The sequence below is a fragment of the Enoplosus armatus genome, chromosome 4 (assembly GCF_043641665.1).
Source record: "Enoplosus armatus isolate fEnoArm2 chromosome 4, fEnoArm2.hap1, whole genome shotgun sequence".
Taxonomy (NCBI): Eukaryota; Metazoa; Chordata; class Actinopteri; order Centrarchiformes; family Enoplosidae; genus Enoplosus; species Enoplosus armatus.
Genome location: NC_092183.1, coordinates 8,406,734 through 8,477,782, shown reverse-complemented (window position 1 = coordinate 8,477,782; position 71,049 = coordinate 8,406,734). Strand labels below are relative to the sequence as shown.

General features: G+C 39.8%; 6 protein-coding genes across 8 annotated transcripts; 3 read left to right on the top strand and 3 right to left on the bottom strand.

The window, feature by feature from the left end:
* Window positions 1-2,686: 2,686 nt before the first annotated feature.
* LOC139283604 (acanthoscurrin-2-like) lies at window positions 2,687-3,196 on the top strand. The gene has a single exon (XM_070903597.1). The coding sequence runs from the start codon at window positions 2,687-2,689 to the stop codon at window positions 3,194-3,196; it is 510 nt and encodes a 169-aa protein (XP_070759698.1).
* Window positions 3,197-12,675: 9,479 nt separating this feature from the next.
* LOC139284740 (uncharacterized) lies at window positions 12,676-16,474 on the bottom strand. Its single transcript, XM_070905100.1, has 3 exons — window positions 16,415-16,474; window positions 13,839-14,062; window positions 12,676-13,730 (listed from the first exon to the last, which is right to left on the bottom strand). The coding sequence occupies exons 2-3, from the start codon at window positions 14,053-14,055 to the stop codon at window positions 12,676-12,678; spliced, it is 1,272 nt and encodes a 423-aa protein (XP_070761201.1). The 5' UTR covers window positions 14,056-14,062; window positions 16,415-16,474.
* Window positions 16,475-19,531: 3,057 nt separating this feature from the next.
* LOC139283776 (uncharacterized) lies at window positions 19,532-20,935 on the bottom strand. The gene has a single exon (XM_070903813.1). The coding sequence runs from the start codon at window positions 20,933-20,935 to the stop codon at window positions 19,532-19,534; it is 1,404 nt and encodes a 467-aa protein (XP_070759914.1).
* A 1,748-nt stretch (window positions 20,936-22,683) lies between these two features.
* On the bottom strand, window positions 22,684-37,380 carry letm2 (leucine zipper-EF-hand containing transmembrane protein 2). Of its 2 annotated transcripts, none has more exons than XM_070904096.1 (11): window positions 37,166-37,380; window positions 36,373-36,441; window positions 33,332-33,869; window positions 30,776-30,919; window positions 29,438-29,581; window positions 28,840-29,043; window positions 28,098-28,217; window positions 27,796-27,915; window positions 27,098-27,196; window positions 25,906-25,974; window positions 22,684-25,035 (listed from the first exon to the last, which is right to left on the bottom strand). In XM_070904096.1, exons 2-11 carry the CDS (start codon window positions 36,417-36,419, stop codon window positions 24,979-24,981), a joined length of 1,542 nt encoding a protein of 513 aa, XP_070760197.1. In that variant the 5' UTR covers window positions 36,420-36,441; window positions 37,166-37,380; the 3' UTR covers window positions 22,684-24,978. The 2 variants fall into 2 exon arrangements, with proteins under 2 accessions (XP_070760197.1, XP_070760198.1); XM_070904097.1 differs by lacking the exon at window positions 37,166-37,380 and adding an exon at window positions 37,001-37,005.
* Window positions 37,381-41,945: 4,565 nt separating this feature from the next.
* Window positions 41,946-58,179, top strand: nsd3 (nuclear receptor binding SET domain protein 3). Its single transcript, XM_070904148.1, has 24 exons — window positions 41,946-42,758; window positions 44,210-44,458; window positions 44,551-44,713; window positions 44,797-44,951; window positions 45,630-46,259; window positions 46,342-46,507; window positions 46,599-46,699; window positions 47,412-47,457; window positions 47,571-47,701; window positions 48,239-48,364; window positions 48,458-48,584; window positions 48,671-48,871; window positions 50,321-50,500; window positions 51,229-51,375; window positions 54,029-54,185; window positions 55,176-55,378; window positions 55,489-55,601; window positions 55,723-55,869; window positions 55,960-56,082; window positions 56,659-56,775; window positions 56,874-57,015; window positions 57,115-57,221; window positions 57,328-57,532; window positions 57,908-58,179. The coding sequence occupies exons 1-24, from the start codon at window positions 41,946-41,948 to the stop codon at window positions 58,177-58,179; spliced, it is 4,821 nt and encodes a 1,606-aa protein (XP_070760249.1).
* Window positions 58,180-63,456: 5,277 nt separating this feature from the next.
* Window positions 63,457-67,747, top strand: plpp5 (phospholipid phosphatase 5). 2 transcript variants are annotated; one of them, XM_070904419.1, is made up of 8 exons: window positions 63,457-63,568; window positions 64,938-65,078; window positions 65,202-65,310; window positions 65,702-65,792; window positions 65,893-65,956; window positions 66,055-66,179; window positions 66,496-66,666; window positions 66,833-67,747. In XM_070904419.1, exons 2-8 carry the CDS (start codon window positions 65,008-65,010, stop codon window positions 67,000-67,002), a joined length of 801 nt encoding a protein of 266 aa, XP_070760520.1. In that variant the 5' UTR covers window positions 63,457-63,568; window positions 64,938-65,007; the 3' UTR covers window positions 67,003-67,747. The 2 variants fall into 2 exon arrangements, with proteins under 2 accessions (XP_070760520.1, XP_070760521.1); XM_070904420.1 differs by having other exon boundaries at window positions 63,562-63,687.
* The last annotated feature ends 3,302 nt before the right edge of the window (window positions 67,748-71,049 follow it).

Here is a 71,049-nt window from a genome sequence, read left to right as displayed (position 1 = left end):
AACACAAATTTACGCGCGCACACACGCACGAACACAGGTATTTATGTCTGATGTCGGTGGTACAGCAGCTTACAGCACACTCAGCCAATGAGCAGGTGAGACAGAGTGATTCACTCCACCTGATAGAGATTGTCTGGAGGATAACAGGCTGCCCCTGAAACACACTTCTTACTGTCAGAAGAGCTGCAAACACACACACTGTCGGAGGAGGAACATCGTCTGAATCTGCGTCTGCATCATCTGCACTGCAAACAGCCACTCAACAGGTGAGAGTGTTTCTTCATTTTAATGAAATGTTTATTATTGCGTGGTACTATGCATACATGACACCATGTATTCATAGAAGCTCGGACCAGAGTACACCAGAGAAAGCATCCAACAATCAAATCTGCAGACCATCACTGAGAAGAGCATTACTCATGAATCACTGACAGAAACATTTACCATGTAGTACTAGAAAAATCTGAATAAATACTAATTAAACAATCTGTCTTGCCTTTGTTTCCAGGCTTTTGAGACAAAGTTGGAAAAATTAAACAGCCACTCCGGTTTTTGCTCATCTGTACACCAGAACATTTCAGGGTTTTGTTGAGCAACATTAACTCTCTAAAATCATAATAATTTGTACAGTTAGATAGAATTAAATTGTGTTACTTATTTAATATAAACTGGTATGAATGAATTTCTCTTTTTGAGGATGTGATGTTATTTATTATGTCCTCTGCTGCTTAAATTAGGGCCCATCTCTAGAAAGCACACTCAATAATACACTGAGAAGAAGTGCATCAAACTCACAATGAGGTGTTTTATCCTCTTTGTTAGTCTGAGCTGTAATCTGAGAGTCACTGGATTATTCTCAAGCCAAGTGACCCAGAGTAATTATAGCTCAACTCATCTCGGACTCAGATTAGACTGCGTCGTTTGTTGACGGCAGAGTGAATGATGTCATGCTGCTCACTGGTTAAAGTCAGGGGTGGAAGAAGTTTTCAAATTGTGTACTTATATAATGCATCATATTTAATATACTGATCATATGTTTTATGTTCAAAAGTAACTGAAGTTGTTAAATGTAGTGAAGTAAAAAGTATATTTCCCTCTGAAAAAGTTTAATGTAGCATAAAATATGTAGAAAAGTTACTGTCTGCAATAAAACATAATATTCACCTTATTATTTAATGACTACTGATAACATACGAACAACAGTACACATTAACAAGCACTTCACAACAATACACCTGTCCGCCATTATAAATACCATTGTAATTACTACTATGGAAGTAGCAGTATTTGTAGTCGTGACATATCTTCCTTATTTCACTATATAATAACACTTTATATTCATATATTGTTTATATCAAAGTATTTTCAATTTATATAAATATATACATTTCATAGTAATATATTATTACTGCATAGTATGTGTATATTGCATATTCTGCACATATATAACACATACTTATTATGGATATTGTATTTATTAGTTACTTATAAACTTGCCAGAGTTACACTGCTGGGTTTCTGGATTTCCTTTCCATTTTTATATAGTTTAAGGTATTGTAATGTATCTATTGTTTATGTCTTTTTAATAATACCCCTGTGGATTTCCCCCTGGAGATCAATAAAGTCCTATATGTTTTTCCTGTTTAAACTTTGAGAAAACATGTATTTAATGCTGACAAACAGTTGTCCATTGATGACCATTAATGCAGCAGGTCTTGTCAGATCTAGAGCCAGATTAAATCTACAAAAGGGCATGAGAGATTATGAAAGCTATCTGATCCCAGGTCAGCTGCAGTGTTACGTTGTGTTGCAGCAGTGATGGTGCTTGTGTAAGATGTGTTTCTCAAAGCTGGATTAAGAGCCGTGATCTGTACCGCTCTTAATTTATCAGTGATGCAAAAATAACACAGCAGGACTAAAGCTGCAATGAGAACATCTCATCAGTGAGTTTATGAGCACTGAGTGCCTTCAGGAAGTGGTACAAGTACATTTACTTCACTTCTGTACTGTGAGTATAATTTGGGGTAGTTACACTTAAGTATTTCTATTTTACACTACATTTGTGAGGCAGATATTGTACTTTTTACTCCGGTACACTGATGTGGGTACTCAGTATTTTACATTCAAAATATATAATAATATAATAATAATAATATATTTTATTTATAGAGCAATTCTAAAAATATTAGCTTCCTCTCAACCAGCAACATTTGAAATGCTGCGCACATGCTAATGCATCAATAATAATACACAAATAGTATAATATATATAATAATATTACATTTTGCATAATGAATACAGAATACTCGTGAATATACTAAACAAGTGTATTTTCTGATGGTACTTTTAAAATAATTTTTAAATGCAGGACTTACTAGTTTACTTACTAGTATATAAGTAAGTACATTTAAAAAGTATTTACAGAATGGTCTTTCTTAATATCTAACATAATTATTTTCATCATCAGATGGCCTTTTTGTATATTTTGTTTTATTAACAGTTTACTCTATTATGTATATTTATACATGTGTTTTTCTTTACAATGCTTATTGTTTTCTCACTCTGGGAAGCACTTTGCTCTAACTAACAAACATTTACAGAAACAGAAAAGACAACAAGTCTTTTTCAAAATCACTCCGGCTTAAAATTCCTTTTCCTTTGTCTTATTTTTACAGGATAGAAAACAATGTCTGGCCTGCAGAAACTCTCCCTCACAGTGGCCCTCTGCCTGCTGCTCCTCGCCACGCTGTTACCCAGCTCTGAGGCCCGGCGTGGTCGTGGTGGCTTTGGCCGAGGTGGAGGAGGCATCGGTCGGGGCTGGGGCGGTGGCCAGGCCTACAGACCAGTCCAGAGCAGTGGCCCCAGTGCTGGGAAAGTAGCCGGGGCAGCTGCAGCGGGTGCCATAGGAGGAGCAATGGTCGGGTCTGCCCTGAGCCGCCCTGGGTACGGGTATGGTGGAGGATATGGAGGATTTGGGGGATATGGGGGGTACGGAGGGGGGTACGGAGGAGGGTATGGCTACCCACGATATGGAGGTGGTGGTGGCTACGGCTCCAGGCCTGGCTATGAACCAGAGGGCTCTGGAGATATGGAGTACTACACTGGAGCATCCAGCGGCCCCATCTACAACAGCATCATCGTTGTCATCGGCTCCATGGTGTCCCTGCTGATGGGCCACTGGGTGGCAGTCATGTAGAGCTGGAGACTGAGCTGGATCCCAAAAACAGACACCGGTCCTGACTAAAAATAACCCACAACCCGACAGAAAACAGGACTATTTTTGGTTTAAAGTCAAATGTGACCTAAAATATGACCCGTGAATAATGAAAAGCTGTGGCCAATTTGTTTCCCCGACACTTCAGTGACAGGAAGAGGAATATTGATCCATTTAACAACAACAACAACCATGTTTCAGTCTGCAGGTGTACTGATAAACAAAGAAAACCACTTCCTGTAGATGTTTGTTGAGTCGTGAGATGATTTGACTCTCCCACTTCTCTTATTGTGGACAGTCTTTTTATACTTCTGACGATTGTGGTGTGGATGACAATATTAATGGCGGTGATGATTTAATATGTTTTCTGGCATCTGTGAAGATAAACCAGGAATAAATTAGATGTGTAATCATGTTAAGTCTCCCTCAAGAAGTCATGAGTTTAAGAGCAGCTATACTTCATTTGATAATGCCATTTCTCAGTACATTTTATTATAAGTTAGTCCTTTAGACTGTTTTTTTTTCACATTGTCTACTCTGCACATTGGTACATTTTCAGTACATTGCTTGTATATGTATATTTTACCTAATTAAAGTACATGTTTTATGCCATTTTGTAGATTTTTGTGTAAAAATGTTTAATATTGTTATATAAGTAAAAAGAACTTAGAACAAACATCTGTGTTGAATTTTATTGTCTACATTATTGTGAGAAGAAACCATTAAGATGTTACCTGCTAAAATAATGAATAGTGAATGATCCACATGGTAGACATGTTTAGATACTAAACCACTACTAAAAGATACCCTACAATTTAGTTTTAGGTTGCAGTTACTGAACTGGAACCACATGTCAAATTGTGCCTTTAAATGCGGTTGTGTTTACGAGAAGGGTCCATATGAACGCTCTTGATGACATTTAGGTCAGCTTGTGGATGTGCTGATGTTTTTTTTAATTACTGTATTAGGTCTCCACAGCAAATCAGGTCAATCTTGGGCCTTTAGAGTTTCAAAACCTTTATCCGAAGTGAGACATTAGAAGGGAAAGCGAAGGGAGAGTAACAAGAGTTATCTGTGGAGAAGAAATGCCCTCAGACGAGCTCGAGGACCACAACAAACAACAGACAATCCTGTGCCTCTGCCTTCTGTTCACTGTCTACCTCTTTGCTTCTCACTATCTTTGAAACTATAGTTCCATAACTGAGATGAAACCAAACATTAGATGCTGCATTTTTATGTTTTTGTTCTCTGCATTGTGTGCTTTTTTTTGTGGAAAATTTTTGTACCACGCTCCAAGCTACTAGGCCAAGTATGTTCCACTGAATTAAATCCAACTTTGTACCCAACAAAGTACTCACCAGTCCAAGAGGCAGGGAAGACTACATCACAGCAGGTGATTCTTATCTAAGGTTTACATCTCGCAGCGTGGTCCATTATTGACCTGAAGTTGTATTACGCGACAATTTTACACATTCGTACAATATCACAAAAACTGACTTCGATCCAAAGTTTTGCAGACTTCTCTGCATCTTAGTCGCACCACGCTGACCTTAACCTTTTACTACCCATGCATACTAAACTTATGGCGTAAATACTTCAAGTTTGAAATGCCTGTCCTGCAGAGTTTCATCACCAAACTGCAGGAGAAGGACGGAGAGGTGCAGAAACATCATATAATATGGTCTTAATAAAGTGCCTGTTAAAAGCACAGACACAAACTTTGATAAAATATTTTAAAGTTATTGCTGTGTTGAAAACTCTTTGGAAATTCTGGGGGTTTTAGAAAAAAGGTACTTTGACGACATAAACCCACACGGTTTGAGTCATTGTGAAACTGACCAGACCACAAAGAAACGGTTGTGGTCTTGGAAGCCAGGTTGGAACCATCCGGTCCCACACTGCGTTGCGTGCCTTCATCTTGCCTGCTGTTTGAGAATTTGTCAAAATTGTTTGAAAAGCCAACAGTAGCATGTTATATAATGAATCTTGTGTAATATAAAATGACAGACGAGATATAACATCAGTCATAGTCGAAGCTTCGGGAGAGTTTGTTAAGTGTTCTGGTTTATTCACTCAGTGGGCGGTTAAATAATTAACACAAAATAAGCAACACATACAAATGTATGCCAGCCCACACACACCCACAGGTATTTATGTCAGATTTCGGTGGTACAGCAGCTTACGGCACACTGAGCACGTGTGACAGAGTGATTCACTCCACCTGATAGAGATTGTCTGGAGGACAACAGGCTGCCCCTGAAACACACTTCTTACTGTCAGAAGAGTCTGAGCTGCTACTAACAGGTGAGATTGTTTACTCTAAGAAAAGTAAGATTTTTCTATCAAGTTCAGCAGGTTGAATGGATGTGATGTTATTTAATGTCCTCTGCTGCACTAATTAGGGCCCATCTCTAGAAAGCACAATTAATAACACACTGAGAAGAAGTACATCAAATTCATAATGAAGTGTTTTATCTTCTTGTTGGTCTGACCTGTAAGCTATGGAAACCCAATAACCGCCAATGTGATGAAAAAAAAAGATCCTGTATGAGAGACTTATATGACTTACGAAAATAACAAAATAATGACTTTGTATCTCAAAATAATGACTTACTATCTCAAAATAGTAATCTTAAAATATTTATTCATAACAACACATAGGCCTATGCAAATTTCAAGAAGTTTCTCATTATTTTGAGATACTAAGTCATTATTTCAAGAAGGTTTCTCATTATAATGACTTGCAGGATCTTTTTATCACATTGGTGGAAATGTGCTTCCATAGTAATCTGAGAGTCACTGGATTATTCTCAAACTAAGTGACCCAGTGTAATTATAGCTCAACTCATCTTTTAAAAGGACACAGATTAGACTGCGTACAGTGCAGAGCGAATGATGTCATGCAGCTCACTGGGTAAAGTCAGGGGTGGAAGAAGTATTCAAATTGTTTACTTAAGTAGAAGTAGTACTATTACCATAAAAATACTCCATTACATGTCCTGTAATTAAATTTAATAGAAGTTTTTGCAACAAAACATACTTACAACATCAAAAGTAAAAGTATTCATGATATCTGCCCACTTCCAACAATACTACTAGAAAAGGAAGGATTTTGAAGGATGGATCCCCTGAACTGGATCCCACTATTCACTTTCTGCATTTTAAAGAATATAATGGAAAAACACTGCACACTAAGTGCAAAGGAACACCTACATTTAGTGTTGCAGGTGTTCACAGTCCGTCTCTATTCAGGTCGCACCTGGACACAAAATATTATTTTTAGCTGCGGTTCAATTAACTTCAACTTCACACAGTAACTTAGACGCTAATCAGACCTTAAACTTGAGAATGGCATCGATTTTAAACAGCAACATATTTACTGACCTAAATTTGTTGAATTTAAATGTCAGCTGCACACACAGCTGTTTCTGTGTTGCTGACCCAACTTCAATCAACCCAGCGCCAATTTTAAACGCAAAACACCCATCCTCTTACCTTTATATTAGTAAGACAATGTTCTTTATTTTCATTTTGACCGACTTCTTAAAAATAAGCTGTCAACTGACTAAAGCACGTACATGTAACAAACTTACTTTCTTATGCTGAAAAACGTATTTTTTTAAGTGTCATTCGCTAACCTTATAAATAATTTCTTAGAGTGCTCTTAATTTACCAGCAGGACTAAAGCTGCAATGAGAACATCTCATCAGTCTGTTTATGAGCACTGAGTGCCTTCAGGAAGCAGTACAAGTACATTTACTTCACGTCTGTACTTTGGTATACTTGCACTTCAGCTTCTAAAAATATGATGCATTTTTACTGATTAAACTAGTCAACAGTGTATAAATTATTAAAAGAAATTAGCTTCCTCTCAACCAGCTACATTGCAACCAAATGTGGCGTACATGTCAATACATCAATAATAATAAATCAATGATATGATAATAACATTACACTGTTTAAGAACCCATTTTCATTATTAATATGTAATACTCCTGCATATACTAAATAAGTGTATCTTGCTAATAATACTTAAATGGTACTTGTTCTTTTTGCCTTTTTGTATTATTATTGTATTATTTTATTATTATTTTATTGACAGTTTAATCTTATGTATGTTTATATATTTGCTTTTCTTTTTCATACATTTTACAGTGCTTATTGTTTTCTATCTCATGCAGCATGCTTTTAATGCTGCTTCTCTCCTGTGATTATTTTCCATTTTATTTAAGTATTAAATAAAAAATGGTATTTAAGTATTTAAGAATATTCTGAATATTTCTTCCACCTCTGTCAAAAACTGAACAGTCTAGACTCAGCTTTTTCAAAATCACTCCTCCTAAAAATTACTTTTCCTTTGTCTTGTTTTTACAGGATAGAAAATAATGTCTGGCCTGCAGAAACTCTCCCTCACAGTGGCCCTCTGCCTGCTGCTCCTCGCCACGCTGTTACCCGGCTCCGAGGCCTGGCGTGGTGGCAGCTTCAGCCGGGGCTGGAGCAGAAATAGCATCCAGTCCCACAAACCCGTCCACAGCCAAGACTTCAGTGCAGGGAGTGTAGCCAGGGCAGCTGCAGCGGGTGCCATAGGAGGAGCAGTGGTCGGGTCTTCCAGGGGGCACACTGGTTTCAATAAGAACTCCTCACGAAAGAAAGGTAAAGGTGGTGGTGATAGTGGTAGTAGCAACATCCCCAATCCTACCTATAAACCAAAGGGCTCTGGAGATAGGGAGTACTACACTGGAGCATCCAGCGGCCCCATCTACAACAGCATCATCGTTGTCATCGGCTCCATGGTGTCCCTGCTGATGGGCCACTGGGTGGCAGTCATGTAGAGCTGGAGACCGAGCTGAATCCCAAAAACAGACACCGATCCTGACTGAACATAACCCACAACCCGACAGAAAACAGGACTATTTTTGGTTAAAAGTCAAATGTGAACCTTGAATAATGAAAAGCTGTGGCCAATTTGTTTCCTCGACACCTTGGTGGAAGAAAAATTTTGATCCATTTAACCAACGTGACACCATGTTTCAGTCTGCAGGTGTACTGATGAATATATACTTCTTGCTATACTTCATTTGATTTTGCCATTTCTCAGTATGTTTCATTATATGTCAGTCCTTTAGACTGTTTCGTCATTCTGTTTCACATTGTCTGCTCTGCATACTCAGAGGTATACTTTACCTAAATAAAGTACATGTTTTATGCTATTTTGTAGACTTTTATGTGAAAAAGCAAAACGTTCTTTCATGTTTAATATTGTTATATAAGTAAAAAGAACTTAAAGCAAACACTTGTGTTGAATTTTATTGTCTACATTTTGTCTACAAACGTTACCTGCTACAATAATAGTAAATGATCCACTCGGTGTGTATACTATAGATACTCAAAATATATGTCAATTTATTAGTGAATACAGATAGATTAGACTTTCGGGAAAACTGTAATAATTGATATTACAACACAAGCTCCACTGTCTTGCTTGTTCCGGAGCTTTCAACCGCATCTTGTGGCAATTAATCAACTCGTCGTTGTTGTCAGATGCTGTTTCCAAAGAAAAGAACGAGATTTTGAGTTCAACCTTTAAACTGATGAGAAGTGCTAAAAGTCGCTCATAAATTTTACACTTACAATGCCATGACAACGGAGCAAACTCCAGAAAACTTTAGAAAAGAAAACAAGCAGACAATGGTTTGTTTTGTGAAAAACTAAAAAAATGGATCACTAAAATACATGTAAACTATTGTATGCATTTTACTGCACAATGAGTACTTTTACTTAAGTAAGGTGTTGAATGCAGGACTTCTACTTGTAGTGGAGTATTTTCAGTGTGGTATCATTACTTTTACTTAAGTAAAAGGATCTGAATACACGACTGCTGATGAGCTCTGTGAGGCTGCACAGTGGTGCTTTGAGCTAAATGCTCACAATGACAGTGCTAACATGCTGAGGTTTAATGTGGAGCTGCATGACTCAGCCTGTCAACTGACATTGAGCAGCCAGCAGACTCCTATCATGTCTCTGCCTCATGAGATCACAAACATCCCGTTTCCTTTCTTCTGTAACCGTCTTAAAGATCTGATGTTGTCTATATTAATGCAACATTCAGTGTTCTTTGGACCTTTCACACATTCAGTATTCATGCTTTATTACATTGACACGGTCCTCATTTAGTTGTTCATTACATGAGATGTTGCTACATAATGTTTTTTACTCTGAGTTTCTGGTTAACCCTGAGCTTTAGTTTGGAAACGACTAGTCTAGAAAAATGGCAAGAATTACCTTAATGTTGCACGTTGCAGTGGTGGAAATAAAGTATTACTAATTTTCTGCTATTTTGTACTTTATATTGTTATTTACCACAAATGTTACTAATTGTCCTACAGATTAAGATTTTACATTACAACACATATAAGCTTATAAATTGTTAAAAATTAAACCAGTGGTTCCCGACCTTTTTGGCTCGTGACCTCTTACTAAGACCCTTGACGCATGTTTCACATGTCTGAGTTGTTAGCAATTCCACCAGAGACATTTCCTCTCTGAACTCCTCAAGTGGTTTCATTTAAATAATTGTTTGATGCCCACTGAGGTGAAATTTAAAAAGTAAAAACTCCACAAAAATATATAATATAAATTTGTGAAGAACATTTAAATTTTTTCCTGTCTCAATAATCATTTAACACAGTCAAGGTTGAAAAATACTTTTACTTTTGATACTTTAAGTACATTTTGCTGATTTTACTTTTACTTTTTAGTATTTTTACACTTCAGCATTAGTCATTTTACTTAATTAAGGGATCCTCTACCATTAGCATGTTGTCATATACAGAGGACAATCATTTTATTATTGCAACCACTTCAGATCACCAGTTAATTATCTTGTTATCTCAAGATAGAAATGTTGTTCTCTCTTGATAAGAGTCAAGATAATTATGCCACTCTCTCCAGAAAACAGAAATTGTAATGGAGGACAATAAGATGATTAACATTTGATCTTGAAATAACGGGATATAATAAAATCACTGCAACTGGTAATTGTTGTGAAATTATTAAATTGATTACTAATTATTTATGCAATTACGATGTTATTGCAACAACAGCTGTTCTCAGCTTCCATACTTTTACATTTACAAAGATTAGGTATAAGTGCAGTCATGCCCTTGGACCAAATTTCACTGAAATTGTTAAAGTGTCCCCTTTTTCTTCACTTTTTGTCTTTATGATGGACTAATTCATACCCAATGCCTACACATCACTGAACTTCTTAGGGAATTACATCCACACACAAACAAAAGCAAACTTAGCGTGAACTGCAACACACAGGGAACCCACAAAAGGGTAAAAACAACATAGTATAAATACATACACACACAAAAACACTGAATGTTAAGATTCAGATCTTTTTTTTTTTAAAGATGTTTCTGAAAATCTAAATTCAGATGGAAATTCCACGTTTTGTAAAATCCCTTGTGGTTTCCTTTTATTATTATTATAAACCTTATCAGGCATCAAGTAATTTGAGTTCAATCCACCAGAAGTTTACCGATTATCTTAACTTTTAATTACAAATGTGTTACTATATCATCAAATTGATCTCCACAAGCTTTTCATATAATGATCATTTTCAGTTAAAATGTCACCTAAACTCCTTCCACACCCGATTCTAAAGGTAATAAAACAAATATCCACAAATGCAAATTAGTAAAGTTAATACGTTTATTTGATAGGACAAGCAAAAAGTGCGAGGCAACCCTCAGTATTCAGTAGAAGCTCCAGCAGTACAGTAAATGTGATCTCTCACAGATGTCTTTAAAAGCAGTTTCAAATACATTCAAAGCCAGAAGAAGAGATAACATAGGCTACATATAACAACACATTAAGGGTACTCTGTGGGGTTTCTGATCATTTATGGTCAGAGATTGTTGTCAAGACAATAAAAAGTGTTTCTTGTAACCATAGCTTGGTGATTGCCAGTGAGATGTGTGGTTTTAGATGCAGTGGTCATGACAGCACTCTGCAGCGGTGGCAGGAGGCCAACGCAGGAGTAATAAATGGAGTAATGCTTCTGGTTTATTGGCAAAACTGAAGTCAAAGAGAGGATTTTATACCAACACGGAGGACAGCCTTTGTGGCTATATTTTAGGTAGTTACAAATGATCCTACATGTTCACATAAAAACTGGGTCTCCAATAATGACCATGTCAAATAAAACTCCAGAGAGTACCTTTAAATTGTTTTATTTAAGTCATCAGCTTCTACGATTAGAAAAATTATTGTACAAATCACATGTACTATACTGTACATATCTTAGCAACCATGAACTCATAATGCAAAATAACATTCAGTAGGATCTGGAGATAAATTCAGCTCAGAATTAGCACATCAGGGGGACTTTAAGAGCACTTCTAGGGGAGGGGAGAGAGAGAGAGGCAAAACATTGGCTAGAAGAGAGGATGGAGGCATGTATATAAAAAAAATATATGAGAAAATATACAACACAATGTACAAAGCAATGGCAGTTTACATGAAAAATGTAAAGACAACATACATGAATATTCGGAGAAGGTGCACTTTGCTTTGCATTGATTACAATGTAAGTAATTAGGATAACAGCATGCACACTGTCTGTTTAGAGTCTGTTTATCCTTATATGATAAAAGTCCACGAGTAGATATGATCCATTAAAAATTCCCAGTCATGCTCATAGTGTAGAACCTCTCAGGCTAAAGCACTGATATTTGTAATAGTAGACAAGTTAAAGTCCAGTATTAATTGATAGTTTTGGATCACTATTCACTGTTTTCAAACTCTTTGAAGTGTCCCTGAATCAGAAAGTCCTCTAACATCAACACGCCTGTAGTTAATATACTCATGTTGAATTTGAAGCATATTATTGTAAAGCAGTGTATTTACACAAATCATCACCATGACAGAGCAAGTAGCAGCCCCACAGGTGCAAGCTAACAGCAGATGCTTTGTCCTCAGAGACAACAAAAAAGACAAACATTGCCAGTTTCCTTGAATAAATAAATAACAACATTTTTTCCGAAACAAACGGAAACAGAAAGATGACTCAGTGGGAGTGCCACGCCTTACTTCTATGGCTAGAGCGCGTGTTATTTAATTATGTCTACATGGACGTTAATGGCCCAGATTCCTCACATCCACCAACAGCCTGGAGTACACAGACCCTTTCTCTTTCAGGAGAGGAAAAGGGAAGTGCAATTTGTTGCAAACACTCTGGCTCTCTAGTCTATTTTTTCCCTGAATACATAGTTCAAACATGCAATACAGTATGAGAGCCAGTTGTGTGATGCCAGTCACACACATGCATCAGGATGCAATGACTAAAGAAAACAAAAAGAGAGTACAAGAGGTTCCTCTCTCCCTAATCAACTCCCATCCATTTACTTCCTTCCTTAACACATTCTTCATCACTTTAACTGCTAATGAAGGCCTCAGTGCAGCAGCATTAGCATGTTGCTATTCAGTAGCATCAGTATAGTACTAGTGACCACAGCTAAAAGTCCTCGTGAGCCCATCTCCAGTCCCTGCACCCCTCCAGTGTCTCTCCTCAAGTACTTTTCAGACTTAACCATGTAAAGCTCTATGCATCTCCTGGCCTTCATCTGTTCAATCAGTGACAGGTAGCCGATCTCCACGATGCTGACGGTATCATCGTCTTCGGCACTGCTGACAGCCTGTGACGATGGAGGCGCCGGATTGCCTTTGGGCTGATTTAGAGGGCGGGGAGTTGAAGGTGCAGAGGTCGAGGAGTTTTCTGCTGCAGTGCTGTTGGTCTCCGTTGTGTTGCTGCTGGTGCCAGTGTGCGGCGCTGAGGTGACAACAGTCGTTGTAGCTGTGATAGTGGCAGCTGGTTTGTTGTTTGGCATTTGATTCTCAGCAGGCAGAAGGTCTTTTCTCTTCATGCAGGATTCCATGAAGGTATCATAGGTTTGAGGAAGTTGGCTGTACCTGTAGTCTCTGCTATAGTCATTGGAATCGGTAGATTGGGAACCGTATTTCCTGTACATGTAGTGGTTGTAGTAACGCTCCTCCTCTGGGTTGCGGAAGTGGAAGGGAGGACGGGGGAACCTTCCTAGCCCATAGCCTATAGCCACTCCTGCCATAGCCCCTCCAGCTGCTGCCATTACCGCACTGCGCCCAAACCCTCTAGAATTATCATTGGGATACACGCCCATTTTCTGAACTGAATGGGAAAAGGGAGAGCCGCCCCCAACACCATGGCCCCCGTAACCAAAGCTGCCATGATAGTGAGGGCTCAGGACTTTGTTGTTTGGGTTTTGGTTGATGTATCCACCTGGATAACCTCCATAACTGCCATAACCTCCATGACCACCATAACGACCATAACCTCCATGATTACCATAACCTCCATGACCACCATAACGACCATAACCTCCATGACCACCATAATGACCATAACCTCCATGACCACCATAACGACCATACCCTCCATGACCACCATAACCGCCATGACCACCATGACCTCCTCCGTATGGAGAGCCCCATGCTGGATACTGGTTATGGTAGCCTCCTCCACCCGGCTGCTGGGGGTAACTACCCGGATACCCAGGTTGGCCTGATTGCGGAGGGTAGCCTCCTTGATTGGGTTGTCCAGGCTGTTTGGGGTATCCGCCCTGAGAGCTGGAGCCCTGAGAGCTGGAGCCCACATTAGAGTTAGTGTGGGTGCTGCCCCGGTTGGATGTGGGGGACTTTGACTTTGAGCCACCGCTTCCTCCTTTCTTGGCCAGTGAAAAATGGGTATGAAGCAAAAGAAGTGACAGACACAGCACAGATAATGAATTCATCTTCATCTTCGCCCTGTAGGGTTGGAGAGGAAAAAAGAAAACTTATGAAAGAGGTGAGGTAGCTGTGGGTCCAAAATATGCTTCCAACACTGCAAGCTCAATGTTACTGAAGATGACCAAACAGTACTCTTTCCAATCATCTGTAACTAACACTGATGCTTAGCCTCCACACTGTAATTTTTCTTCCAGTGCCTATGACCATCTGGGGATATAGAATTAATACAAGGCACTGATATGTTACTATCAAAGCACATTGCAATGACCAGTTTCAAAAATGGTGTTTTCGTGCTTTATTAATCAGACTTTTTTTTTTCTTCACAAGATTGTGAGAAATGGCCATTATAACTCCCCAGAGCCCAAAGTGGCATCTTTAAACTCATTATATCAGTATCAGTTCAAAAGTTCAAAACCTTAATATATTCGGTTTGCTATCATAACATGACAAGGAAGAAAAATCACATTTGAGAAGCTGGAGCCAAATAATGTTTGGCACTTTAACTCGAAAAATGACTACAATGATTATTCAGTCATCAAAATAGTTGCCATTGCCGATTGATTTTTTGTCATTGAACTGATCATTTACTGGACTGATCGTTACAGCTCTAGATCTTATCCATATAGCCCACCCATGACCTGATTTAATTCACTTTTATTTCCTCCATTGTTTGAGGCTATGAAAGACATTGATGTTAGTGACTACAATAACGATATATGACACAATGCTTTTAATTATGAAGGAAATTAAATGGCATTTCAGTCTGATTATCAGGAAACAGTTAATGATGATAATGTAATCTGTTGTCAGTCCACCTGCTCCTAGATTATTTCACTGTTTCAAACACAAGCATTAAGTCTATGAATTAAGTTTCTTACAGTTTCAGTGTTTGCTGTCAACCAGTGGCACCAAGTAAACCAAAACTGTTTCAATAGCAACGCAAGCACCTCTGTGGCTAATTGCTAAATGTTGATTTAAAACCACAGACCAAGCCATTTCTTCCTTTATATGGAACAAAAGCCCGGTCAGAATACGAAAAACACTCTTACAGATGCCAAAAGCATCAGGGAGGCTTGCCCTCCCTAATTTCCAAGTATATTATTGGGCAGCAAATATACACAGTATACTGCACTGGCCAAATTGTCATTATGGCCTTAGCGACTGGGTCCCTACCTGGGTGGAGATAGAAGAATCTTTGTCCAGACCAATGTCCCTTATGTCGCTGACCTGAGCCCTACTATATACTGTATGTCTCCTTCTAATCTAAGACGTAGCCCTTTAGTTAGCCAAACACAGCGAATATGGAAACAGTTTAAACGCCACCACAGAATTCAAGCAATTCCAATACTCTCTCCCTGTAACAACAACCCGATTTTTCCTCCATCTCTGAATGACAATGCCTTTGGGATGTGGCATGAGGGAGGCATAACAACATTTGAAGATCTGTATATGGATAAGACGTTTGCCTCCTTCTCTCAATTGTCCCTGGAATTCAAACTCCCCAAAACCCACCTTTTCAGATATTTTCAGATTCGGGATTTTGTGGGGTAAAACTTTTTTCCATCACTCCCTCCAAAATCTCTGCTTGATAATATACTGAAGACCAGTGTCCTCAAGAAAGGGGTCGTTTCCCATCTATACAACCTAATCACAAACTTCACACCATCTCAAGATTTGTCAGCAAGACAGCAGTGGGAGACTGATTTGGACTACAATTTTCGGGATTATCCACTCTTCCTCCATCACTCTTCTCCTAATTATGACACGCTAAGTAATACTTATGGGATACAGAACCCACAATGAAGAGATAAAGTCAGTATTTATATTTTTATTTTGATAAATGCAATGATTAATCGGTCTGCTTGCTAGTAAACGTTAATTTCACCCTTAATTCGTCAAATTTTACTTGTTTCTATCTGAGGGCAAAACAGTTAACTAGAAAACAGGTGTGGCAGTCACAGGACACAATAACAAGAAGACCCAGATGTTTTATGATGGGGATGGGGATGTATATTGATGAAATAATTGCAATAAAAGACAGCTCCGAACAAAGCAACCCAAACACGGATTGTTTATAAAACATACTGTAGACAGACAATAATACTGCCCTTGTATTGACAGTGCACACACTTAAGTGGCCTGCCAGCTACCACCGCCCTTTACTCGGTTAAAAGATGGCGCTTGCCAGTATCAAGTAAATTAGTTAGCCAACTATCGAGTGCAATATACACACATTAAGAAGACCATTAAAATACGGTTTTAATACAGAGAGATGGTCGAGTGAGGTAAAAACAATGTGCATTTAATTTCCCCAACCAGCATAATAAAACGGGGAGGGTGCGATCAATTTACGTGAAGGACTTGCCTTACCTTGAGTGATGGCTGTTTGGATGCTTCTCCCGTTTTATTCAGCGTTAACTTGAGTTGATGTAGTTCAAACGTTTTCAGTATGGAAACTGGGTGAAGTCCATATGACGTAAGGCGGCGCGAGGGATGCGGATCGCACAGACACAGACGATGGGGGCGGGGCTTTGCCAAACACATTTCCCAGCAATAAAATATCTCAATACTTCTACCAATATATATATATATATATATATATGACACAAAAGGAGAATACAGTGACTAAACCATAAGCCTACATGCCATATTTGTCTGCCTATTTATTCCAGACCTTCGAAGTAAACAGGAAGTTGACAAGAGTTTAACACCCCTGTCAACTTAGTTCATATGTTAGCTATTACCTGTTATCATACTAGATGTCATAGCTCCACAGTTTGAATCACCAGGTACTAATGTAAATTGTCCCAAGAACTCAGTTCTTCAAGGATCAAAGATTTTAAACTTTACTAAATCCAAGATGCATTTTCAGAATTTAAGCAGATCCTTTTTTTTGGTAATGTTTTTGTAATGGGGGTTTTGTAATGTTTTATGTTGTAACCCAGGTGATAAAAACTCAAATTCTTGCATTATGGCATAGTGAATATTTAAATCTCCACTTTAACAAATAGGTTTAGGTATACTGATTATTGTTCCATATAAGCAGCATCCTCAGAAAAGAGAAACGTCACAAGCCAAAGGCAACATTTCAGCATAGCTTACAACTGTCTCATTAAACAAAAAGCCACTTTCATTCATTTTTAATGTTGGTTGTAAAAGGAGACCTACTGACATGATGCAGTCAAAAATATACCTTTTAGCCACCTGCTGTTAAACTCAAAAGCTCTCAATTGCTTGTGGGCAGGATTGTGTCTTTGCGGTAAAAGCAGAGGGTGCAAAGAGTTTTAATAAGGGTATCTGTGCTCTGGGAGAGGAAATAAGCAGGAGGTTGTGGGTGCCTTTAGGAGCCATAACCTAGAGCTCAGTACACTAGTGCATTCTTGAATACAGATGATGCCGCCTGCTGGCCATTGAAAGTCCTACATTAAAAACCTTCTGTGATGAATAATGCTGTCATAACCAGCTGTCTCTTTTAAAATAAAAAGCAGTCATGACGAATAAGTTATATGTTGTGGTTATAGTGTCTTCCTTGAAGTAATAATGCTACATTTTCATATGAAGATATTGTTCTTCTACTCTTATCACCAACACAAGACAATAGCAATATTTCCACAGAGAAATAAAACTAAATGAATTGGATTTCACTTCAATTTTACACGTATTGTCCACAGATAAACATAGGAAACAACCTTTAAGAGTTTCATGATTTTAATTATGATTTTAAATCTTTAAATCACCCAAACACTTATTTGCCTTGTACAGTGAAGCATAACTGTAATGCAGTGAAATAATGGACCGGACAGCAGTGCAATGTTTAAGTGAAAGAAATTAGCCTGCAGATCACACACCATCAACAACTGTAGGCAGTAACAGTTTCCAGACGGGCACAGTGAGCAGTACAACAGACACTGTTTGATGATTAGAAAAAACCTTGAAAACCTTGAAAATCAAAATCAGTACATCAGATATAATTAGTTTCAAACATTAAGAGTATTTCTGGAAGAGTATTTTCTGGAAAAAAATATTCATAATATTTACCAACATCATCCACAATCAGTGGTGGAAATAGTACTCAGACTCTTTACATAAGTAAAAGTAATACTAAAAATACTCCATTTCAAGTAAAAGTCAATTCAAATGTTACTCAAGTTAAAAGTACAGAAGTACTGTCAGCAAAATGTACTTAAAATATCAAAAGTAAAACTACTCATTATGCAGAATGGCTCCTTTCACAGTGTTATATTGTAGAATATTATATTATTTTGTTTTTATCATTAACAAATACATGCAAGAGCATTTTAATGTTTGTCAATGTGGAGCCACTTTAAGATACTTTGTATACCAATGGGTAGATAGTAATATAGTACTGCATCATATCAAGTAAGCACATTATGTTTTTTATGCAAAAAGTAACTAGTAACTACATGTGTCAAATAAATGTAGTGGAGTAAAAAGTACAATATTTCCCTCTGAAATGTAATGGTGCAGAAGTATAAAGTAGCTTAATATTAAGTACATCAAACTTGTACTTGAGTAAATGCACTTCATTGCATTCCACCGTCCGCAATACATAAATATTGAAATGTGCTTTTTTCTTTGCATTGATTCCAACAAGCACACTTCTGTGTTTTATCCAAATAAAAGAAGTACCAACAGAGATCATAATCAGCCTTGAATAGCGTTCTGATTAGATTGTCTGTATTTAAATGAACCGTATGATCATTAGATACAGGTTCAGTATGTTTAGTACATGATGGTGGAAAATGGTGAAAATATACTCAGTTATGCTCACAATGTAAAACTTCTCTGTCCAAAGTCTGTATTCTTATTATTCAATATAATATTCACTCTTTTCCTCTTCCTCCAACATCAGCACCCACTGAGTTAATACAATTACTATATCACATTTAAAGCACATCTCCATTATTGCAAAGCAGTTTATTTACACAGATCATACCCCTGAAAATGCCCAGGGTGTAAACATATCCCCTAAGCCACTGACACTGGCCAGTTTGCTTGAATAAATAACACAAGACTGAGTCTACAGCCATGCTCACTGTGAGGCTGTACCTCGGCACACAGGTAGTGCTTTGAGCTAAATGCTAATGTCAGCATGCTAATATGCTCACAATGTTTACCATGTTAACCATCTTAGTTTAGTGTGTTAGCATGCTAAAATGTGCTAATTAGTTGAGGCTGAAAAGAATGTCATTAGTTTTGCAAGTATTTGGTCATAAACCAAAGTGTTGGACAAATTTCCAGATGATGGCGTTAGATGAAAAGTAAGGGTATCACCCAAGTTATGACAACTCATAAATTACAGTTATGACAATCTACCCAAAACTCATGTTACTCAAAAACAAAAATGTCAAATAAGTTTCATTAGGATTCACCCACTGGGGACCACGAATATCTGTGCAAAATTTCATGGCAATCCATCCAATAGATGTTGAGATAATTTTCTATATTTCTCCATCACTTTAAACTTCAGTGAAGGGCTCGGTGCAGCATGTTGCTATTCAGTAGCATCAGTATAGTACTGGTGACCAGAGCTAAAAGCCCTCGCGAGCCCATCTCCAGTCCCTGCACACCATTGCTGGCGCTGGGTTCCGTCTTTTTCTTCAAGTACTTTTCAGAGTAAACCATGTACAACCCTACACATCTCCTGACCTTCAGCTGATTGATCAGTGCCGGGTAGCCGATCTCCACAATGCTGACTGTATCATCGTCATCATTAGCAGTAGCAGTTTTTCTGAGAACCTGTGAAGCTGGAGGCGCAGGATTGGCTGCGGACTCATTTAGAGGGCGGGTAGTGGAAGGTGCAGAGGTCGAGGGGTTTTCTGCTGCAGTGCTGTTGCTCTTTATTGCATTGCTGCCAGTGCCAGTATCTGGGGCAGCAGTAGTTATGGTAGTTACAGAAGTAGTTGTGGTGGTTGTAATTGCAGTTGTGATAGTGGCAGCTGGTTTGTTGTTTGGCTTTCGATTCTCCGCAGGCAGAAGGTCTTTTCTCTTCAAGCAGGAGTCCATGTAGCTATCATAGGTCTCAGGGGGTTGGCTGTACCTGTAGTCTCTGCTGTAGTCATTGGTATCAGTAGACTGGGCACCATATTTCCTGTACATGTAGTGGTTGTAGTAATACTCCTCCTGGGGGTTGTGAAACTGGAAGGGAGGACGAGGGAACCTTCCTAGCCCGTAGCCAAGGGCCATTCCTGCCATAGCCCCTCCAGCTGCTGCCATTACCGCACTGCGCCCAAACCCTCTGGAATTATCTTTGGGATACACGCCCATTGCCTGAACTGAGTGGGAAAAAGGAGAGCCGCCCCCAACGCCATGGCCCCCGTAACCAAAGCTGCCACCATAGTGAGGGCTCAGAATTTTGTTGTTTGGGTTGTAGTTCATGTATCCCCCTGGATAACCTCCATAACTGCCATAACCACCATATCCGCCATGACTGCCATAACCACCATAACTGCCATAACCTCCTCCTGGTTGCTGGGGGTAACCTCCTTGGTTAGGGTAACCCCCTGGTCTGCCTGGTTGCTGAGGGTAGCCTCCTTGGTTAGGGTAACCCCCTGGTCTGCCTGGTTGCTGAGGGTAGCCTCCTTGGTTAGGGTAACCCCCTGGTCTGCCTGGTTGCTGAGGGTAGCCTCCTTGGTTAGGGTAACCCCCTGGTCTGCCTGGTTGCTGGGGGTAGCCTCCTTGGTTGAATTGTTGTTTAGGCTGTGTGAGGGTTCCACCTTTAGACTTGGTGTCCCGATTAACTGTTGTTTTGGGTGTCTTCTTAAAGAGATTTATTTTTCCACCAAACCCTCCTCTTTTTTTGGCCAGTGACAAATTAGTATGAACCAAAAGAAGGGACAGACACCACACAGCTATTATAGTCAGCTTCATCTTTGCACTGCAGGGGGGAGCCAAGGAAAGAAATGTAAAAAGAAGAGGTAGATAAAATATAAGAAAAAAACATTGATTTTATAATTTACCATTAAAAAGTCCTGTCTCTTAAAGAAATGTCTTTCTGGTAACAGTAAAGTAAGTTCCAAATTTTTATTAAATTGCTAACACAGTTATCGTTGGTTGTCTTTTGCTTGGCGTACTGGAAAAGCTTGAGTGAGTATTGACTACATGACATGTTAACAAACATTAACGGCCTTTATGTGTTTTCTGCACCACACTGCCTTGCCCACCTGCTTTACCCCATGTAGTCAACATGAAGCTGAGGGTGCAACATAGCTGCCAGGCTTAAAATAGCACAGACCTTTCAGACTTTAAGTTTACTGCAGGCAAACAAACGTTACTCTTTTCACTCGTTTGTAATTAACGTTACATTGTTCTGTGGAGACAGACCAGAAAATATTAGTTACAAGACAGGAACATTCATAAAACCCACCGGGGGTTTTAATGGTAGGTTGGAGAAGCATTGTGAAAACGTCTACTTCCAGAAAACACTGGCTATGGAAAGAGTTACGAGACAAATGTAGTCAAAGTACCTTCTTAAAAACTGAATATTCATAAACAGATGTATGCAATACATACTGCTGACCTTGTAACGTCAGTATCCACGACTCCGCCGTTTCTTCCTTTAGATCATGTGCTTCCCAAACTTTTTGTATCAGCCACTCCTTACCTCCTGCTTTTGCGGGTAAATTATCTTAAGCCACGCCCACCACCTAAACGTTAACCTATATTTTTATTGGAATCTTTTGGTATTTGTCTTAAATAATTGATAACCTCCTGAGGAAACCACAGACCCCAGTGATTTGATTAAATATGGCGGAACAGTGTGTGAAAGGTTTCAACTGAGTCGACCAACGGTTCTTTCAGACGTTACGGTCGAGGAATGTTGCGTTCAGGTTCTATCCAATTAATTAGCATTAAATTAACTTAAATAATAGGATTTTGCCTCGGTTTACCTCGAATGACAGATTACTTCTTTTGCACCTCCTATTATTTAGTTCCAAATCGGATGTATTGGGAGTCTTTTTTGCGGGGTGGGGTGGGGGGGCGGTGTAGGCGGTGAACTGCGTACTTGACTTTTAAAGTTTCATATTTCCTATTAATTAAACGCCGCCTGAGTGACGTTGGGAATTAAAGGGTCATTTCACTCAAACATTTTGGTTTAATTTGGCCACATTTTGAGATATATCCACCCCAATACAATGGGGGTGAACATGTGTAAAACAAACAAAATAAATAACTGAAATGACCAAATGTCAGCTTATATGGCATATATTGCAAAGAAATCAATAGCAGAGGAAGACAAAAGAAACGTTAGAAGAAATCACAAATCATTCGATGTGGACTAATTTAAAGTCCCAACAACTCTGATGTTCTTCTGTGATTAAAGACATGGTTTAAACTACTGTGTTTAGGCGATTACACTAATGAATATATACATTAACACTTGGCCTTGTATAAATTGGTTTAGGCATGGATTCTTGTATACAAATGGTGCCACCTGCTGGCCATGAAAAACCAAACATTTAAAATCCTGTTGTGATGAGCATTTCTGAGAACTCAAAATAATGAGGATAAAAAGTCATCAAAAACTCACTCATCCAGATAATATTTCCACAGAACAATTGAATAAATTGGTTTTCACTCCCATTTCACAAGCAACAAAGAGAGATAGGACACGACTGTAAAGGGTTTCATGATTTTAATCATGTGAATTCTTTTTTGTCATCACCCCAACACTCATTTGCCATGGTAAATTTACTGCAGGGTAACAAGTAACTAGACAGCAGTGCAATGTTGAACTGAAGGAAACAAATCTGAAGACAGAGGACACGTCATGATGGCGTTGATGCACCGAACCATCTGTGGTAGCAGTAGGTAATAATAGACAGGCACAGAGTTGTCAACACACACTATAATGCTGATGAATGAAAAGGAAACAAACACTGCTCCAAGAGTTGACACAGAGAAAGTCATTCAGGACAAGATGGAGCATCTGTGGACAAATGAACCGTGGATGCGGAAGAATGCATCCTGTCCAATAATTGGGGAAAGACATTTACAACATTTTTCAGTCTCAGGGGCACAGCAGAAACAGATAACCTTCCAGCAGATCAACTCAAGTCTGAGGTGAAACACATCAACATGACACGTCTTTCTCGACAGGTATTGCTAAGAAGCACCAACTGCCATAAATGTTGCACAAATCAGTTCACATCTGCTCAGAATATCAGGGAAAATCTTGGAAACCTTTAAAATATGGCAGCAGAGCACAAACCAGAGACGATAAAGCAACTATTCTGATTCTTTTTATACTATTTATTTTCTTGATGCCCTTTGCACCACCAGCGCAGAGCTGATTGAAAAGGTTATTGCATTTTCATCAGTATCAATGCTGATGATTTTAAGGAAAGATTCATTTGGATTGGGCTTGATACTTGGATCAAATTTGGGGGAAGGGGGAAGGAGACATTCAACTAAAAGAGAAAAAGGTGCAACTGGGCACTTTTAAATACACCGCGGTTAACGACCAAACCAAAATACAAATGGTACAATATAGAAAATCTGTTCTCTGATGAAAAATGCAAACAAAAACACAATCGCCCTTCAATCTTAGGCACATATGTAAAACCAATAATATAAATCTTCATGAGCAATCTTTATTTAAAAAATATCCTTTTATTTATGACATCCACTTCTGGGAGGTGCCGATGGATCAATGAGGAAAAATTCGTCAGTTACTCCAACAATGTCAAATATTTTATAAGGGGCGCAGGATTACAAAATCTTAAACATTGCCGAACACACACAAAACTGTATTTATACAGTACACATTTATGTGGTAAACTTTCAATAACAGCTTTTAGGGTCATATATTTATGAGAGCTTAATGCAGTAGGATAGTCAGGCGAATCAGTCGTACTACTATACATTTACCTCTTTGAGTGCCACAATATCAAAAATAACATTAATCTCATTTGTGGCTTCAGGATTTTAGCTTCTCCCCCATATTAATAATATACAATCAGGTATTTTCTCTTTTCGGTTTAAAGAAATCGTAGCATCATAGTGTTAAAACACAATACATACACTGTATATGCAAATAAAATCGGCAATTTCTTGTTTTTTTTATAGATTGCCCGGTCAGTGGCTTACCAGTAGAGGCAGAATGCACTTTACCACAGTCACCTTTGGGTTTAAGGAGTGACCTCTCTCTAAATAATATACCAGTCTTCGTTTGCTAATTACAGCAGCAAGCAACTATGCTATGTCACCCTGTTCAGAGCCAGGACCAGTCCAAATCTGCTAGTCCACCAGCGGATCACTAGATGAAGGAGGGACAGCTACTGAACCAAAAAGTTCAGCAAAGTATTTCTGAAAAATTGATGACTTCCAAATAAAACAAAATAAAACTGCTAAGAGAGAAAAACATTAGGCCTTTGCATAGCAAAATGTACAAAGCTGCTGCTGCTGTGATGTAAGACAAGACAAAAATATACAGGATATTTACAAATTTACAGGAGGAGGAGGAGACCGTCTAGACTGTAGGGAGACACCATCAGACAGTTAGTTGACCAGGCTCTGCCATGAGCGGTTTGGGGCGTCACTTCCAGGACATTAAGTCAAAGAAATCAAACCATCAGTGGTCTGCCAGTCCAGTTTGTCTAGCTCTAACGGAGAGTTACAGAGAACGGAGTGCAAAAATGTGAAAGCAGGAGAGTTGAGGGTACAAAAATGAATTGCATCATCAACATGCCAGACACGATGCTGAGCGGAGCCGGTGATTTCCTTTCCCTCTGGTCCAAAGAGAGAAGAAGGGGTTTTATGGAGGAGCGTTACAATAACCGAGGGCTACTGAAATGTAGACCATTAATGGCCCGTCATCCGACCACTACATCCCTGTCATCCCTCTCCCCCGCTGAGGACACAAGGCAGGTGCGAGTCCGCCCCCCCTTCAGCCCAGAGGCTCCTGCTCCTCTTTACACACCGTTGGCACTCATCTTGCTCTTCTGGGACACCTCTGTTGCTGCTTTAGCCTGTGGAAGAGGTCACAGAACTTTAATACAACTTCAATGTCCAGTATTCCCATTGACAATTAATTAAACAGTCTACCAGGGAAGTGCCATGTGACATGATACAAATTTTTTTAAATGTTTATAACATTTTTGCCTTCATTTGACAGCTCACAGCCTTTAAGTGACATTTTTTTAAATGGAACTGACATTTAAACAACGGCTATTTTAACAGACTACCCAAGTAGTCTTAAAACAAAGACAGAGAACAAATAAGTGAGAAAGAGTGAGTGAAAGAGAGAGAGAGACAACTAGCTTGTGTCGCTTTTCTAAAAAGAAAATGTTTGCCATCAGAATAATTTCAAAGATGCCACAATCTCATTAAAAACCTCAACACACGCAGGCTTTTGTGTTTTGATGTCATGTAGTATCTGTTTTAATGACTGGTTGGTTTAAAAAAGATCACTTGGGAGCGTGCGAGACAGTGATAGGTCTATATTTATCAGCTATTTTTAAACCTCACACAGATTAACTTGTTCCTTCAGTTTCAATTTTGCCAGCAGCTTTCCGTTTTCATGATGGTTACTCTGTCAAACGTCTATATATATATATATATATATATATATATATATATATATATATATATATATATATATATAAATAGACTAAACACCTTTCCAACCACTCTCTATACCTTTTCTACTGTATTCGAGTACTTTCGGTCTAGCAGAATTGCTGGTTTTCCAGAATAGTAGCTGTGTCCCGCTGTGAGAGATTAGCATGTCATGTGAGAAAGATTAGGAAGCGCTAACTGGATTATAAAACCCTGTGTAGCATCAAATCCCATACTGGTTTCTGTGTAGTCTACATGTCCGAGGAACAACGGGTGCTCACCTGAAGGACTTCAGCAGGAGTCAGAGGTTTGTCGGACACCACAGGAGCCTTGTCTCTCATCTCCTCCACCTACAACACACATGAAAAGAAACATAAGACAAATATAAAATGGAGGGTACGGCAGGATACAACTACCCCTCTAGACATGTTTTTGAGTGTGTATTAATATCATTCATATATTATTCCCGTTGCTGTCCTGGAAAAAACATGCATCTCCAAAGGGTCAACGTTCCATGAGCTAAGAATAACGGTTCTTTTTTGTCATGTGTGACAAGGCATTTTGAAGACAACCTGATGGGTATGTTCGGTTTATTAAGCTTAAATAGTTCTGACATTTTGGGAAACACACTTGTTCGCTTTCTTGCTGAGAGTCAGATGAGAATACCGATACCACTCTCATGTCTGTAGGTTAAATATGAAGCTAGCAGCCGGTTAGCTTAGCACAAAGACGGGAAACAGATAAATAGTGCTTAATCAGTATAAAATCCAAAGTGTAAAAATGCTTGTGGATTAAATAAATGATATACAACTTATTAATTAATGAGCTTTTAGATACACTGGTAGGTGGATTTTTGTACATTTGTACAGAACCAGGCTAGCTGTTTCCCTGTTTCCAGTCTTTGTGCTAAGCTAAGCTAACCAGCTGCTGGCTGTAGCTTATTTACTGTGCAGACATGAAAGTGGGATCAATCTTCTCATCTAACTCACAGCAAAGCACATTTCCCTAAATGTTGAACTATTCCTTTAAGAAGCTGGAGAATTTTCTTAATCCATAAAAGGAATATCGGTACTTAATCCTTCAGTTTGTCCAAAACTCGCCAAATTTGTAGATATACCGACTATCTGCTTTATAACTCTGGTATAAACCCAAAGATGAACACTGTCTCATTCTGTGTAATTGCTCTGATACTGGACAATGAATACATACATCTGCAAACAAGCCGATGACTGAAAGTTTTTCTGATTTTATACACTTTCATGTTTTGTAATTCTACATGTAGCTTATATGAGCGAGTTTGAAATCTGGACTGTTTTACAGCCCCTCCAGTATGACAAATACCTCTATCGTTTTGACGGAAATCTATTCTTAACTGCAGTGATGACCCAGTTTCCTTTCTCTCTCATCAATACAGTTCATCTTATCTCATTGCTGCTGTGTGTTTTGTGTCTGTGTTTTAAGGAGCGCACTGACCGGTCTGTCTTTGATGATGAGAGCAGGGTCCGCCAACATGTCAGGACTGACTGAGGTCGTGTTTGCTCCCGTGTTCTCCACTGGAGGAGGAGTAGCTTTCTGCAAAAATAACAACAAAACATCTGATGAGCGGACGACATCCCACAAAAGAAGACTTACTCTGGTTTAATTCTTGTTCAATGGCTGTAGAGATCTTTAGGGGTTTAGGGTTACTAATAGAGCTGCATTATTCAATTAGTCAATCAAAAGAAAATGAATCGGTTATATGTTTCAGTCATTTTTCAACCAAAAATGCTAAACATTTACTTGTATAGTAATACATACATATATTTCTTTGTCATATATGATAATAAATAAAATATCTTTGGGTTTTGGACTGTACGTCACACATTTAAACGCCTCCTCTGGCTGTTGTGATGGGCGGTTTTTTCACTGCTTTTTAATTTTTCATAGGCTAAACCATTAATCCATTAGTGAAAATAATCACTTGTTGCAGCCCAGGTTACTAATAAGTTGACAGAAACAGTTTATGCTTCCCATAAGGAGAGCACTGAACGTACCACACATCAGTGACCTGCATACCAGCTATTTAAACAGCTGGAATGTTAATCTGGGTATAACTTTCATATTCACTTGAATGTACAGATTAGAGAAACAGTGCGGCCTGCACGATTTTAAATAGATTGTAAAGGTCGAACCTCTAGTTTGGGAACAGGCGGGATGACTGGGGGTTTTGGTTTGAGGTCCGTCAGATACATGGCTCTGGAGAGCAGCAGCAGCGATGGAGGAACGTTCTCCTTCAGGTGCAGGTCCAGCCACTAGATGGAGAAGAACATTTATTATATGGGGAACAATGAACAATTCATCTTTCCTTTCACAAAGACAATGTCATTCTATAAAATCTTTCCACTCTTCAGCAACTCTCAAACATACATTTGTGAAACCAGGATTTAGTTCCTGTCAAGCAACAAAAACTACAAACTAACATCCAGCTGCTTACCTGCTGCATCTGCACACGTAGCTGGTCAGTGGTGAGACCCAGAGACCTCATCCCTCGACTACGACACGCTGCCTGCAATTCTGACACACTCATAGCTGCCACACCCTCTGCTGCAATCATCTGTGAAGAAATGGAGAGGGAAATCAAAAATCTGTTGCACAAGCATGAGAAAATATGATAGCTACGCATCAAGAGGAACTGGAATAACACAAAATCTGAATTTAGTTCCATGTGAAATTAGTTTAAACATGAGGACAGCAGAGGTTCAAATATCTTCAAAAAGCCCATTCAAGTAGTTTTACCTACGAATTTCCATTGTGTGTGATAATGTACATTACTGCCAACCATTTTTCAAACTTAACCAAACTTTTTAGATTGTGGGCGTTCCAGAGAACCACTGATTCCTGACTGATTTCTGGACTTTATGAAAAGGCTTTTTGCTGCAATGAGGCAGAAAAAAAGAAAAAAACGGTTTTACTGTGATGGATTATTTATTAACTCATGATAGCATGAATGGACATCTATAGTATGTCTGCCTGACAGATAGGACATACATAAAAAAGCTGGTATTCTTGGGAAATAGTTAGCTGTAGTAAAGGCAGTTTGTAGGAAATGGGCTAAAACCACAAGCATGGCACTTCCTAGTTTCATAACATTTGTCTATTTCTTCTTCTCATGACTATAAAATCATGCCGACGGTCCCTCAACCTCAAAACAACCATGTCCCAGTCCTCCACCTCACCTCATCGTCTGACTTGATGGTCCTGAGTTGCATCATCAGCTGAAAGCGCAGCAAGTTGTTTGTGCCGATGGGCTGCAGCTCTAGCAGTTTACACAGAGCCACCAGCTGGGGGCGTTCCAGGTGCTCCAGCGTCAGCTCGTCCTCAAATAGCTTTGAAAACCGGACAATGTCCTTCGTGGTGGGCTGCTCGCCGGTGCCCCGAACCTGACGAGGACACAGAAAAACCAGGCTGAGCAAATTTTATCTGATTCCAGACCAGCTGTTTCAACAACTATTTGTCAGGAGAATTAACAACAATAAAAAAAATTATTTGGACAAACTACTTTTTTTTAAATTAATACTACATTCAAAACTGCAGCATTTCAGTTACGATAAAGTCAGAAATGCTTTGCTCCTTTACTCTCCATAATGTTTTCCTCTCACTAATGCAGCTTTTTTTAATTATGGAAGATCCTCTACGCATCTTGTCCAGTTTGCTGAATGCTTAGCTGGCGACAGTCAAACCTTAATAACAGCACTGCATTAACAAAAAATGGACTTTTCTGTATAAAACGTGTGCATGGGCTGCCATTGGGACTATTACTTTGCTGTAATTTACCTTCTGAACATATGTGGAGAAGCGCTGTGTCTCGTCTTCTGTCAGAGCTTTTGCTTTATTCCTTCTAGCCATCTCAGCGATGGTCTCTTGGAGAAACTTGGCCAGTTCCAGCTTAGCTGCCAGACCTTTCTTCTGCTTCTCCTCCTGCATGAAGAAGAGGGAAGGGACACAGGTTGGTTAAAAAAATATACTTCAAATACAGAGATCGTTTGATGCATTAAAATGGAGTTAATACAGTCTTCACTGACGGATTTCTCCACACTGTGTTGATTACATTACAAGCTCTCTATGGTTCAATATTACAGAGAGAGAACTTTTCATTGTGGTAGTTGGATATTTTAGAAGATGTAGGCTCGGTAGTCAAGTACAAAAAGCTGTTGACTTCACAAACAACGTGACAGTTGCAGATAATGAAAATCTAAAAACAGAAATGTGCTTTAATGTGTTGTTTGGATTGTTGTCTGTTCGGGTCTTTCCTTTATGTTTCCCTTATTCTGTTTTCCAGTCACATAATATTATACCTCTTTCAGAAGCACCATGTTTTGCTGCCTACTTTTAGCTCATATTTATGCTCTAATTTGCATGTCTTCTCTTGCACTAAAAGATCAATATTTTTCATAATAGAGAGGCAAAACATAGAAACCTGAAGGGCTTGTGCCCCAAAACTGATTTTTACAATTCAAAAACTATATATCAGGGAGACAGTTCTGAATAAATATTTAAATAAATAATAAAAAAGGGCCACATATATATTTCCTACAAAAAAGCCCATGACAAGGTTTGCCTTTGGTTCACTGCAGATAATATCATGTATAAATCACAATATATATTTTACATTTCCCTCTGGTATCTCAAAGCCCATTTTAGACACTGTACTGTAATCTACAATCACTTCTTATGTTCAGTCACATTTTCAGAGGCCTCTGTGCCGTCCAGGAGCACGAGAGCATATCTGCGAATCACTCAACCGTGGTCCAGAACAACCAGGGAACATCAGGGTCAACTGGACCGAGTACAGAAACCTGCTGCTTTTCTTTTACAGGAGATTAAAAGTTAACAAAACGAACATCATATTATTGGTATATTTCAATTCTTGTATAATTCTTTTGTGAAGCTTTTTAAAGCATTTTGCAGGTGTGGAGAACACGTGTATACTGTGCTACAGCTCCCAAAGTAAATTGCCTGGATTAGATAAAGTCAGCTGCCTGCATAGCCAGAGGTTCTCAGTACAGCAGCCAAAGCCATATCTGAGCTGTTATATAATCATAATGAACCCTGTCATGAGGTCATTCAGGCGGCAGTGTGTGCGTGTTTGTCTGTGTGTACATGAATACATGCCTTTTTGGACTCTGTCTCGAAGGTGGAGGGCAACATCTCTGGGAAGAGTTTCAGGAAGACAGGAAGAAGGAACTCCATGAAAGGAACGATGATAAACACCATGAAGGGCACCAGACGGAACAGGTCAGCGCAGGTCCTCATCAGCTATAAACACAAAGGAAAACAATGCTGATGTCAACAAGATGTGGATGGTAACATGGGCCAGTATTCATGCCATGGCCAAGAGTTTAGAGGTGTGCTTGCAAGTTAGATCCATTACAAGTGCACTGAAGCTCTGCCAGTCCTCTTCTAAAATAGCCCAAATATTGTTGGCATGAGCAGAACTTGGGTCACAGAGGGTACATACACATATTGCAATGTGTGTACACCACCATCAGTCAGCAAGACACGCACTAATAATGTCCCTTTTCATTTATCTACCAGTGTTTTCTCTAACTACAGACGGTATTAACATTTGTTTTTACATTTATATGTTTCTGAACACAACCGAGGCTAGCTCAGCTGACCACATCGTCTGATCGTTGTTTCATGACTTGCATAATATCACCTGTTACTGACCGACTACACATTTCAGCAGCCAAGATGAGTAAAACGGATTGAATAATTCACATTTTCTGAGACTGGAACTGCTCACATCATTGTGAGCAAGTGAACAGTGGAGAATAAATAAATGACACGTCAGCGAGTGTGATGTGAGCAGAGCCAGTTAGGATTAAAATAAATACATAAATATAAACTGGGGCTGGGCTGATACCATCAGCTGATATTAGCTCATCAGATATAATCAGCATGGGAGTGTCGGTCAACCAATAAGTAACAAAACATTGCAGAAGCAGCAAAGATGTTTGAGGAACTTAAGAAACAGTGTCTCCATTAGATAGTTTGTCCACCATAGAGCACTGACAGGTTTATTATTATTGATTCAATCTGAAGGATCCTCATCAACTATATTTGTTATGTGTACATCTAAAACATTTAAAATTGGCTGAAATGTATCAGATTTTTCAGACCCAAATATTGATATCAGCCTGAAAGATCAGTTGTGGTCAAGCTTTACTAAAGTCACATCTATTTTAAATGTATTTCAGCAACATTTTCCAGGTATATCAAGCCTCTGAAGTGCCTGCACAAACCTTCCTGTACCATACAGCTATATGATGCAGGAAATAATCATTTAAAAGGCAAGAAAATAATATTAATTCCGACTCAGCGGACAATCAATATTTAATACCTCTGATTGGGCTCAGGAGCAAAACAAAACTATAGAGACAATAGCACAAGAACAGCAGCAAATCCTCACAATAGAGAAGCTGTAGCGAGGTAACGCTCTGCATTTTTGTATGAAAAATGTGTCTGTCCTGTATTAATAGTGACTTTGTTCACTGCAGGTCAGTAAACAAAGAGACAGTCCAGCCTCATATCTCCCTCTTTTATATTTTCGGACACGTTCAATGCTTGAAACTGCTAATCATTTACAGGTTGGTCTGTCTCACCACTGTACCACACAACTGCATGCCTGCTGCTGCTCGCTTCGACTTCAGGAACACACAGTACACATTCCTGTTTGACATGTTAATGTGTGAAACATTCAAAGGAACCCTTAAGCCATAAAATATATGTCTCACTGATTTAATGGTAACGACCCAGAGAAAGAGTGACAGCATGGGAGGAGAACAGGATGACTCTTTCCACAGCCGAGTCTTTTGTAACGACAGAAAATAAACCAGATGATTGTAAAGGAACCAGACAGACATGTTGTTGTGACCAGAGAGTAATATAAGCAGATCAACACAGGAGGCCAGCGCAAAACAGGAACAAAGTCTTCAAATTAATTTGGGACACAAGTGTGGAAAGGTGGTCTGTTGATGTTTGGTACAAAACTAAACTATAATATCTCATGAAAAGCTACGGAATAGAGGTCAATGTGAAGCAGAATTCAAGCAAAAGTCAAAGATCTGTATGCACAGTTACTTTCAGGTACATTACCAATAGAAACTAGTAAGTGTAATGGTTTAACTGACTTTGCTTTTTTTATGTGATTTAGGTGAGATTGAAGTCTATGTCGTGTTTTATTGTTAATTAAACGATTTAAGAGCTACACTTTTGGGTAAGATGTACTTAATTTCCAATTATTTCTTCTGGTTGGATGGTGTCAAAAAACTCTTCAGTTGAGTTTTAGTAACGGAGCCTTGACTATATCAAAATTGGCTTTGTCAGGTAAATAAGTAAAAATCACTACTATAGGGCTGCAACTAACAACTATTTTCATCATAAATTCATATGTTGAATCATTAAAATATCACGTTTCAGTAAATCATTCATTTCGGATGAGTTGTGTTTTAGAAACGGAGCAAAACAGTTCTTTGTTTGCAATGTAATGTTATATAAAAGACAGACGTTTCACCAACCCAACTTGTGTATATGACACAGTAACTTCCTGACTGTAAATGATCTAGATCCCTGTGCCTGACAGTTGAGGATAAATAAACCCTGTAACATTAGACAGACAGAATAACAAGAACAAACACTATACAATGTACATGCTGCTTCTCTTACCCTTCTCCTCTCCCTGCGTGTGAGCAGTTGTCCGTGCAGCAGCCTCCACACCATCCTGCCTGCAATCTTGATGTCGATGCCAAGTAACCGGAAGCCATTGTAGTAATGCTTCAACTCGTCCACAATCCTCTGATACAGAGACTTTCTCAAGACTGCCCTCTCCTGCACCGGAGGGACGGAGGCCGCTGTGGTGGTGCCGGCTGTGGGAGTGGGAGTTGATGGAGGCGGGGGCTGGGGTGTAGCGACCACAGAGTCCTTTTTTGCTGCCAGAGAAGCATCCTGGGCAGCGGCTGGTGAGGCCTTAGAGTCCTCCTGCTTTATGTCTTGGAGCCAAACACCTGAGCTGTGCAGAGAGCGGGCGAGCAGGGCGGAGTTGTGGCCACGGCCAAGGGCGTGGCCTCTGTAGCAGTGGGGGTAGCAGTAGCGGGAGTGCCTGAGTGTGAATAAGGAAGAAACGTGGCGGGGAGGGTCTATGTGGAGATAGGCTTTGGAAGACAGAGACGAGCAGCTGTGCCTCTTGGACAACAAATAGGATCCCCTGTTGACACAGACAAGAAAAACTGGTTAGTTCTTACATAATATAGTGCAAGGGGATGTCGTTAGAAAAAGTAGTGATCGTGATCAAATGTGTACTTGTTGAACTGATTAGGTGATCAACAATACACAGTTACAATTTTGATAATTAATTAATTCACCAATCAATAGATATATCAAAATAGTAAAAGTGCCAAACAGTTTCTGGTTATGACTTCTCATGTTTCACATCATCTTAAAGTGAAGACCACTAGATTTTAAATACATCACTACAGACCCCAGAGCTGCAACAATTTGTCGATGACAAAAACTTGATCGTCAACTATTTTGATATCCAATTAATGTTTAAGTAATTTCTGAAGCATAAAAACTCAACATTCTCTAGTTGCAGCTTCTCCAATGTGAAGATTTTCTGCTTTTTTTTCTGTTTTATAAATCGATAGAAATTGAATATATTTGGGTTTGGTTTTTTTTGGTCGGACAAAACAAGATATTTTACGATGTCGCCTTTCGGCTCTGGGAATTTTTGATGAGCATTTTCCCCTATTTCCTGACTTTTTATATACCAAATGATTGATTAAAAAAGATAATAATCTGCAGAAAATAATTGTTGGTTACTGCCCTGATAGACTTGCAGGGGTTTAGTCATTTAGTCTAAAATATCCAAAAACAGTGAAAAAGTTTCCAAACCCAAAATGAGGTCTTCATATTGCTTGTTTTGTTTGACCAACAGCCAAAAGCCCAAAGATATTCAATCTTTGTGTCATTTACAAAGATTTAACATGTAGAAAAGCAGCAAATCCTTACATTTGAGGAATTTGAACCAGCAAATGTTTGACATAACTAATCATTTCAGCACTGCACCACTCACAGAGGTAACTTAGTGACACATCAAAATGCATTGTTTACACATGTCTTTGTTTGGTCCTTCTTGGCTACCGTATACTCAACAACCAATTACAAAGAAGCAAAACTATGGCTGTCTCTCAAAAAGGCTCCTCATTGTCTGCATGTTAGGCAGTTTTAAGCAAAACTACCACATCTACTTATGTAACCTGTTCCTCCTATGTCTGTGTTGCTTTAATGATTAACAAATTGAGTAGGTAAAGTACCACCTTTGTTCAGTGTTAGCATCAGTAAAGTGTTTGCAAGCCAATAAACCAAACTTCACACACACAGGAACATTTTAAACTGTTACTATTACTACTGTGTAAGATGTTCAGCAGGTAAAGAAAATAAAAATTAAAACTTGTGATTGTGAAAACAAATCCACTTTGTCATTTGTTTAAATACTAAAAAAAATCTAAACCAAAGATGTACTCAACCAGTAACCAATTATGTACAAAAAAAGAAAATAGGAAGGGATTTCTATTAAAATATGTCAAATTAAACTATATTAGCCTGTTGAAAAAAAGACTAGTTATGGCATACAATGGCTGGATACAGTCTTGTAGGTAAACATTTGAGAGAGTAATGTGCATTCTTTTCGACTCTTAACTGTTTTGGTGAATCGTCACACCACGCATTCACCTCTCAAGCCTCTGCATTCAGCTACTTCTAGGAAACGTTCATCTGTTCTTGAACAGCATAATGTATTGTTTTAATAACATAGTAACCTAGTATCTGCAACCTGTTGAGACAGAGTGCAGTTCACACCTGGCATCAAAATACTCAATATACATGTTAAAAAATGCATGTATCCTTGAGGTTTAATAAACGTGTCAAATGTATTTCCATCCTCATAAAACATTTGCAAAGCCAATTAAATCACACATTGTTTACAAACATGTTAACTACAGATAAAATAACCAGGTAGGAATAGCTGTTTTTGGCTAATCAAAAAGAAAAAATACCTGAAGTTAAATTCTGTAAATTCAACAGTTCTAGTGCAATGGTGGCCAAATAAATCCAGAGATAATAAAAGCACAGTTAACTTAGTATACATGGCATGGTTAAGTCTGACAGTTGACAAATTGGTATATATCTTCTCGTAATATATATCGCCCAACCCTAATATACAAGCGAGTTAAAATTGTGTAACAAATCTACTTGAAGGGGTCACGAGAATTTAAGGTACTGAAAGTGAGGTCAGAAAAAAGGGGGACAACCCTGAACCAGCTGACACTATGAAGCAAACTGAGCTGCTTAGTTATTTCACTGTGATAATAAGTTTTACTCTGGTAGCCCAGTTTCTGATCTTGCGTCATCAGTAGAAACCACTGTAGCTGTGTGTGTGTGTACCTCTTGTGTGTGACTTGGGTCATGGGATACATCAAATAAGCTTCACTGCAACAGACTGCTATGTAAACAGAGACAGCCCATGCTTTTGACCCTCCTTCAACACAGCAGAGACTGCACTCAAGAGCTTGTAATTACAGTCATTGAACTTTGTGAAGAGAACCGGTTATGCACTTCATTAGGGATACAGCCTGCTTTGCATTACAAGAGTTCTTGTTTCACTAACTCACAGAATATTGGCAAGTGTAGCCATGTAGCTGATTACTTACCTTGATCTTGTGACTGCAAGGAGCACCTGGTGACTAAAGACGGCCATTGCAGGGGTAGATTGCGGTAGTCTGTTGGAGCACACATGGAGAAAGACGGAGGGAGAGCATGCAAGTGTCAAATTACGTATGGTGCAGCAACAACAACTGGCAGGAAAAACACAAAGAGCAGAACATAAATATATAAACATATGTCCGATCATACGCCGTCTCCTGCCAAACAGACAGGCGCCAGACGTTGTGCTTTGAAAGTTAGCTAACTATGAATGACATAACATAACAGAGCTAACATTAGCATGAGCGCTACAGCCTAACAGCGTGCTAGCTCAATATTATGTAACAACACCACAACAGCAACACAGCCTAGCACTCATAACGTTACTTATCTGGCAGATACCACACATCAGTCCGGTAAATGTAACGCTAAACGGTATAAGTTTCCATCAAAATCAATAATAGAAATTTGGAAATACACTCACATATGTTACACTAGCGTGAGGAAGTAGCTAAAGCAGTAACTGTTAAATGGACCTAACATAATGCTAAACCGAGGAGGAAATCCGCAATACTATCGTCATTGTCCACTAATGTTAGCTACCGAAGAACTACTCCAGAAACCTTTAAAACTTACCGGTACATCAGATTCACATTAGCATTGTGCTAGCAAATTCACCATTAACGTTAGCAAGGACCCTCCGCTAGCCTGACCGGTTAGCTAGTTAGCTTAATGGATGTAGCTTGCTGTATGCTAAGCTAGCTAGTGAAATGGCAGTCCGCAGATGACGAGCCCACTAACCTCCAGCGTCAATGACGGAGCTATGGCTGTCGCTGCTGACTGGGCGTTGTAAGGCTTCTCGGTGAGACGTGAATAATATAATCCATCCACAACAATCGGTCGAGGTAAACGGCAGAGACGAAAGTGACGGCTGGTGTGATGATAAACCCATTTACGGTGGGTTTATACTTTTAAATCGCTTCTAGGTGCGTCGTGTATCAACTCCTGACCGTCCAGTCGGCGTGTGCAGCCTTCGCAGGCAGCTGCACTGTAAGGTCACTCTGTACATGCGTGAATGTTGTGCGCGAACCGACCGAAGATCGTCTATATTTGGAACAGATGAATTACTCGGTGGTTAAAAATTGCCCAATTTCCTACTGCTGTTTTGCCTTGGATCGTCTTAAATTTAAACGAAATCACTTCAATTCAGTCAATCAGGCATTTTATTTTACGAAATTAATAGATAGGTTTGAATAAAACCTAATAATAATAAAATAGGATAAGATAAATAACAACTGCATTTATCTTATCTTATTTTATTTTTATTCTTATTCTTATTTTAGCTTTTATATTCTACTTATTTGTTATCAAAACAATAGCACCTTCAGACCACAGCAAATTCCTTCTAATGTATGTTACTTGGCAATAAACAGTTTCTGATTCTGATTCTGATTCTGAGTGTGAAAATATTTTTTTAAATAAGTATTTTGCCTATAAGCTTGACAAATTATTATGTTCACAATTTACCTTCTCGTATGGATAAATTATGGAATTTGCTTATGACAGATTCAATTTGAGTCAGAGTGATTCTGCTATTTAAATGTTTTATTGAAAACATGGAAATGTTGTCCAACTTGTCCTATTTCATTTTCCTAAAAATCATTTTCAGAATAAATTTGAAGCAAAAAAATGGCCATACAGATTCAAGCTTCATTTTACACCCAGATTATAGTACCTAATTTAAGTTGTTGTTCATAATTATTTGAGATTTGAAAGATGGTGAGTCATCATGTAGACCGGGTTTGCAAGACATACAATTACTCTTCAGCTTAGGGGCCCTGTATAATGATAACCAATACGTACAATACATTGAATACACACCAGTTTCACCTTTGTGCAGCTTTCAACCACTCTCAGCTAATTTTGCTTCCCAAATGGCCTATTTGATCCACCATACATTACCCTTCATTGTACTGTGCACAAGCTCATACATTTTGGTATAGTGGTCACTGGCCACTTTGCCAGAAATGCATCATGTCACCTGCAGTTTACACTTTAGCCAGACAGCAACCATTAAGGTCCAGTACCTTTTTTTTTGTTTTCATCAGGCCAAATATCAAGATAAAATGGTCATGTCATTGATGTGGATAAAGTGGACAGAGCTTGAAATAGGCATTTTATAATATAATATATATAATGTGCAGGCATTGTGGACACAAAAGTAAGATGCAACAGAAACCTTTTCAGGGTATATATGGCTGATTGTTAATCTCTCTTTATTAATTAAGACTGATAGTACGTTGTAAACGAGTTAAAAGCCCTAAGAAAAGGTAGTAAGTGGGCCTTGAGTTAAGATTTTTTTCAACAAGGTCAACAACAATTTCACGCTCAGGTTTTCAGTCCAGATACTTTAATATATAAATTCTAGATAGCACTACCACTATAATACAAATGCGCTTTGTTAATATAATTTGTTAATGTAAGTCTTCCAAAGCGTTGTGGTACACACAAAATAGACTGTGGACTACAACAATTGTGGTACCAGGAAATAGAGGCCGAGTGAGAGGTCTTTTCGTGTCTCCCCTCGTCTCTGCTACAGATCAGGCGAGGAGGCGCATAAAAGCCAATCAGAGACACTGGTGCAAACGTTACTACAGTACAGCATCTGCATCGCTGTGGTTAGGGTGGGATTATTTATTTTTTTAAGAAACAATTATTTAATACTGTTCACAACCTTAATCATTAAATACCACGATGACGCCATTTAAAAAATAAATTTTAGACTTTAATTTTTTTTTTTTTTTTTTACATATTCCACCTCCTCAAATGAAACATGACACATGCATTTCCTCTTTCATTTTAATGTAGGTGTGACTTTTATTACAGGCATTTGATCCTCTACGCCTTTTTTTCACCCACACTATTTCCTGTTAAAGTATATCAGAAGTGAACTACACATCCCGGAGTGCTCCTGATAATAACCCCTCAAGTCTGGATCTGTGTGATTTGGCGCTGAGCTGGAGACCCGACCCACCGACCAACCAGGCCTGGACTAAAAAAGCAGAGTGCTTTTGTTAAACCGGAGGAAGAGGGAGCTAGAGATTATTATTATTAAGAAGACTGCACACCGGAGGGGGGCGAGAATTGAACATATCTGTCTCTCGCAGGGGTTTTCATTAAATGCTCCAGCCCTACATTGAGGAAGAGCCAAGCATTTGGATTGGGCAGCGACCAGATAGCGTAACAACCCCCCTCCTCCTCTCTGTTGAGAATTGCGTTAAAACGAAAAAGGAAAGGCCTGCGCTTTATCTATATTACAGCATTTTTTTGATTTTTTTTCTTTATAGATTAAACGAGGAAACGTTGCTGGCTGGTGTATGTGTTTAGAATGGGACACGCTGAAGGTATTGGCATTTTTTTATTTATTTTATTTCCCTGCATCTCTCGACTCGGCATCAAAATCTGTGCTGCTCCTTTGCTCTCCCTCTTTAGCGATAAGCGTGTTTGCCATAGCTGCTGCCGCTGTTGATGCATGTTGTTGCCCCCCCCTCTCTGTCTCCGCACGGACCGATAATTTGGTCGTAGCTATCTTATTTTCAGACACATTTCTCTACAAACCGCCAGTGATGGAGGTATAATCACGCCAGACAATTTGATTTAAAGGGGCAAAGGCAGCCATATTGGCAATGGAATGTTAGCCTAGCCAACATTAGCTTCCCCCTTTCATCTTCTCCCATGTGTAACGCTCATAAACGGATAAACAATAACTGCAAACCGTTTAGTCGCGCGTGACAATAGACAAACGTTCGTATCCCCGTGTCGTGTTTATTTTCTAACGGCTAAAACTGGTCACATCCTTTTCAAGACAATCCCCCTTTGATGCCAGGTAGCTTTAGGCTAACATCGCAGAAAGCTATAAGATCATTCAGTGGAAATATTTGTGTCTGCGCAGTCGTTTTTTAAATATAACCACACAGTTGTAGCCAAGTATTAATGTTTACCACCCCAGATATGAGCCCCAAAATAACACCACAAGTCCATTTATGTAGTTAGTGACCGTTAGTTGACACCTTATGGATGTTTACATCACCGTTATCCACCTTTGCCAACGCTGGGCAGCCTGTTCTCAAATTAAAGCACAATCAGTGGATTAGTGAGCATGCAAGCCTCAACTCTTTTAACCTGATTAATTGACCACGATAGATATTAAAAGTGCCAAAGTATATGACGGCAAACCAGACACCTGGTAGCTGCTCTTTGTTTTGTTTGTGGTAGCAGGCCACCATGTGTTTGTGTTGATGAAATAAAAACTCTAAATGATCTACAGCTTGTGAAAAAGAAGCACTACACAGATGATTAATGGCTATCAAAGAGGAGTCAGAAGTCACAAGCTGCCTGGATTTTGTTTTGAGATATGAGAGCAAGTGTAAAATAATTGGTGGGGATTTGTGGCTGAGGATTTGATTCCGTTTTTGGAGTTTAACCATAAAAGTCCACTTATTGTCCACTGGCATCTAACATTCAGACAGCCCTGTGAGTTTATCAGGGCTTCCACTAACCATCATTTTTTTTTATTATTGATTAATCTGCATATTATTTTAACATATAGATTAATCATTTGGTGTATGGAATAGTGAAAAAGGCCCTTCAAATTCCCCAGAGCCAGAATCAAGATAATTAAGTTGCTAGTTTTGTTTGATCAACAGTCAGAAACTCATATTCAGTTTACTATCACAGAAGACTAAAGAAATCAATAAATATTCACATTTGAGAAGCAGGAACCGGTGAATTTGTGCTTGAAATACTACTGAAGTGATTATCAAAATTGTTCAATTAATCGTTTCAGCTCTTGTTAGGAATTGAGGTTAGATTTGAGTGATACTGCATGTATTCCCAGGATGGACCTGCATGTCACATGATATTTTATGACTTTGTAAAGCATCAAAGCTGGCTTACCCATCAGGCAAAACGTGGTACTGCCCTGGGGCTCCCAAAGGCCCCCAGTCCCAAGGTTGACAAGGTTTTACAAGATAATTTCTTTTGGACTGTTTAACAGTGTCGATACAGACAGAAAAGACTGAATATGACGTGCAGCAAAGGTCCCTGGTTGAATCAAACTGGGGATGTTGCATTTATATGTTATGCAGACATGCATATTAACCACAAGGCCACCAGGATGCCCTGGACATACAGTTTTACCTTATCTTGAGGCTTGTTTTAGCTGTACAGTTTCCCTGTGTAAAAATCTAGTTTCAGAATATCAGATTATATTATGCCTAAAAACTTTTATGTTAAATTAAATTACCACATGGTCATGCAGAGAGTAGGTCTGATATATGTAATGTCAAGATGGTGCTACATGTTCTATCATTTCTTAGGGCTGCGTGAAGGATAAATGAGATGATCTTGACCAAGGTATTTGAGTGGTTTGTTTGTCTTGGTTTTGAGTGAACAGAGTGTGTTGTTGTTATTGTTTAAGTGATAATGATTTAATCAGAGCCTACCTGTGTCTCATTTAATTGCATCTCTGTTAACAGGTCCAGTCAAAGAAAAAGACAGTTAAGGATGCAGGAGCCCAACAATGGATTTCTCCTTCTCTTTCATGCAAGGGATCATGGGAAATACAATTCAGCAACCCCCTCAGCTCATTGACTCAGCCAACATCAGACAGGAAGGCACCTGCGACACCGGCAGTGACCCGGGAGAGGATGGTGGACCCTCCTACGATAATGCCCTCGATGCAGAGTTTTCCTACCCGCCGTCGGCCTCGGAGGACATGTCACAGGTATCCAACGGCTACCCGCCGGGTCTGGGCATGTACGAGCCACAGGCCAAGTTCTCCATGTACTCGCAATTTCCCAATGGCTCGGCTAACGGCTATGGGGCCATACGGAGCTACGGAGAACACGGCCTCATGCCCGGGGAGGGGACGGTCCTGAGAGGCCCGGGCCTCCAGGAGAGACCTTTGTCTCCCGTATCTCCCCCTCTGCCCACACATCACCCACACCTCCACCATCATCATCATCACCCCCATCACCACCACCACACGCACCACTTCCACTCAAACCCTCCTCATATACAAACCCACCCGCACCAACAGAGTCCTCCGCTGCCGCCGCTGCCCTCCCAACACCACCTGTCCCAGACGCCTCACATCATGACCCACACTCTCCCCCCTCCTCCCCCATTACACCTGCCTTCCTCCAGTCCTCCACCCTCCCTTGTGGACAGTACCCCCTCTTCTCAACCCTCCCACGTCCCGTCCAACACCCCTGGTGGGGTGCTGAAGAAAACCAGTTCTCCAGAGATCAAGCTAAAGATCATAAAGACGTATCAGAACGGGAAAGAGCTGTTTGAATCTGCGCTGTGTGGAGACCTGCTGCAAGAACTGCAGGTAATGCATGCACGTCCAAGTTACACACACACACACACAGAGGTCTGTACCTTACCACCGAGATCATGTCCTCTGTATGTCTTTTTACTTTTGTCACTCCACAGATGCTATTTATTTAGGAGGGAAATAAATAATCTTCTGTATTTTATGACATTTAAAAAAACATGTATACTTGATGTTAAAGCTGAAATGATTAGTTGTATAATCTTTCCAATCCAGTTTTTGCCATTTGTTTAAGTGATTTTTCATGCAAGCATACTAAACATGTGCTGGTTCCAGCTTCTTAAATGAGAGGATTAGCTGTTTATCTCTATTTTTATTTTGTAAATGGAATATATTTTGGGTTTTAATCAAAACAAGCAATTTGACGACGTTAGATTGAGTTCTGGGAAATTGTGATGGGCATTTTTTTACTATTTTCTGTTATTTTGTGAATAAACAATTGATTGATTATTTGAGAAAATAATCCTGTTGACACAAGCCTCTTGAGTGGGAAAGTTAACTCAAGGCCTCACTAGCTTTTAATGACACCTCCTCTTCAATGTAAGCATACACCTCTTGGCTTTTTTTGGTCTGCATGCACATTTTTAGGACTACAATATTATTTTTAAAACCTTGCTTTTATCTTTGCATGCTTTTATTAATGTCAACAAAACTACACCTAAAGGCATTGTAGATTATTTCTGCTGTCAAACTTAATACTCAAATAAATAGCTGAATTAAAAGAGAGAGAAAAGAGTACAAAATAAACAAATCACTCAGGTCTGAGGCATTGTACAGAGAGGGACATGCTAAACAAACAATCCTGGAGAGAGGGAACCAAAAGTGTAATTTACATGCACTTAGGGCTGCAACTAACAATTATTTTAATCATTGATTAAACAAATACTTTGTCTTCTCATCAGTCGTTTGGCCTGTAAAAAATGCCAGAAAATAGTGAAACATGCAGATTGCAAGTTCCTGGAGTCCAAGGTGACGTCTTCAAATTGCTTTCTTTGTCCAAAATAATTATAAGTTCTTAACCCATGAAAATTAAGTTTACTATTATATAAGACCAAGAAAAGCAGGAAATCTTCACATTTTAGAGGCTGGAACCAGCGGTTTTTGTCGTTCAACTTTAATGGTTAATACATTATCAAAATTGTTGCAGAGAAGTTTTCTGTCTGTCTATATGTTTCAGCTCTACATACAAACAACATATCACCTTACATAAGATTACAGGGAAGTGTATATTGAACCACAGAAAATTGACATCACATACTAAATAGAAGTCTAATCTGTCCATTTAAAATTCATATGGAATTGTGACACTGAGTACCTTGGTTTACTCTAAGAAGTAGATAACTGAGGAAGTTTTGATCTCAGCAGACAGAGATATCCATTTTTTAGTTACCTTTTATAGAAAAAGAAAAAAGTTCACTGATGTCTGTTTTCTATTTTCTAATCTTCAGGAGGAGTCTCAGAAGAACGAGGCCTCTCAGATGCAGCGCAGACATGAGAGGAAGAAGGAGAAGAGGAAAAAGAGTGCGAGGGTGCAGCTGCAGGTCCAGGAACAGAGCCTGGACCAGAGCCAAGCACAGGCAGGTACCACAGGCCAGACAGAGGACATCCACATCCAGCCCCAGCTGATAGAAACACCCCCAGCCCAGACAGAGAAGCCTCAGAAGGCCGTTATCAAAACTGAACCAAAGACGCCGAAGGCAAGAGCACAACTGTTCTCTCTCCACAGCAGTTTGAATTCTTTGTTCACCAGTCACTGCAGATTGTAGTAAACATACTTGTTCATGTTTAGGTTCCAAAGGTCCATCATCCATCAGTGATCCAAGAGACGGGCTTCTGTAAGGAGTTTGTGATAGGCGATCTGGTCTGGTCCAAGGTGGGCACCTACCCCTGGTGGCCCTGCATGGTCTCCTCTGACCCGCAGATGAAGGTCCACACTCGCATCAACACCAGAGGTATGGGCACACGTGCACCAGAAAACACTCTTAATGTAATAAGGACACAAACGCCACAGCTTGTCTTCCTTTTCGCTGTGCAGGTCACAGGGAGTATCACGTCCAGTTCTTCGGCAGTGTTGCCGAGCGAGCATGGATCCATGAGAAGAGGATAGTCATTTACCAGGGGAAGCAACAGTTTGATGAGCTTCAGGCTGAGACTCTGCGCAAGACCACAAACCCTGTAGAGAAACACAAAGTACGTACGAATGCATCTAAGAAATTGTGTCAGACTGATTCAACATAAAGACTACGTAATTGAGGGTTTTGTTCAGGCGCTTTGTCGACATTTTCAGGGGAAGAATCATTAAAGTTAACTTTCAGTAACACCAGAATCTAGAAGGATTTATATGTATTGGATTTATGTTGTATGAATGAAGTTATATATTACAAAACATCCATGTTTATAGTACAACAATTTCTTTTCCTTAACTCTCATGCATTCCCTCAATTACTTGCCAATTTGAAGGTCTCTTTTTCAAACTAGCATTTCAGTTGTTTCGAGTCATTCATATTCAGTAACTTGTATCCTTTATGTCATGAGGGTAACTTATAGTGAGCAGCGTCCTCTGACAGCAGAAAAACAAAGTTTCAGATCTTTGGGGACATAAAATCAGTTAAAACAAAGACCATTAATAAAGAAAAAAAAATCAGGGTACTTTTTCTGAGAAAACTATGTAGAGAGGGTATTGTTGAATTATCCCATGTACGTTTTTTGCATTATAAAGTTGTTGTTTTTTTAACCATCATGGATGCCAGTACCAATACACATTTGGATAAGCCAACATTGATAATATTGGATCTCCAGTCAGACGAGTTCTATTTAGAAATAAAGTTAATTGGTTGTTTTGTATCTTTTTGATGTTTTCTTCTCCAGCTTTTGAAGCCTATCCCTCAGCGGGAGCGTTCTCAGTGGGAGGTGGGTGTGGGCCACGCCGAGGACGCCTTCCCGATGACGCGGCAGGAGCGAATCGACAACTATACCTTCATCTACGTTGACCCAGAGCCAAATGCAGGCCCGTCCAGCAGGAAACCCAACATCAGAGCTGAGAAACGAAACCGGCGTTCCAGCGGCTCGATCAGTAAGAAGGAAGATGGAGGAGTGAAGTCACCGGACAGAGAGCAGCCGCCACGAAGGCAGCTGCCACGCAGACAGTGTAGTGTTTCAAACACAGACGACAACACAAACTCCCAGGCCTCAAAGGAAGAGAAGAACCAGAGGGGGGACCAGCGTAAGACCAGCTCCCCGAAACAGAGCGCTGGTTGTGATGCACAAGCTCAGCAGGACTCGCCGCCACCAGTGAGGGCCTGGAAAACAGCAGCCGCCAGAAAGCTGCTGCCTCTCTCCATCACCATGAAGAGGCTCAATGTGGAGATCACGAAGTGTGACTGGCCTCTCCTGCAGAAAAAAGCTGCTGCGTCTCCGAAAAAAGACAAAGAAGAAGAGCAGGAGGAGATAGTGGAGAGAGAGGCCAGGCAGCCCGACCTGGGATACTGCTCACCTGAGGTTAGTGTAACTCAGGCAGACAGGAACATGTATACATGACAAAGTTATCCTGTAAGGATGTTACAAATGTTGATACTTTGAGCAGGACAGCAGAGCTAAACCTGAGCCCAGTCCTGAGGAGGAGGAAGACGGGGACGAAGGGGAGGAAGAGGGTGAGGAGAGGAGAGGCTCCCCCGCCAGTCGGAGGAGTGAGGAGGGAGGAATGCAGCAGACCTCCTCTCCTGGATCACCCCACAGTAGTCCACAAGGTAAAACACAGACCTGCAGGGTGTTTTTTAATGAATATTTGACGTGTAAAGTCTGTAAGAGATGCAGCTCAATATTTTTATGTGTTTTCAGGCTCTCAGGAGAGGAAACTGCAGCGGCGATCAGTCAGGAGCAGGTCTGAGTCAGAGAGAGGCAGCGATCCCGTCCCTAAGAAGAAAACCAAAAAGGAACAGGTATTAGTCCTCCCAGATAACCCAGTGTTCAGACCAAAAACAGCACCGCATTAAAGTGTGGCCTATATATATATATGTGTGTATATAAAGTGCATACAATTGTAATGTTCCCCGTTTGATTTCAGCTGTTACCTTTGTTGCGTGTCATATTTTACTCTCCCCACATCTCCTATACACTGTTTTCTCTTTTTTATACACTCTCAGCTTTCAAATAAAGGCCAAATTGGCCAAAATATAATGAAAAAGTAAAAAAGATTGCTTCAGGTACTGGTGAGACAATGAAATACAATCTGGGATTCATGGGTTTGACGGCTTATCAGATGCCAAAACACTCCACAGAGGTTTGTAATATTGTAATATAACACTGGAAAGATGTTTCAGCAACAATCATTTTTTCCTGCATTGCGTCAGAAGTCAGGTACACAGTGGAATTACTTTTTACCGAGTAATCTACCAGGAATGTGTGCGTGAACGTATGTAACATTATTTTGATTTGCGACAAAGTTGAGCCAGATTCAACTTTTTTTTTGAGTCCTCTGTGCTGGTACACCTGCAACGTCAGCACAGTGGTCTCATTCAAATGAATGAGGGGGGCTTCATTATTTTATGCAGCTCTGATGTTGGTCTGAACGTGGCCTTGGTGTGAAATTTTCTCGAACTAACTTATGACCACCACGGTAACCTAACCCTTCCATGTTTACCTCCCTCACAGGCGGAGATGGCTCCTGAGACCACACTGAGGACAGGTTCACAGAAAGGTAGGGGTTCCTTCTTTCATGCCTCCTGTAAACCTCTGTGGTGGGAACTCCTTATACTTCTAAAAACTGAAATCCATCTTTTTCTTATTGCCCCCCCTTCTGTGAACCCCTAGGAGCCAGTGAGATCTCGGATGCCTGCAAGCCCCTGAAGAAGCGAAGCAGAGCGTCGACAGATGTGGAGATGGCTTCTTCTCAGTACAGAGACACATCTGATTCTGACTCTAGAGGCCTAAACGACCCACAGGTAGACTTACAAAACATGCGCTGAAGTACCACAAAGAGGAAAACACTGTTTGACTTTGCCTATTTGAATTTTCAGCAATGTACAGGACTTTTTTTACACTCATCGCAGCTCAAGCTGTCGATGAATCAACAGATAAGTAAAAATGGCAAAAATGCAGTGCTTCCAGCTTCTCAAATGTGAATATTTTATAGTTTTCGTTTTATTTAATGATTGCAATCTGAATATCTTTAGGTTCTGTGTTATTGGTTGGACAAAAGAAGACATTTTAAAATATTACCAAGGGCTCTTGGAGCTTGTCATGGGGATTTTCTCACTGTTTGCTGACATTTTATGGACCAAAGCATTAATCAGTTAATCAAGAAAATAACTGATATATGAATTAATAATGAAAATAATCATTTGTCATCACCCCCATGCTGATCACGCCATGTACTAGTCTGCATATCTACACACTTGAAAGAGTAGTTATACATGTCTTTATTAGACTGGATTCCTCCACACAGAACACATCAACACACTTCTTTCTTTATCTCACAGGGTTTATTTGGGAAGAGTCTTGATAGTCCAGCGGCAGCAGATGCAGATGCTTCAGATACTCAGTCTGTGGACTCTGGCTTGTCCCGTCAGGACGGCAGCACCGGCAAGAGAGACACCGTCTGCCAGGTCGGTGCTGCTCATGATTTAATCTCTTTCTTCTAAAAGCTTACAGCTATTATTTGATGTTCTAACCGTCTTTCTCTGTGTGTTTGTGTGTAGATCTGCGAGGTGTATGGAGAGGGTTTGGTGGTGTGTGAAGGTGACTGCAGCAGACAGTTTCACCTGGAGTGTCTTGGTCTGACGTCCCTACCTGAAGGCAGATTCACCTGCTTGGAATGTAGAAATGGTGAGCGACTCAGAATACATCTTCACTATCACATGTGTTGTGTTCGGCTCTTTTCTATAACAGAATCTCTGTCATTCTCTTTCTAGGCAATCATCCTTGTTTTAGCTGTAAGACGGCAGGCCGGGAGGTGACGCGTTGCTCTGCGTCGGGATGTGGTTGTTACTACCACGAGGATTGTGTCCGTAAACTCCCGGGCACCACCAGCAGTACGGGTGGAGGCTTCTGCTGCCCTCAGCACAGCTGCTCTACCTGCTGCCTGGAGAGAGACCTGCAACGAGCCACTAAAGGTAAAACAGCTTCTGCTTTGTTTTTCAGCTTCTCTGATTTCCTGTTTGAGTCTGCAGTGGAAGCTGTGGGGCAATGAGCCGGTGCTGCATCAGCAAAGTGTGAAGAAAATGTATGAAAAACGAAACTATCCATTTTCCGTTACATATTAGTCTGATGTTATTGACCAATAGAAATAGAAAAAAGCTCAAATAATATTGCAAGGGTCAAGGCTCTACTTCCCTCAGGGATGGGCCAAATACGTAACTCTAACTTCCCTGTAAGAGAGTAGGAGAGTGCAAGAGGAAGAAATAAGATGTTTTTCTTGTGGGAAATTAGATTGAGAAAGGACTGACAAAAAGCTTACTTGAGGAGGTACACCTTGACTGAAATCATTTCCTGCAGAATATTTGGTCACACAGTCTCGCTAAGAAAATCCGGCTCCACCAACTAAAAGTGCTCCACTTGGTTTGAAGTAAGAGGCACCTGGAGGCTGCAGACCATTGGAGAAAAATAAAGTGATTGTGTTCCTGGAAATGTCTTTAGATGATGCTGGAAATCTGAAAAGCGGAAGAGATGCACTGTGTACTGTGCACTCTTGTGGTTTAAAAATGAAACCTCAGCTAAGATGCCAAAAATGTGCCTATAAAACATTTGTCACACTGTGACACCATCAAGTGACACCAGGCGGGATTAATGCTGTTTGTGTCTGATTCTGACCATACTGTAATATATGGATAGCAACCTATGCATTTTTACATTGCAATGGAGAGTGACTTGTATTTTTTAAACCCCTCAGGGACTCGTCTAAAATAACATTCTTCAGCGAATCATGTTATAGGTTCTCAAACTTTTCGGCTTGTGACCCCTTATAAAAAAAACTGTCTATTTGTCGCCCAGACATTTCCACTCTAAGCTTCTCAGATGGTTTCATTTAAATAACTGTTTTAGACCCAAAAACGTAAAATTTCACACGCAAAAACAAAGGTAAGAGAAAAGTAAATATATATTTGTTTATCAGAACTTAGTTTTGTGTTCTTTTCAACCCCATTTAACATCTCACAAACCCCAAGATTTATCTTGGGATGCTTTGGACCAAAACATCACGTGTGAATGTTCAATGTCAAACCATGTTTTGCCTTTTTTGTTGTTAAAGTACAATGAAGCAAGGAGGAAAAATTACCTTTCAACAACGGAGAGCTGACAGAACGACTGAAAGCACCAAAAAAGTACCAAGTGGTCGTATTTTATTCCTTCTGATTTCCTTTAATTACAGCTGGAAGCCATAAAGAAATCTGACCTAATTCATTATAAAAGCTCTGCAATGAAAGGCAGCTACATGACTTGTGTGACGGAGTGAGCAGTTCACAAAAAGTTGTTGTAAAGTGACCCCGGTGTAAAAGCTCAGAAGCTTGGGGGGATAAAAACTGTCCCTGAGTCTTTTCTCTCCCTGTCCTCTGCTTCCCGTCCAGGTCGTCTGATGCGTTGTATCCGCTGTCCGCTGGCCTATCACACAGGAGACGGCTGCGTAGCGGCAGGCAGCGTCGCCCTCACCCATCACATCATGATCTGCAGCAACCACGGCAGCGCCAAGAGGAACGGCCTCCTCACCTCTCCCATCAACGTGGGCTGGTGCTTCCTGTGTGCCAGAGGTAAGCTCTCACACCTGTACACACTAACCTTCCTCTCCTACAGCCGTGAGTCATCATCAGTGAGCCCGACCAAGCACCACAGACACATGTGGAAGTTACACTTTTGCTTCCACTGGCTGATTTCAGTCTTGTGACAAACGACAAGTTCAGTTCTTCTTACTTGCACTTCACGTTGGAGCATCAACAGGACTTGATCAGCCTCCATTATTGTAGTTTTTTCATATTTATAACCATTTTGATCAAAATCACAGCTGCAGTAACATCTCATGAGTGAAAACTGAAACCTCACATACTTTGTTGAGATACTTTATCTTTTAATACTACATGTTTCATGTTTGGCATTGTTGTTCATGAATAGCAGTGCTGTGAAATGTAATGTTTGTTGTCATCACGATACTAATACTATGAATGATCCAGGCTGTTACACTGCACTCCACTTAAATTATCCCATCTGTCCTGGATGGTGATGAGTTAGAAAACCGGTTTAGATGTGATGTTTTGCCTGTTAAACCATAAGCTGAGTGCACTGTTTGGCCTCTTTGTGTTGGGACAAACTTTGTTTTACTTGTTTCTTCTGTGTGTGTGTGTGTGTGTGTGTGTGTGTGTGTTTGAGAGAGGGAGAGAGACTATGCGTGTGCGTTTTGTTCTTTCCCTTCTTTTTGTAAATTTTGGGTAATTTCGAGTTTGACTGCGGCTCACCCCCGTCTCTTCCTGTGTGTCTTGTGTAGGGCTGTTAGTGCAAGACCTTACTGACACCATATTAAGTTCATATGCCTATAAGTCCCACTACCTTCTGACTGAGTCAAATCGTGCTGAGTTGAAATTACCTATGATTCCCTCTCCTTCGTCAGCTACCAAAAAGAATGTTGGGAAAGGTAACTGAACAGTTTTTCTCTTTCTCCTTTTGTCCCACTGGTCTGTGTTTGTGTTGTGCCTGCTCCCGCTCTGATTTTAGTTTCCCTTTTGTACGCATGTTTCATTTCAAAGCCTCGAGGTGCAAAGTTAATTAACTGGTTAAACGTGCAGTTAATTTTAATGCAGAGTGGCGCAAAGTAACCTCAGCCAAGTTCCCTAACACATTAACAGAAAACAGTGGGCCTCATGCAAGGACAGTTTTGTATTCCCAAACCTCTCTATTTTCTGGACACATGAGGAGTCTGATTTCTCAAACTAAACTTTTTCACAGATATTTTGATACATTACAGTAAGAAAAGCACAGGTGTAAATAACAAAATGAATTCAATTTAGCGGCTTCAGTTTCAGCGTCCTGGTATTGTGCATGCTGGCTCACTGAGACACCTGTATACCACAGAGCCTTCATTCATTATTATTAACACCTGTGCTTTTCCTACTATGTCAAGTTAAAATGTCCGCTGTGAAAAAAGCTTGTTTCTCGTTTCAACCTGAGCAATGTCACCTGTTCACTGCATCATCATTAGCATAATTCATGCCCCCGGATTGCTATATAAGTCCATCTGTTTCCCTTCATTCGTGGACAACTTTCATTCAAAAATGAAAAGAAAAGCTTAAAGTCCTGCTGTCAGAAATCAGCAGACAAAAACAACACATTTAGCTGTGTCAGTAGTGGTATGAAAGGACCCGAAACAATTAATATTAATACAGCTGCCAGCGACATGTCGTCAGAGCAGCGCTGTACTGAGACAGAAATAAAGAAGAAATGTTGTGATAAAAAAATCAAAACTCAAAGTTCACTTACTTTTACTTACTATTCCCGGAGTTTCCGGCAGCCATGGCCTTCTTCAGCAGGTGGAACCTCTCCCATCACGTGACCCAAGTACAGGACCTGGGTCACATGACAACAGGTGCTCATGTAACCTGCCTCTGTTTGTGTCGCATTGTGGAGGTGAACCTTGAGTTAAAGATTTTTATCACACTCATGTATGTGTTCCCAAGGTCAAGAATGAGCCACCACGTTCACAGAGGGAGTAGTTTGACATGAAGTTAGATGCTAAAAAATATCTTGCTTAAGCAAAGTGGTCCATGACTTAAGATGGGAAGCAGTGAAATTGGCAAGCCGTGATGATATGGTCTGTTGTAGTAATACATTTTTATTTTGTTATTAATATTTATTTTAATTGATTTCAGCAACATATTTAAACTTCAAATGAATTTAGATAAAGGCATTATGATGAAACAAGTGTTGTTTTCTTCCTGTCGAGAAAGACAGACTCGTACCTAAGAAGAAAAAATTATAAGTACAAGAAAAAAAGAAAGTTCTCTTAAATCACTCGTACGTGCCAAAGCTGTTCGTATGAGTGGTTCTTGCACGAGGCCCACTGTGAGATTGGTTTGTGCTGTGTATGAACTGTCAATCTGGCTATGTATCTCTGCAAAACATTCTAATAATTTTCAACGAGTAAAATTTCTCTGCTGGGAAAATATAATTGGTGATCAAACCTCCAGTACTTAAACTACTGTGTGATGCCCTGATGCAGGACGCTCTGGATCAGTTCAGGTTCTGTCTGTGGTTTGTGGAGCTTATCGCTGCTGGAGGCGCACTGCTTCTCTGCTTCAGCACTCTGGGCTTGTTTTTGTTTTGAAAGGCCTTGTCTAGCCTCACCTGTTTTTTTTTGTTTTTTTTTATGCTGACTGCAACTAAGTTTTGTTTTTGACTGAAATCTTCAGAGGAAATGAAATTTTGGCTCACCTCATCTTCTTGAGCTTTGACCTGCCTTGGATGGAATATAATCCCAATCTGGACTATATCTGAGTACAGTTAACGCAAAGATGAGTTCACAAGTGCAAGAGTAATGAAATTACCCTCTTTGAAGGTGTGCTGTCAAAAAGAAAGAAAAACATTTTGCAAATTGAAAGATAAATATAAAAAAAAATTACGATTCCATGCAAGGTAGTCTGTGCAGGATGCAATATGTGTGATGGGAAAAGTTTGCTTTACTGGCAGGACTGCATGCCTGCTTTTTGCCAATAATTTATTTGAGTATAACCCTGATTCCTTGTTAACTTGCTGGCTGATTTTTATTCCTGTGCTTCCGCATGTATTTCCCATAGACTGGTCTTGGTACAGTGCTCTGAATCTGATTGCCAGACATGCTGTAACTGCTGCAACAAAAGTTGTAAGCGACCTGAGAATTTCCAACCTTTTTCAGGCTTTTTCATGCAGTGTGGCTCTCACAGGAGCCTTCACTGAAGCAAGAAGCTCCTGGCCTTTGTTTTTCATTTCAGAATAATGACCAGATATTTTCATCACTCTAGATGTTGGAAAACCATGACCTGGTGCTGTATTTGTAGAATTTATAGTATTGATACTTTTTCTTTGGCTTGTCTGCAAATGAGATTCAGAGTTTGTCCAGGTTTTAAGGTGCATCACCTAATCATACACTCCTCCTCTCTTTGCATACCAATTTCCCACAACGCATGCACACACACACACACACACACACACACACACACACACACACACACACACACACACACACACACACACACACTCACACATACTCTCTCACACACACACACACATACATGTGTACATCCATACAAATGTAGGAGGCAAGTTGCTGTGCTGCGACTCATGCCCGGCTTCCTTCCACCCGGAGTGTCTGGAGATGGAGATGCCGGAGGGGGCGTGGTCCTGCAGTGATTGCAGGGCAGGGAAGAAACCTCACTACAAACAAATTGTCTGGGTCAAACTGGGCAACTACAGGTACGCAGAGAGCACTGATTATAGACTGCTGAGGGCTGTGCAACGTTCAGTTTATGGTACGGTTACAGGATAAGGATAAATCTGGTGATGTTCTGTTTTTGTTATCAAAATCTCATGAAAAGATTCTGACATAGCTTATTCCTCTGTGCCATAGACCTCCATTGTTTGTATTAGAAACACATCAGTTAGCTACAATGTTCCTACAATTACACTGTAGTTTATTTTGAATCCCACATACACTGTCCTGCTGATGTAAATACTCATTAGAGCACCAAGCATGGATTAATCCACCATTAGTCCCCAGCAAATAGACTATTCCTACTACTTACTACTCCCGTTTGAGTAACTTTTGCTAAAAGTGACAGTGCCCGGCTGTTTTAGGAAATGATTTAGCCTTTTTTAAAAGTGGAACTATATATATTTGTGATTTATTTTATAAAGATTAATGCCTTCAATCTGAACAAATGGGCTGTGAACCACAGATAGGCTGGGGATGGACTAAAGTACTGCTGGTTTTGGTCTTGTCATAGCATTATTTAAAAAACAAAAACAAAAATAAAGAATATCACCACTTATCCTTTAAATTCAGTGCAACTAATCTGCTTTGCACCTCACACTGAAACAGGATGTGATATTATAGATGCAGGTATTCAGGAAATGTTGAGCAGTGGTGTTTTCCTGTCTCACGCTGACTGTGAGCCATGCTCTTTGATATTTATGCAGACGTTTATAGTCCGCGGGCATGGTGTTAGATTAGGATGTGATAACGGGACACAAATAATCTCTCTAATGATCATGTGCCCAAAACAGCATTTATACCAGCCAAACGTCAATCGTAGTTCACCAAACATGAACTCTGATTTGGGATTTTGTAGGAGCTTGAGGAAACAATTTTTCTTGCCAGAAACAAATTCTTAAAATTATTATTCACATACGTTTCAATAAGAAAGAATGAGAAGTTGAACAATGCCCACCCCCTTTCCCTTGCAGGTGGTGGCCAGCGGAGATCTGCAATCCTCGCTTGGTGCCGTCAAACATTCAGAGCCTTCGCCACGATATTGGTGACTTCCCCGTCTTCTTCTTTGGCTCCCATGACTACTACTGGATCAACCAGGGCCGCGTATTCCCCTACGTGGAGAACGACAAGAACTTTGTCACGGGTCAGATCAATATCAACAAAACCTTCAAGAAAGGTAATTTCTTCCTTGAAACTTTCCTCCTACTTTTAAGACAAATCTGTTGCGATTTCGTCCTTTTAAAGCTGTAGGAAGGCTAGATTTCTGAGATTGTTGGTGTGTTTTAGCTCTGGAAGAAGCAGCCCGGCGGTTTCAGGAGCTGAAGGCACAGAGGGAGAGCAGGGAGGCTCTAGAGCAGGAACGCAACTCACGCAAACCTCCACCCTACAAATTCATCAAGGTAATGTCTTCTTTAAATCTCACTTAAGATAAATAACTCAAACATTTTATGCGTTGAAGTTATATTCAGTAAGTCTTCAGTGTATGTACTTATTCTATGGGTGTTGTGTTTCCTATATCAGTCCAACAAACCAGTGGGGAAAGTGCAGGTGCACGTAGCTGACTTGTCAGAAATCCCACGATGCAACTGCAGACCAACAGATGAGCATCCTTGCAGCCTCCACTCACAGTGTCTCAACCGCATGCTGCAGTACGAGTGTCATCCACAGGTCTGTGTGCGTATCTGTGTGCACAATGAAACCGGTGAGAGATTCATGAGAACTCACACCTCTTCTTACCCTTTATGTTGTTGTTGTCAGGTGTGTCCTGCAGGAGACGGCTGTGAGAACCAGTGTTTCTCCAAGCGCCTGTATGCAGAGACGGAAGTGATAAAGACGGATGGCCGTGGCTGGGGCCTCAGGACCAACCAGGCCCTCAGGAAGGTGGGTGTTGAGCTTAATGTCCAATCATTTCACCCAAAACAGCATCAATGTGTCACTGTTATTAATTCGTATTTACTTTCATCTTAAATGTGAACTAAACCAATCTTAAATCATGAATAGCTTGACTGTCAAGCCTTTGTCTTAACCAGGTCTAAAATAATCACATCATGATCAACCGAGTCAATATCTGACTAATGGAATATCAAATAGTGCCAAAAACAAAGTCCCTGAAAGTCCAAAGTCAGGAACTGCAAATTGGTCAACATTGGTGCTTATTACAACATGAGATTTTCTTTAATTCATTTTATTGGAAACACTAGGAATCAAAGTTTCTGTAGAATCAAAGTGAAAGCTCCCTTTTGCTAAGTGATATTTTGAAAGCAGGAAACTTCATTGCACTATGACTATGAGTAATTTGAATGAAAATTCAAAGCATTCAGGTATCATCAGGGCAGTTAACAAATAATGACCTCATGATCAGACTGTCAGGCATTGATTCCTGCTCGTCTTACTAATTTCCATTTTGAATAAAGGTGTCTGTGTGATGAAAACTGTGATGTTTGTTGTTTCCTCCAGGGTGACTTTGTGACAGAGTATGTGGGAGAGGTGATAGACTCAGAGGAGTGCCAGCAGCGAATCAAACGTGCCCATGAAAATCACGTGACCAACTTCTACATGCTCACCCTCACCAAGGTAACATCAGTGACACAGATAAACATTGTTCAGAGGAGAGACCTCCACCGAGCGTTTCTTAAAACCCCTTTTGTGTCAATGTCCGTCTGTCCTCGTAGGATCGTGTGATAGATGCCGGCCCGAAAGGAAACTCGTCTCGGTTTATGAACCACAGCTGCAGCCCAAACTGTGAAACGCAGAAGTGGACGGTCAACGGAGACGTTCGCATCGGACTCTTCACCCTCTGTGATATTGAGGCTGGTGAGTTCACATGCATACATTCCTACATACATGTTTACAAGCATCTAGGTTACAAGCTAGATGGTCCATTTGATGCGAATGTTGTTGTTGTTCCTGCAGACACAGAGCTGACATTCAACTACAACCTGCACTGTGTGGGCAACAGGAGAACGTCTTGTCACTGTGGATCAGACAACTGCTCTGGATTCCTCGGGGTGCAGCCAACAGTGAGGACATTTACCTCCTTATCATCATGAATCCAGATCTAGAGCAATCCGGACTTCAGGAGCTGTGTTTTGATACCGTTTCATCTTTTTATAATGTTTCCTGCAGAGCGCTGTGGTGATGGAGAAAGAGGAGAAGGCCAGGAACGCCAAGCTGAAGCCGAAGAAGCGGAAGCTGCGGCCGGAGGGCAAACACACACACGAATACTTCTGTTTTTGCTGCGGAGAGGGAGGGGAGCTGGTGATGTGTGATAGAAAGGACTGTCCGAAGGCGTACCACCTGCTGTGTCTCAACCTCACCAAGCCGCCATACGGTAATGAAAAAATTTGCTTATCTTAAATCTTGCTTATAACAAATATTTTTCATGGTCATTTCAGCCGATTTCAACAGCATAAGTACCTGCTGTGATGCTCTGAGATGATGCAGTCGTATAAAAAGATAGTACCTGTCTTGACTTGTACTACAGACTAACATAGCTCTGTTTCCAAGTGTCTTTATACTTTATCACCGGAAGAGATGAGCAAACAATCTGCAACTTTTTTCAAAAACAAAACTGAAAAACATTTTCTTAGAAGAAATATATATTTTCTGCTTTCCATCCTGTTAATCATCTCACGACCCCTAAGGTTTATCTTGAGACCCTTACAGTGACTACTTTCTCCATAATGACCTCTCTGTCTGTCTGCAGGACGTTGGGAATGTCCGTGGCATGACTGCAGCGTATGCGGCACCCCGGCCTCGTCTCTCTGTGACTTCTGCCCTCGCTCCTTCTGCCGGGATCACGAGGCGGGGGCGCTCACCTCCTCCTCCCTCGAAGGCCGCCCCTGTTGCTCCAGTCACGACCCTGTCAGTCCCCTGGACTCCAACTCCAGCTCGACCCAGTCGCGACCCTCCGCTCTGAGCCCCGTCAGGGTGAAAGAGGAACCGGATCCGGAGCTGGGCCAGCCGGCCTCAGAGTGACACCGCAGCTCCCTCAATACCTCATTCCCTGTAAAGTGCGCTCCTGTTGGCCTCCCAGGCTCCGATCCACCTCTGATCTGAAGCAGCGCACTACCAAAGGGAATACAGTGCTTTTTGCCCAGTGCGATGGCCCCAATTCAGAGACGAGACACACCGACGAACACCTCGATGCTGTTTGTGGCGAGAACAGAGCGACTGGAGTGTCCAGGCATCATTTTCCCTCCTCTCTTGCCATAAAACACCACTACTAACACTCTTTACAGCTCGCCTGCGCCCATCGGAGGGCCCAGACCACCACCTCATTATGTTTCTTTTGTTAATTTTTACAGCTGTGGAAATTATAAGTGTTGTCACGTCGTCAGTTACTGGCACTTTGAAGAACTCAATGAGTGAGGTGGAGGGAGAGGTAGAGAAAAGAGGAAGAGGAGGAGATGAAAAGCTGAACCTCTCCACCACCACCACCACCACGCTGCTCCTCTCCTTGTTTACCTGCTGTAAGCTGTGGTCGGCATCTCACACACAGGATGGCTGCACGGAGACGAGCCAGCCTTTTCTCCTCCTCCACAGCCGGTCGTCACTCCCGACGTGATTTATCATCGGATTTATCTCTTCGTCTTCTTCTTAGAGGAAAGGAAGAGGGCGGTAAATTACCGATTTTGTGCAATTTTTTTCAGGACCACACTACATTCCAACCTTCCTTAGACATGGTTTTAATACACTTATGGGTATAGATGAATATAATTATATACAGTATCTATGTTTGTTAATGTTTACAGACAGATTCTCTCACTTCATCTCGGTGAGTGGTGTATTATGTTTGTTTGTTTGTTTAGGTGTTAAGCATTACGCAGACCTCCTTGTGAAAATAGTCCTATTAAGGTGAAATATAATGGTATATAGTGTAATGGTATGACATTACAGAAGTACTTGTGATTTTCATATTGCCAGTCTCACTCGCCATTGTGTACATAATTGGCTCATAATATTGTAAAGTACTTAAAGATCAGGAGGGACGCAACCCCGCCTCTCTGGTTGTTCCTGGAAGAAGGAAACGCTTTTTTAAACAACAAGACAGATCCTTTTTATTTTCTTTTTCGATAAAACTTCTGTTCCCATATTTCCTCCGAGCAGTTACTGTTATTTGTATTGTAATGGAGGGGCTCAGCTTGTGATCACTGGTGCTGTCTTAAAGTATTGTTAATCAGCCTTAAGTTTGATTCTGGCTGTAGTAACTACTGCCCAGATGCAGTTCATTTCAGTAACGTCGTGTACTGTGACCGCTTTGATGCTTGTTTTGGTTTTTACTTTCTTCTTTTTTTTTTTTTTTTTGTTGTTTTGCCAAACTTTTCTGAAAAGCACTTTTACACAGCTTGTCGCTACACAGTTTAGCTAAGTCATACGTATACAGAAATGTATATTAAAAGAACATAAGACAAGTGTTTCAAAATGGATACCTCTTCTTCTTGTAGTAACGTCGGAATTTAAACTGTGTTGTAACTTCTTTTCCTCTTGGTCAGAAACGTGGCGAGTGTTGGGCTTTTTTTTTTCTTTTTTGAGGAAAGTGGCCTAAATGCTGTTTTTTTGGCACAAGTAGGAATGACTGCCAGCCCGGCTTCCTACAAAAAAGTCCTCAGTGTCCTCGAGAGCCACTTCTTCATTTTCCACCTGGAGAACATCCTCAAGGCTGGGCTGCATATAAAGACGTAATGGTGTAACAACAGTCCAGTCCAGTATAATGTACAAATACAAACTTCTGTACAGTGTTTTTAATCGCTCATCTGTCAAATCCAAAATTTTTTGTATTTATTGCACCACATTTTATACCAATTTCTTTTTCAAACACCAGTGCAGTAATTTGTCTCCCTCTCCACCACAGTGTAAGTGAAATAGACTATTTAAAAAAACACGGGGAGTTTTACATAATATATCTGTATCTAGTCATTGCATACGTTTTTTGTTTTGTTTTTTTAACATTTGGTGTAATGATTCCACATTTGGTAACAGCCGCTGCTCATCGACCTGTATCGTGACTCACTGTAATTGTGTTTAAAAGCAGTGTGAAGCAGTTCAATATAGGAATGTAAAGTTTCAGTTTCAGATCAGTTTTTGTGCTTTTCTTTTTTTTGGACTCAAGTGATCATCACAGGAGGACGTTTATCTGTAATCATCTCTCAGCCTTTTGTTTTCTGCCCTTTTTTACATTTTTAATTTTTATTTTTAAACCTCATGTCGTGGTCGGTGTTAAAAGTCGAGCCACAGGGTGAAAGGGTGCCAATGTTTCCCACATCATTTCAATTCATTTAGGGTCTCTTTGAATGAATAGAGTAGATACAGTGAATCATGAAGAAAAAAAGAAGGAACCATTGAATGCAGAAAAGTGAGATTAGTTCCACACATTTGTTAAGATGTATAAAAATAATCTGCTATTTTACTACAAAAAAGTATGCAAATATAGTTCATTTCAGAAGTTTAACTGCTCGACACAAAAGGTCTCCTGTTTCAAGTTTCCACATCACACTTGTGGAAGTTGCATATTGAACCACGATTGGCTCCAAAACTAGTTGTGATGTCCCAAAGCCCTCTTGTACGTTCAATTTTGTATTTGTGCACAAATTTAGCTAATTACATTTTCTCACTTTTCTGTGCTCAACAGCTCCTTTCCTTTTTTCTTTCCGACACTTTTCGGAAGCCCTTTCCTGAAAAAAGACTAAACTTGTTGATGTCTTTGCTCCCAAATTGGCCAAACTCTTCACATTCAGAGACGCATTTCTGTTCAGTAGTTAGTTTGTAGGAATTAGGCCACTTCAGTACTTGTTCAATATCAGGTAGGTGCATCATGAAGGCACTTTTACTTACATACTCAAAACGGTCTGCGTGTCTAAACTTGAATTTTCTTTATTTTTTTATTTATTTATCAATGTATTATTTTTTTACACAGGATTCATACATGTGTGATTATCAGACCGCAGGCATCCTTGACTCTTGTGTTTGTGGTTTCAGAGAAAATGTCTGACTGATGACTTGTGATTATTAACTGGTCTTTTTTTTCCCCCAAGGTGACTTGTTCAGCTGAAATGCATGCTTCCAACATCAGACACTGGTTTAATCCTCTTCTGTAATCAGTTGGAGAGTCTTGAAATGCCTGATTTTAATGCCAGTGTTTTGTTTTTATTTGTGTTCCTTTTTATTTTTTTACCATTTTGCACAGAGATTGTGCAAAACCGAACAGCCTTTATTTTTTTGCGCCTGCCGATCGCATGATCATGAATTACTTTGTGCCAGTATGTCCTCCTCTGCCCTTCTCAGCTGATACAGCAGCAGTATTACGTATGCCTGATTCAAATGTCCCAGTGTCCATCATTTCATTTACTTAAAGTACTATCTGATGTTTTGTTGGTTTATTCTCGTTATAGTGCCCACATTTCTTTTTTTAAAGAGACAGCATGTTTGTTCTCATTTAAGTGACCCTTAAATATGCCAGAGGAAGATTTTTGTCCAAGTAAAGTTTCCAGGAATTAGCTTAAATTTAGGATGGACCCCCCCCCCCCCCCCCACCCCCCACCCCTTTTTTGTCAAAGGGTATGTTTCAGTTCACTGTGACGTCTTTTGGTTTTTGTGCAATGTTGCCGACTTGTCATTAAGTTTTTAATTGACATGCTGTCAGAGGAGAAAGTGTTGGAATAAATAAATAAACTCACCTCCATAAGCACTCATTATCTCTTTTTACTCGTAGTAAAATTACTTACAGTAACTCTAACTGGGGTCATATCTATCTCTCTTGGTGTTGCTTCAATTAAAACGTGGATGAACACAAAATACCATGTTGATTACTATTCAACCTGTGTTACTGCATACTGCATATTGTTGAGGAACCTGTAAATAGTTTGCATTGAACTTGCATAGAATCATGTTACTGTGGCGTGCTCTTTTTGCTTGTACAATTCTGCTTCTAAATGTGTGTGACTGTTGAGACGACACTCTTTTTGTACATGACTGTCTTTTTATTTGAGAATATTGATTCTGTCCTTTTTCATTCTAAAGTTGAGTTTGAGGAGTTCAGACATGCCTGAAGTTTGACTTTAATAAAGCTGTACTCTGTCTCAGTGAAATGCTCTCACACTTTTTTTTTTTTTTAACAATTTGGTGAAAACACAGTGAACCAGTTATAGATTGACCTTCTTTATTAAGTGTTTGTAATGGCCAAATTTCTACCAATGTGTGTTGTGTGTTAATGGTGAGGGATTTACCTAAATAAAACACATTAGGTTATACTGTAAAGCATCTAACAGTCTCAGGATATGCACACAGAAATCAGCAAGTCAGAAATAAAGCAACTTGAAAGTATGACACTTTGTGAAATTAGAGGGAATAAAGCAAAACGTAGGGAAATAAAAATTCATTCAAACCACTGATTTAACCTCTAGATGGCATCCTGTAACGTGACGTGGCTTCTTGCATCCACTTGTCAAGGCAGATAAACGCATCTACACGACCATTTCCGGTTTATAAAGCACTAAGAGATATAGGTTTAGAGTTTAGAAAAACTCCAGTGCTTATGGAATAAAAAATTATGACACATTGAGATTATAAATTATATAATTAATATTATATATTATCATCTTATCAGTATTTATTAGTTAGACCAACTGAGACTAAAAAAATACTATAAAAAGGGCCTAACTAGCACAGTTAAATAATAAACAATTGAATAATTACAACCTTGCACTATGACACTCATTATGCAAAAGAACATGGCAATAATAACTGATTAATAATTAACAATATTATAAATATTTGTTACAGATCTTCCAGTAGTAACAAACAAATTTGCCACAATAATCAAAATCACTCTCACAACTTCACAAACTGTCAAGCCAAGATGTATTTAAAGTGCATGTCACGCACACTAAAAATGTATTAGGACACAGTACAACTGATAAATTCTAAGATAACTTCAAGTTTTAAGTATTACCAAACAAACCGCTTACTTTCTGCAATATATGGACTTAACTGACAAGAATGTATAATTCAGTCCTAGAAAATATTAATGTAAAACACTTTTCAGTGTCATCTACCGATGAAAACAGCGTGATATGGTCTAAATCTGCAGAACCAGCGAGTAAGTGGACCTGAGACCTTGAGATGAGTCGAGTTGTTTCGTCTACGTCTTAAAGACATACTTTTATTTTGAAAATCCTGGACCAGAAGTAGCTCAGAGTGACCGCTGGCTTCACACAGCGCTCGCCTCCTCCGTGGCATCCCTGTTTCCCTCAAGTACTAAAATGCACGACTTCCACCGTCGGCAGAAACAGAGGATGTCGAGGCCCGATTCATGTTAACGGAACATGTTAATTTGAGGATAAAGAGATAAAAGCCCGGCCTGTTTAAGGTTAGTAACGGATCCGGGATTCCCTGTTTGTCAACGCGGAAATGGGCCAGATGTCTTGTTTGACAGATGTTGCTAGCTCGCTTAGCTTAGTCTGCTAACATCTTCTTTCTACAACACAGGTACTTAATGTTAGCTTGTTCGCCTTTGTTTTTGTGTATTGACAGAGGCCGGCTACCCGTGCGTTTAATATTGTTATTGTAAATAAAAAAACAGGCTTAATGTTATATCCATTTAATTGAACAGCCTCTAAATAGAAGAGGAAGGCACAGGTGCAGCTTGTTGGCCTATATACCAGGTTTTAGACATGGTAAGGGCTACACAGAGCAAAAGCTGAAAGATACTCATTATTTTTACCAATATTTCAACGGATATATACTTAGAGTGAAAGTGGTGGAGATATATTGCAGAAAGGAGGACATTTTCCTCATTTGTAATGTTTTGGGTATTTTTCCTCTTTTTAAAGACAAGTAACAACTAAGGGACAAGTGTCAGTAACCTCTGCTGATGTGGGACTGTAAAACTCTGAGAAATATTGGGTTTCACACTTGACTGACTTCCAATATTACCTGTACTGTATCAGTATCAGTGTATATGTAGGTCAATATGTAATGAGACATTTCAGTACAGGGACGCAAAAGATGTGTTTCAGGTACTTAAGAAACAGTGTTTCTATTACAAAGTTTGTAAATTGCAAAATGTCCCACTCAGTACATATCTTGGCCACAAGTCTTTAATAACCAAATTTATGGGAACCCTATCAAAATGTTTACCTGTTTTATGTGTTTATGCAAAAAAAAAAACAAGTATTGGCAGATATGTTGTCTTTGGATTTTTAAAACTCTCACATATTAATATTGGTATTTAAAAACCCAGCATCCAGCAACAAAGATAACAGTATCAGGAAGATGTCTGATGAGTTTAGTCTGTACTTTCTCACACAGTCCTAAAAAGATAAAATCACTGAAAATATCTGTGTGGGTGTGGCGGACTCTTTAAGTGGTAAAGAGTACCCAGACAAATCGGTGTGCTCCACTCCACACATGTTTGCTTTTCTCAAACTGAGAAGCACCTGATTGAGCTTCATACTGCCTGAAGGTGAGTGGAGAATCTGTTTCAGAGCCAGTTTATTCTTTTCCTCAGATATCCACTAAGACTATGGAGAGCAGATATTTGCACTATTTTCTACATGTGTCCACATGTAACTGAAATGTATAGTAATATGATTTACCGTTTTTCCACTTGCACACCCACAACCTCTATAACTAATCAGTGATCAGTTTTAACACTCACTAGGTAGTAGTTTTTTTCCCTTTCAACACCCAAATTAATGGCACAAACTAAAACTCAGATCTTCGTTTTTTTTTTCTAGTCCCAATTAAGTTAAATGAAAGTGGAGTGACGATGTTTGCTGTTGACTGACGTCCACGCCAAGAAACAAAATGAAGAGGAGGCTGCTTCGTGGTTTCCTGTCGGAAATTTCCATCCGGATGGCGCTGTTGGTTGTGTTCCTGTAAGTATATCGGACTTTAAATCATTTGCGTCATTGCTTTATGGATCCATAATTTAAGGCACTTTTTCTGTTTTGATGATGAGCAAAAGAAACAGAAACATTGCTCTTCTTGTGCTTGTCTAGTGTGACGGAGCAGCTTCCTCCTTTCTACCGTGAGATCCAGCCGGAGGAGATGTGGTTGTATAAATTCCATCGTGTGCAGAGAGACCACGTGCCCACCTCTCTTATGTTTGTAAGTCATATGTCTGCATGCCTCTGAGGTAAAATGGAACATAATAAATCTCTCAGCTCAGTTTTTAAGTTCAGTTTTGTCCCCTCTAGCTACATGCCTGACAACAATCAGGATAGAGAATCTGAACTCACGTCCCTAGATTTGATTAAATTTGATTTGAAGTCTCTGTAAGTTGGTTTTCATTCTGTAGTGAAATAAACAGAAATCAGCGTCTGCCTATATAGACTAGTGTGTGCTTCCCAAAAAGTGCAAGTAGTCTGAAACGTGGACAAATGCTGGAATGGTCCCTTTTAGTGGAAGCACAAAGAAGCAATCAAAAAAAAACTTTTGTTACTAATGTATATTAATTTGGCTTTAAGTGGATTGCAGTTGTTTTTTTTGTCTCCATCAGAGTGTGGCGGTTTTCACGCCGCTGATTGTAATCCTGGTTTTCACCTTCCTAAAGAAGTCAGAGCGGGGAGATCTGAAGGAGGCCTCGCTGGGTAAGAAAGCTTCATACAGACGTTTGGTTTTCCGTATTAAAACAAAAATATCAACTGTTTTTTTGAGTGGACTTGTCTGTTGTTTCCCTCCGTCATGCAGCTGTGACATTGACTCTGGTGCTGAACGGAGTTTTCACCAACGTCATCAAACTTGTTGTTGGCAGGTAAACGTTGTACTCAACATAGCAGATAATAATGTCACCCAGCGTCACAGCGGATAAAAGCCTATATCTGCCCTCTCTTGTGTTCGTCCCTTCCTCAGGCCACGGCCAGACTTCTTCTACCGCTGCTTCCCAGACGGTCAGATGAACCTGGAGTTGCACTGCAGCGGTGACCCAGACACCGTCATGGAGGGCAGGAAGAGCTTTCCCAGCGGACACTCTTCCTGTAAGGGCCTTTTATGGTCGATTATGCCTCAGTAGCTGGTACATTTTCATCAGCACGCAACAAGGAAAAATAACAAATGCACAAAGTAGGGCAGGAGGGCATATATTATATCTGAAAATAGAAGTATGTAAGTGTATTTTAGCCTCCAGGCTCTTATTTTGTTGTATAAGCAAGAGAGCATCCCACGTTACTCAAAAAAGCATCTCTGCATCTCTAATCCCTGCCCTTTGTCTTATTGTTGTTTTCTTTTTGAGTTCTCTCTGTTTCTGTATAAAACTTCCTGATCACCCTTTCAATTCTTTCTTCTTGGTCTCAGTTGCCTTTGCAGGTTTGGGTTTCACAGCGCTGTATGTCGCAGGAAAGCTGCGCTGCTTCAATGCGGCGGGTCAAGGCAGAGCGTGGCGGCTGTGCGCCTTCCTCACCCCTTTACTCGTCGCAACAGTGATTGCCCTCTCCAGAACCTGCGACTACAAACACCACTGGCAAGGTCGGAGTCACAGAAATGCTCAGAATGGCACCAGCTTTTCAAAAACATAAAAACACAGTAAAAAAACATAACCATAGCAAACTCCTCATATGTGTGTGTGTGTGTGTGTGTGTGTGTGTGTGTGTGTGTGTGTGTGTGTGTTTTGTCTTCTCTCTCCTTCATGTAGATGTATTAGTGGGTTCTCTGCTGGGTCTTGTCTTTGCCTGGCTGTGTTACAGACAGCACTACCCTCCACTGCAGGACCCCGACTGCCACAGACCTCTGCGTCACAGAGAGACTGTTCCCGCCGCACAGGAGCGCAAACTGGCCAACTCCAACTACATCCTGCCCCTGTAGAACAGCTGTAACTGGTGTCGTTTATACTGGGTTACATAGTAATCCTCCTAATTCTGGTTTTCACGTGCTTAGGGCTGGGCGGCCTAACAATATTTATTGTTTATCATCAATCATTGTAACTGTATTGTGGGAATTTTCTTTTTGTATGGTGAAACTTGAAGGATGGTTTATTTTCTAAACTAAAATAGCAAATGACATTTCCTGTGAATGGTTTCTGAAACACTTGAGAGTTGCTGTAAATAACAACTCCAGTCCAACGTGGTGGACTTCAGCTACATAAACAACTTCCAAACCTACACAGACATCATTACATACAGAATTTATCAATATTGGAGGGTGTGGTGAAAATCTTCACACTTTATTGTCCCTGGCACTGTACATCACAGGGAAAATCAACATTACACTTTACACACATTGACACACAACAATGGCAGACAGTACTACATGAAGTACAAAACAACAGTACACAACAACATGAAAAGAAAACCCATGTATTATTATCCATCCATATGGCCCAGCCCTACAAACCCTTGTGTATTGTCCCTATAGATCACATGACTTTAAATACTCACAACACCTGAGCAGGTCGACTACACAAGCACTGCACTGATAGTCCATCAATCGCCGGCTCAGCGGTTGTGAAACAGTTTCTCATGTCTCACTATTTTGTGATTGTTTTGTAAACTAGCAACTTTTTCAACAAGCAGGGTTGAGACTTGAGGGAAAATATACATTATTTGATGTTTGTGCATGGATGTTCATTCCTGACCTTTTGAGAAACAACATATGGTGAAGAGTGCCGAAACGATCAGGCTACAGAAAATGAATCGACAGCACTCTTGATAATTGATTAATCATTTGTGTCATTTATCAAATGATGAAAGATTTGCTGCTTTTTTATTATTCTAAGGTGAATATATACAGTATGTGTTGGACTGTTGTTAAGATGAAACAAGCAATTTGTAGTTGTCATTTTGGGCTTTTCTGACATTCATTAGACTAAATCATTAATAATCAATTAATATACAATATAACTAAGATATTAGATAAGAAAAATAATCATTAGGTTCAACCTGAGCTAAAAAGAAATTCCACTTACTGTCGTAAGTATGAGTTTTCAACTGCATCTCAAAGTCATCTTCAGTGAATGGAGCTGGTACAGATGTGATCACAAGACCTAAATGTGAAACAGCAAGGCCAAAACCAACAATGTGTCCCATCACTCAGTACTTTCCAACTCCCCTACCCCGTCTACAGCATTCCTACTGAAGACACAAAACTTTAACAATCAGTCACTCATATACTGTTTTTTGCTCAGTAATATCCTAGAACCGCTGGGCACTGTAGTTTTTAGCAAACGTTACTCATTCAGGATTAAATAGTCCATTTGTTAGGGACTATTTTCAGTTGCGGATTAATACACACTTAGTGCCCAAGTTGTTTTGGGACAACAATCGAGCTCTAAGGCACAGAGGAATAAGATATACACAGACAAGACTTCTTAGTAGGATTGATTCATTGTTGGTTTTTGGTTGAGAATAACAAGAAAGCAAAGCGAAAGAAAAGTACATAAAATCACCAGACTTATCCTTTAAAGGGATAGCTACCACCATTATTAACTGTATGGTAAAATCTCCGACATTTGACATACATATCAACATATGGCCCACCCCTATCTGAAAGCACCTCTTTATGTATAAAAGCAGGTTAATGAAAACCACTTGGTCAGCATCACATCTTTGACCTCCCCAGTTCTGCTTTACTGCCTCTGTCTTGAGTGCTTAAAATCTCTCTGTCTTCCTATATTATATTTTGATTGTTTCCATTCACAGATTGTTTGATAAACTGGAAACATTCATCAGAACAACGCCCTGTTGTAGCAGTTCCACTCATCTCTTCTCACAGTTTTTGCAGTGCCTGCTGTACTTTCTTTGTGACAAACACAAACGATAACCACATCTCCGCTAATAGCACATCTGCTAACAAGTCAATATGACTGAAAAAGAACCAGATAGATATAAATGTTTTCTTACGTCTGTGGTCTCAGGCTTACTGTAGGTCTGGTTTTCGTTACTGCACACTCTTCTGGCTCCGCTGCATCTAAAGTGTGAATGTTCACCAGAGGCGGAGAGACGGGGTGTTCAGGGGTTGGTTGTTGGAGTGACAGTGAAATCAGATCTGAACCTGATTGAGGTCAGACTGTAACCTCTCCAGGTGATGGTGCTAGCCTCCCAGTGCTCCTGCTGGTCAGGTTTTCTATCCTGTTAATAGTTTTATTGTCACTTAAAGTTTGGTGGTTTGTTTTTCTGGTAGTTTTCATCAACTTTCATTTAAGACTGAAAGCTACATTCTGTGGTACAGTTATGATTTTATGTTTACTTTCTTTCGGTTTTAATTTTTTGTCTGTGTTATCTTTTTGTTATGTTGATTTTTAATTGGAAAGAATGTCAAATGTTACGCAGATGTGACTGTTTTTGCAGGTGGAAACATGAGAAACAACCAATCCTCTTCATGTTTCTGTTTGCATGTGAAACCAGCCAAAGTATTGCAGCATCAAAGCAGTTTTGCTCGTCGCTGTGAATCAACCTTAACGCAGCTGGATCACAGTGGTGTCAGACCAAACTTGGCAGAAAAAACAGATGAATTTGTGCCTTTGTTTACTACATTACCTTAGTACTCTTAGTTAACGAATGAAGTATATACTGCATGATACAGTGTATGCTCTCTGTCATGTTGTGCACACGACTTTGTTCTCAGTCTTTACGTTTGTTATTGTTTTACAGTGTGTAGGGTTCAGTTGGGAAAATACTTCATGTTGTTTAAATGTGGCATGCTGCCTTTCTTTACCTCAGAAGAAAAAAAAACTTTCCATAAATGTTATTGTTGATGGAGTCAAATGTGAAGATTTCTGGGTGGAAACGTAAAATGTACAACTGAGAGAGTAGCCAAGAGGTGGGAAAAAAACTTCAATTTTTACAAAACTTAAAAATTTACTCAATCTTACAGGTATTTATGAGATGATGTACAGGTCTAAGTGTATTTAATTTTGGGGCATGTAGGACTTTACTTGAATTTTTGAATATTTGTTTGTTTATCTTAAATGTGATTATGTTATTTCATGAAAATAGGAATCATATTTGTTGGCACTTGAGTTTCTGGAGAATCTTTAAGACAAAAAAAATCATTAGACTGCTGCATTTTGATAAAATCCTGCATGTTTCACAGCTAAAGATATATATATTTTCTTCATTACTTCCTTCCAAATCCCCACATTTCCATCCATTTCTATTGATTTATGTGATTTTCAGTACATGCATACTGTATCAGGTTGTTGATCATGTTTGGTCTCCTTCAGATCTGCTGTCATGACAAGGGATTATACTAAAACTTGCCTGTTTGTTTTATTTATGACACGCTCATCATAATTTGCCTTGGCTTGTAGGACGATATAGCAGTCGCTCATGCTGATACAATATCCTGATTGTACATGTTGTGATGCTTTTAATGACTCTTTTGGTGACACTAAATGATGTTTCTAAATAATCTTGCAATACACACTGTCCTTTGCTTATTTTCTTTTGAGTCAGCAATCCTTGTTTTGAGTATGTGTGATGATTATAGGCACCTGCTTATGACATCATTAATAACATTAAAAATGAGTCAACTATGAAGCAGCTTGGGTTGTAGCAATACAAGTGTGCAGAATAGCAGCTTTTTCAGGTTTGTTTGTGTTATGCTTTAAAGCTGCAATCTCTTCACTTTCATATTTCTAGATTATTTACTTCATATTGTTTGTGTTGATACTGAGAAGTCCTTTCCTAGTTTACATTTTAACATGTATAACCAGATCTGAATAATCATTCTTAGCGTATTTTACATGTTACATGTCCTTGTGCAAACCTTCACTGAAACGAACAATACTGAAGCGTCTAATCCTGGTTAAACTGGGAGAGTTGAAGGAACATTATTATTATTATTCATTGAACTCTGTTACCTATGATTGTGATCTCCCTATGTAATTGTTTAAAGGCTGTTTCAAAGCTCTGC

Excerpts from the sequence above, each read along its gene's own strand:
- plpp5 (XM_070904419.1), top strand. The coding sequence starts at position 65,008 with ATGAAGAGGAGGCTGCTTCGTGGTTTCCTGTCGGAAATTTCCATCCGG. Across the intron at positions 65,793-65,892 it reads TCTGAAGGAGGCCTCGCTGG|CTGTGACATTGACTCTGGTG; the intron begins GTAAGAAAGCTT and ends TCCGTCATGCAG. Across the intron at positions 65,957-66,054 it reads ATCAAACTTGTTGTTGGCAG|GCCACGGCCAGACTTCTTCT; the intron begins GTAAACGTTGTA and ends TCCCTTCCTCAG.
- nsd3 (XM_070904148.1), top strand. The coding sequence starts at position 41,946 with ATGGATTTCTCCTTCTCTTTCATGCAAGGGATCATGGGAAATACAATT. Across the intron at positions 56,776-56,873 it reads ACATGCTCACCCTCACCAAG|GATCGTGTGATAGATGCCGG; the intron begins GTAACATCAGTG and ends CTGTCCTCGTAG. Across the intron at positions 57,222-57,327 it reads TCCTCGGGGTGCAGCCAACA|AGCGCTGTGGTGATGGAGAA; the intron begins GTGAGGACATTT and ends TGTTTCCTGCAG.
- LOC139283604 (XM_070903597.1), top strand. The coding sequence starts at position 2,687 with ATGTCTGGCCTGCAGAAACTCTCCCTCACAGTGGCCCTCTGCCTGCTG.
- LOC139284740 (XM_070905100.1), bottom strand. The coding sequence starts at position 14,055 with ATGAAGATGAATTCATTATCTGTGCTGTGTCTGTCACTTCTTTTGCTT. Across the intron at positions 13,731-13,838 it reads TGGACAACCCAATCAAGGAG|GAGGTCATGGTGGTCATGGC; the intron begins GCTACCCTCCGC and ends CTCCATACGGAG.
- letm2 (XM_070904096.1), bottom strand. The coding sequence starts at position 36,419 with ATGGCCGTCTTTAGTCACCAGGTGCTCCTTGCAGTCACAAGATCAAG. Across the intron at positions 33,870-36,372 it reads CTTGCAGTCACAAGATCAAG|GGGATCCTATTTGTTGTCCA; the intron begins GTAAGTAATCAG and ends CTGTGTCAACAG. Across the intron at positions 29,582-30,775 it reads TCGAGACAGAGTCCAAAAAG|GAGGAGAAGCAGAAGAAAGG; the intron begins GCATGTATTCAT and ends TTCTTCATGCAG.
- LOC139283776 (XM_070903813.1), bottom strand. The coding sequence starts at position 20,935 with ATGAAGCTGACTATAATAGCTGTGTGGTGTCTGTCCCTTCTTTTGGTT.